Source organism: Embiotoca jacksoni, unplaced genomic scaffold (genome assembly GCF_022577435.1).
Source record: "Embiotoca jacksoni isolate LCO1_2020_lvr unplaced genomic scaffold, fEmbJac1.0.p SCAF_37, whole genome shotgun sequence".
In the NCBI taxonomy this organism is placed as follows: Eukaryota; Metazoa; Chordata; class Actinopteri; family Embiotocidae; genus Embiotoca; species Embiotoca jacksoni.
This window is the reverse complement of record NW_027185389.1, coordinates 294,646-355,793: the sequence shown is the minus strand read 5'-3', so window position 1 is coordinate 355,793 and position 61,148 is coordinate 294,646. Positions and strand designations below refer to the sequence as shown.

Below are 61,148 nucleotides of genomic sequence, written 5' to 3'. Positions count from 1 at the left end.
CTCGCCTTTTTTGCTTTTTTTATTTGACAAGCTCTTGCTGATTGTCTTCATTCTTAAGTGCTGTGAAATCCAAACCGTAATGACAAACTGTAAGTTTGCGCAGGTAAAAAAAAAACGAGTTTTACGGGAGTTTACATCATAGGGCTGTTAACCCTTCCTATTAAATGATATTGGTATACACTTTATCTGCCAAAAACATTATGGTAATCTCTCTTTCTCTCCTGTTGATGCTAATGTGTTTGTCCGACGTCACTGATTTTGGCCTGACACTCAAAATGAGAGATTGAGGCAGTCATTTTTTTTTTTTTATAAATTTGCCAATTTTTTAACAATCATTTCATCAGAATAATAAAATTACTATTACACAGACAAAAGTGTAGATTTGAATTATTCAAAATTTTATTTCAGATTTACAATGTTAAATTATTGTAAAATATATCACATTAAGGAAATGCAATTTCATATAACATAAACAACCATCCAGATTAATGTTTGGTCCTTCATGGGAAATAATGTGGGCATCTCTGGACTTCCTTCAAATTTTATTTCATGCTATTTAACCAAATAATAAATATAAATGTATATATAAATTCAAAAGTTACACATATATGTCAAAAAATTTGTTAAAATCTTATAGGAGTAACATGCTTTTGGATGTGCATTATATATAACATCTGGAGCCAATATTCAGGCATTGAGGGGTTTTTAGAATTACTAAATACATCAAAGAAAATACATCTGGTCGTTAACACTGATAACGTTGGCGCTGCAGGAGACAAATAATTACATTATTTTTAACATTCATCACGACAACCAGACAAGAAAACTAAACGCTGCTGGTTTTGTTTGAGGAAGAGGTTCCTTCCCTACAATGCATTAATACACAAATCTTCAATAAAACATATTGGTTGAACCTTTTGACACAAATCACAGCAAGTCACACAACACAAGAAAGCATAAAGAACCACAATAAATAGGAGGTAAAAGTTTTGCATCGTAAGCCACAAATACTCCGCAACATCCGTTTTGGTTCTCCTGAGTCGTCATCAGGCAATATTGACTCATTTAACCAAATAATTGATGTTTAACATTTTTTACTGACATCGTTAATACATTTACGAGTTCAACAGTAACAGCAAATTCACCGGTCACTGTGCTACAAACAGTCATTGTCCATGATAATTGAGAGAGCATGCTTTTAATTTCCAAAGCACATGAAAACAATTAATGTGCTTTTACCACAGACAACAGCGGGACTGTAATGTGCAGACGACGAGCTTATCTTCCTCACAAGAGAATTATAAATTCGTGATGGACTATAGGCATGTTCAAGGCTCTGCTAAAATACTATAACATTTCTGCACATGTTGACAAAGGCACGACCTGGGAACACACTTGGCTCACACCACACCAGTGACTGCTTAGCAATAGAGATGGCACCAAAACACAAGGATCTCAATCAGGATCATTTTCACATAAAGTATTGTGCAAAGGTTTTTAAGTGCCTTAAAACCATTAGGGAGACATTTCAAGTCTGCCAAATTCCCTCTGCGGCAAGGCAGCGAACTAAATGTAAATAAAGAACTATTATCAGGCTCAAGTGAAAACAAGGGGTCCTGCAACAGATGGCTTGGCCAGTGCCTGTACTGAAAGGCAGCTTCAAATATACCCTACATGCATTATGTTATTTTGGCCTCATAAAGCTGTACAAATCACACAAAGAAATCACACGACGGTGGTTATCAACTCAAACCAGAGTATCTCAATCCAGCTATGTGGACGGCTACATAACCAGGACAGGGTTTTGCAGCATCTGATGAATCACAAACAAGGACAAGCCTATTGACAGCAAAGCGGGATTTTTTTTTTTTCTTTTTTTTTTAAAGCGATCAACAAACTATAATGTTAGATAAATACAAAATTTAACACGTACAAGAAATTGTCAGTGAAAGACAAAGAGGTTTACTGGTCTCTGAACACCCTCCACAGAGAACCTCCACAGGATCTTCTTCAATTGTTGAGGCCGTTTTCCAGGAGAATTGATCGGTGGTGCTTTTATGTATTTTATCATAAATGTAAGTTATCTCCAAAATTGCAGCGTAAGCCGTAGTAAGAAGTAAACCTCCGTTATAACCCTAAAAACCTAAAGTTGAACCCGAAGTTTCGGCGCCGACCCCAAAATTCTGCTTCGTAGGACAGGCCTCTGATCTCCGTTACCAAGGTTTAAATGCGCAAAGAAACATGTGGCACATTATCTGAGAAGCTTACAACGAGTACTGATGCTGTTTTCAAGGAAGGTCACACGAAATATAGACTTCAGGTTCCTTCTGTTTCAGTCATATTTGTATTTCAGCAGTGGTGATATTTCCCTTGCTGTCGTGGATCACAACTCTTGAATTCACGTTTACCTCTTAACTACCTTTTTTTTCATTTAAATTAAAGTCATAAACAAACCACTGCTAATCCATAAACGCAGAGAGTAATTGGCTCTCGGAAAACAACATGTCTAAATTAAGAGATTGAGCTGTTGGCACAATAAGCAAGGAAACATGTTGTTTTAGTGTAAATTAAACTTCAAAGGTTTGTATAATGCTTATTTAAGGTGCTATCGGTAGGATATGGCTGTTTTATGTCAGCTCGTGTACGAGAGCAAACTGGTGTGTTTCGACATATTTGTTGAGCGTGAAATATGGAAAACATGTTGAGATATCATTCAAAAATGTTAAGCTTGCAATCCGTTTGCCAACTGGCACAGTACAGCAGACAAAGACCTCAGGCTGCATATCATCATCGCTAAGATTAAGGTGAGGTCCTTACATATGAATTCTTACTACAATTTAATTTTTGCAGAAATCCCAGCTGGCTGTTTAAACCACTGCTGTCACTGATTCACACTTCGTTATTGTCTCGTATTCCCACATGAAAGATAATCAGCCTTGAAAAAAAAAAGCAGCAGCTGCCGGTGGGCAAAAAAGTATTCAGACCATGTTGCATGTGAGATCAGAAACATCCCAAAGGTCTGTGAATATAGTGTTGAAAAGGGCTGCTCCGGTGATTTTATTGCACTTCTTTAAAATTGGGGTGGGGACCCCGATTCTTTGACGGCTGAGAATGCAGAAGGGGCCGTCAACAGTTAAGTCCCCAGTCCAACCATCCGAACCTTTGCTGTGAGTCATTCCCACAATTCTTGTCTATCTCTACTGTGCTGTCGGAATAAAGGCTAAATGCCTTGAAAAATAATGAAAAAAAACAAAACACCTTGAGTCTTTTTGTTAGATCTCGACATGTCAACTCCTTTCAAATCCTAAAACCACCAACTTGCAACGCAGGCTTTCTGTTAATACGATCAGAGTTTAAATTGAAATTTTCTCAAATAATGAATTTTGAGCATCATGGTGACTTTCATTTAACTGTAATCATAAGTGTATCTGCCCTGAGGCCAGCAGTAGACGGTTAACATTCGCACGTTCAAAGTCGTGTCTGTGCACTACATTCCTATATATGAACAGCTGTAACGACGAGGCACGACGAGAGTAGCGCTGCATTAGTTAAAAACCAACTGACCGCAATGCTGGTGGTTGTTTACCTGTCAAAAATAGCAAAAAATTAATCAAACCTGTGTGATTATTTATAGGTTTTGAGTCTGCCTTCACCTTTCAAATGCCGCTTCAGTTGAATTTTAGGGAAACCAAACCAAGTGCATAGTGCATTCTGGGGACTTGGGACAGTAGAGTGCTGTGCTGAGGGGCTGTATCACAAAATGAGATCGGTTTAGTAATCGGGTTGCCTGCTGACACCGCCTCACCAACTGTCTGTCGTCATCGGTCATGTTTTCTAACCATGTGTGACATTTCTTGTAGCACAATGACAGTGCAGACCTTCTGATATTTAACTGGTGCTGTGTAGATGACATTTACATTTTTAATTCTATCGATGCACTGATAGTGTCACCTCATTTAATAGCCTTGCTTTTACCTCATTCTTGTCAGATTTGTAAGTTTAGCCTGTGTAATTTTCTACTTCAAACTCCGTGAAATGTAAGCCTCGGCATCCTCAGGTTTCTCCGCTTTAATTAGACATATGGTAATCTGCCGTTAACCTGCTGTGACAATTGTGAGATTGGCTTTTAATTGTAACAATTCCCGTTTCTGTCACGTCTACATGCAGTTCAGCAGGAGCTGCAACAACATGTGTGTATTATTAAACAGCAGTTTGTGTATATTTGTGTTTATTTCAAATTTACCAGGTTCTGAAAGGCCTAGTCCAGTTCCACTCTGGTGAAGCAGAAGAGTTAACGGTAGGTTAAAAGGTTACGGGTAGGTTAGGGACTAGTTGACTGACAACCAGTCACAGCAGCCCACTGACTCGAACTGATTGGAAACAATACTATGTCCCGCCCGCTGATAGATGTAAGCTGACTGCACCACAGGCCTGTCAATCAAACAGAAACGCCCCCAAAAACACTTTTTCTAATTAATGACGTGATTCATTTCAGATGGGCCGTCAGAAAACTAATAAGAAGGAGCGACTTTAGTTAACAACACCGAGATAACGCGTGGAGAAATTTTATTGACTTAGGATTTTATGAGAGAAGTTGAATGGGAGTCTATGGAGCCGGAGCCCTTTTGGAGCCGACCTCTAGTGGCACTCGGTGGTATCGCAGGTTAAGACACTTCCGAATCTGCCTCATTTTGCAGACCCGGAAGCTACGTCCACTTTTATATACACAGTCAATGATCATATTCCAGCCTTTAGCTCATTTTGTGATACAGAACCCTGTTGGAGACCTCTGTACTCGGGTTACGGAGGAGTCACTGGCATTGTGCAGCAACCATCACCATAATAATGTTATGGGCGGGGGTTTCCCCGCCCATAACATCCTGACTGCAACATTATTTTTAAATTCTCTCCGAGGACTAGAAAGGATTTGCTGGGGACATTAGTTTGGTATTGTTAGATAACATTTGTGCTTGTTTTTATTTCTCGCATGTTGTACCACTGCATTATCTTAAAGTTGTCTTGTTGGAGATAGAAATTATTCATACAGTAATGTAAGTTGAGGTAGTTAGCTGACAGCTTTTTTTCTGTGTGTGATTTCATGATTTTTTGAGAGCTCACACTGATGTTTGAACATTTGCTAGCTTCAAGAGGTAGATTTTTAATTGTTCTTTGACGGCAGTTTTTCGGTCACTGCTGGATGTCTTGCACAACAATGATACAAAGGTTTCAACCGGTATAAACGGTTTTTGCTTTAGTGTTACAATTATACTTAATAGCGTAACTGCACAAAACTAATGTAGGGTAAACTGTTGTGTGAAATCTTTCACTATCTTGTGATGTAGTTTCTGTTTAAATGGGTCAGTGAGGTGTTGATGACTGAATATACACAAATGGACTAATAAAAGAAAGGCAGAGTACTTTTCTACAGTGGAAACCCGGGGATGACTTCTTAATTACATTGTGCTTTTACGCATACTTCTCCAGTCAAAGTCACCTTTGATGATTCACTTGTCTCCAATTTTATGGGACATATTTTAAAATGTGTGTACATATAGATCCATGATATTATTTTTTATTCACATCTTTTTTCTTTTCTTTTTTTTTTACCTCATCTAAATTCAAACAAATTCAAAAACAATTTTTTTTTTAATTCAGCAAGATTTCGATTCAACCCTGTTTGGTCCGAACCAAAATAGAAGTAGTAGTGAAAGGCACCTTGGTCAAGAATTTAGATCGAAAGGACACAAATTGAAAAAAGGATTCTTTTGAATTGGTCAGCCTTTTCTGTGGCTCCACATATTCAGCACATGTTTAGCACATTCTTTCCCTGACGGGGAGAGAAGAGCAGTAACAACAGGCACCGCTGATCTTGTTGGAGGTTTGTGGTGCGTGAAACCGATCTGCTGATTAGATCTAAGGGATAAAACATGTCTACAAATCTGATAATTGCCTGCTCCTTGGGACTGCACTACAATGTATGGCTTTGTTTGTTTCATGTGTTATTAACAATGTGAATAGTCAGTTATCCCACGCCTGATACACTGACACCACCAGAGAACTAACTTTTTCTGACCCTTCATTTTCACTGCTTTTCTTAGATATACCTGCCATCTCTAACTTACTGTCTGATTGAGTTTCCCCTGAATGGACCACCACACACCCCACCGTCGTGTTCCTATTCTCCTCCGGCGAGTCACTCAACTTGTTGTCATTATGGACTCGATTTCTCAGTCCCAAAATGTAGTGGTTGTGATTGTTGGAGGCGTTTCTGAAATCAGGAACTCCACACTGTGCTTGCGCCGACCTTGTTTTCCTCCCCCACTTGGCCACTCTGCTCCTCAACTGTTGGAGGCAACAGAAGGGCCTGGACTTCCACACCGCCTGGAAGCCCCTCTTAAAGTTCTCGTTGTAGTAGCCGTAGATGATGGGGTTGACGCTGGAGTTGGAGAAAGCCAGCCAGTGGGCAAAGGGGAAGATGTAGCTGGTTAGAAGTTCCAGCTGGTCCCTAGTCAAGCCTGCGTAGTCTGCCATCATCATGAGGGTCCAGAGGGGCAACCAGGACAGCATGAAAAGCAAAGTCACCATGATGAGCATCTTTATCACCCTGAGCTTTTTCTGTGATATCATTTGCTGACTGCGTTTTCGGCCTCCCTCCCGCACTGTGGTGTCGGCCTGTTGCGGCTCTCTGTTTGCGACCACAGTGGAGCACAGTTTGACTCCGATGCTTCCGTACATCAGTGTGATTACTGTGAGGGGCGCCATGTAGATGTGAGCAAACAGAACCGCCGTGTAGACCTTCCTCATCTGAGGGTTGGCGAAGTCTTCGTAGCAGGTGTACAAAGGGTAGGTGTGATTGAAATCATCGTTGCACACCATGTGATGGAGAGGAACCTTCTCCACGGTCAGAGCCACGGCAGCGGGACACATTATCAGCACTGCTAACACCCAGATTGACACGATGGCTGCCTTGGCAACAAGTAGAGTCAACTTGGGTCGTAGAGGGAACACGACACAGCGAAACCTGTCGCAGACAAGCAAAGAGGGAAATTTACACTAATTAGCCATTAGATATAAAAAAAACAAAAACATAAACAGAACAATAAAACTAAGGATTTAATTCAGGATGAATAATTCTAATTAACTATGACTTCTCCCTGTTAAATTATGTTTTGTAATTTTCAGTTTTGTTTGACCGGTAGTCAAAAGATCCAAAAGGTTAAAAGTAAAATAGAAAAACTCAATAAGCTGTAATTGCCAAATATCAGCAACTTTTCAAATGTATTACATGTAAGGTAATACATGTATACTGAGGATATTGAGTCCTCAGTCCAACATAAAAGGAAAAAGAAGAAGTAGTCATAGTAAAAGTGGCCGTAGCTTCTAGGTTGGAAAAATGAGGCCAATGCGAAAGTGCCTCAACTGCAATACCACCAAGGCCACTAGGGGGCTAGGGCTCTGAAATGGCTCTGGCTCCATAGACTCCCATTCAAATTCCCTCAGTAAGTACAAATTCAAGCCTGCAGCTTTTGTAAGTAAATATTCTTTCACTGATTAATTTGTTGTTAGTCAACTAATTGTTTTATGGCGTCATAGTCTATCAGGTATCAAACCGCAGCATGCACTAACCTTTCGACAGCAATGGCCACCAGGGTGAAGACTGACGCAGACACGGACACGCCCTGGACAAAACCACTCATCTTGCACACGTTGTTGGAAAAGGGCCAGCCTATTGGAAAAAAAAAAAAAACAACAGCCTAAGTATCATTCCAGTCTGGTCAGCTCACAGTTTCAGGACAATGTTTTTTTTAAACCTGGGATTCACTCTTGTTATTTCCCCCTTTAATGTTGAATTGAAGGCATTTCGTCTTGTGTGTCTTTGTTATTGTTCTGTAATGGAGACACAATAGGCGTTTGAGCTGTCCCTGCACATCATTCTTCCCTCCCCTCCACATGATGATTGTTTTATCTTCCCTGCCACAGCGGATAGAGGAGCACAAACACAGAGGGTGAGTATAGCCAGCAATTCGTTTTTTTTTTTCGTTCGACAGTCACAAATGGCTCATAAAGCAGGGATTGTTTTTTGCCTGAGGGGCAGCACAGTGAGAAGGTTTGACATCCACTGGCAATTATGTCAGGGTGGTGAAAAAATTGCAACACAATAGCAAAACATCTCTGCAGTACCGTCCTGGTTTTCACTCTAAGCTCTCATGCAGAAGAAGCCTGAGGTGCTGAATACCCTTAAAATGATTTTCTAATTGTAACAGCCATATAAAAACATATAATACTTCTACGTTCCGGTGCAGTTCTTCATCTCTGCAGGAACAGTGACAATAACGTGACACATTTCTGGGCTTCAGCAAAGGAGAAAAAAAAAAAAAAAATCCCCAAAACAAATCCATGTGTAAAAGTTTGCATTTAAACTATTGTATAAAAAAGTATGAAACTACTTTGAAACAAATATACAAAATCTGTACTGCTACAAAAATTGATTAACAAAAGATGGCTGGAGTTATTCTGGAGTTATCCTACTTTGTCGTTCTTATTTTATGGAGGGATTTTTTTTTTTTTCTGACCTTTAATTTACGTTATATCACAATCATAGTAGTGCTGGTACCAAAAGGACTGGAATCAAGTCAAGGACCTTTTCTATTGAAATGTGTTGAATTAAATAAACAAACAAGTATGAGAAAGAAAAAAAAAGCATTTTGTAAATCATGTGGCTGTTTTACATGTTACATGTGCTGTACCGTACATGTAATTTCAGACAGACATTTACTTCCATATCGTGAGAAAGTCAGATAGAAGCTTCTGGATTGTGGTGAAAACTGGACAAAAGTATGTCGACTTTGATGTCTGTCGGTCTATCTATCCATCCATCCAGTTTTCCTTCTATCTATCCATCATTCTGTCTGTCTCAGTTTGTCTATGTGTCTGTTTGTCTATCTGTCATGAATAATAATACATATATCTATTTATATCTAAAACACAGAGGACAGACTCCTTCTGTCTGTGAGTGCACTCTGTAAATCCCCACTAGTACATCCTTTATTCAAACCTTAAAAAACAAAGCAACGTGACTGATTTCCATGTAACTGAATAGAGTGAAGGAACAATGCAGTCTGTAAAATTGCACTGAATGTAAGCTCAATAAGTTCAAAGCTTTATTTATAGTGAGTCATGTGAACAAATACACCTCCAGGGTAAGTGCCTTACCTTCAATGCAAAAAAGAAATTCACAGGAGTATGTTCTTCAATTATGTTAGAGACGCCAAAATTCAATGCATCAGCAAGAAAAAAAATGAACTGAAATCTGTCCTAGTTACAAACCTGTTTCCAAAGAAGTTGGGACGCTTTGTAAAATAAAAGAACTAACGTACTGATTTGCAAATTCTGTAAACTCATATTTGATTGAAAATAGACCAAAGGCAACAAACATATCACATTTTAAAATGAAACAATTTTGTTGTTTTATGAAAAAAAAAAAAAAATGATTTGATCAGTTTTGTGTACGCTTTCATCTTTGCATGGTAGAAAGTTAAACTTCATTTGTGGATGCAGCGATGAACTGTATTCAGGGTTTGAAGTGTTTCTGAGCCCGCTACAGATTTTACTCTGCAGAGACGGTTAAATTTACATTACTTTGCATGTCGGACTAATTACTGACGACTAAATGAAATTCTGGCAGAGCTCCCCGTGACATCAGTCATCCTCTCCTCTGCTGCTCAGCCTGACATATTAACTGTGGACTGCCGGCAGGGAGCCTGAAAATCAATTTTCAGATACGGGTCAGTCGAGATCTGCACTTGAAGGAGCATTGGCCTTAGGGCATGATGGGAAACATGATGGGTCTCTCACCTGATCTTACAGCAGATTTATTAATATGATGATTGTTCGACAGAGAAGCTTATCATTTTAATGTTACAGATTGTAAACTGTGTACAATATATTACAGCAATTCTGGTCTACTGTATATTAACTTTGGACTGATTTAACTAGTGACGTATTTAGCGACACAAAAACGTCTGGTAATTGGGATATGAGGATTATTAAAATAACATCTGTACAGTGTAAATATCTGATAGCTCAATAATGTAAACTATTGTCTTGTATTTATTTCCTCTTTCATATATATATATATATATATATATATATATATATATATATATATTAAAGCACTCCTCTGTATCTTCCATTTACAACATAGATGTCAACTGTTGTCCACTGCTGAACTGTGCCTGTCGCTGACTGCCGTAATTGCTGTTACACTCCCCCGCTATCAGGAATCAATAGCTGTATATAACAACTAATAGTAAACAACGTGTGGCAGTTCTCTTTTAACATCACCAGACATTTGATGGACAGCTCTGACACTAGCACCACATGTTACCATGTCTTAAATGGCACAAGCTGCAACGTCCATGAGAAAGGCCACCATCAAGGCATGGACTATACATTGAAAAAAATTGTTGCTCGCCCTGAATCCACCATTTCAACAAAGGACACCGTTACTAAACAACTGGAACATCTGAGCAGCCAACATCAAAGCCCACTCAGGATTTCGGGGTGGATTTACACCAGTGGAGATCATAGAGGAAGGAGAGCTCATGTGGAGAAGGAGAGCAGGGGTCTGTACTTGGTTTATTAAAGAGAATTTTCTATAAATCTCAAGAGTAAATTGAGCCAAATCCAAAAGAGTGCATGAATAAAGCAGATGCGTGTGGTAGCATCATAGTTGGCTGAAGGCAGATATGAGAGGGCTTATAGTAGAGCTTGTAATAGAGTATTACCTGTGATGAGGTTGTCCACCAGCGTTGTAGGGATGCAGAAGATCCCCACCAGTAGGTCACTGATAGCCAGGTTGAGGATGAAGAGGTTGGTGACCGTCCGCATGCGACGGTTCTCCAGCACGATCAGACACACCAGGATGTTTCCCACCATACACAGCAGGAAGATGAAGGAGTAGGCCAGGATGTAGCTGGCAGCCACGTACAGAGAGTGCTGGTAGTACGGGGAAAAGAACATGTTGGTGACGTTGGTGACGTTGGTGGTGCCATCTAGGCTGGTGTTTGAAAGGGCGGCCGTGAATGCTGATTCCGCCAACTCTATTCCTTCCTCGTCCATGTTGTCCAGTATCTTCATCCTTAATGTGAACGAACACTGCAGGGGGAACACAAACGGTGACAAGAGGAGATCTTTGAGAATTCAGATTGAATATCAGATTGTCGTGTTAATCAATCCTTCCTTAATCCCCTTCGATGAACAGTGATTATCCAGTCTTAGGTGTCACAGCACTGCAGGTCTGTTGCACGTCACAGTGCGGCACACCGTTTGCGAGCAATACTCTCTGGACTTTTACGATCCGCCCTCTTTGATTTTGAAACAGTAGTCTTATGCTGTTGTTATTTAGCCTTGCTGAGGCTATTGCTGCTGCTGCTGCTGCAAAAAAAGAAGTTATTGGTTTATTCGCCAGCAGCTCCAGCAAGGCATTCATCAAACAAATCAGTTTTCTTGACAAATACAACTTTTGTAAGATTTTAACTTAAGTATATAGTTTAAGAATATGAACATTAAAGCATGAATGAAAAATACATCTTGCTTGTCCAAGTAAAGTACGTAATGTCAAGGAAACTCTATTGTTTAGGCCCGACATGCTATGAGACTCTAATTCCCTGAATGTGGGGTTAAGGTCCCATAAAGGACACACCGACCTCAGGAACTAACTGTCCATGATAAGTGTTGATTGTGGTCACACTGGACACAACACGTCTGACTCTCTGTCTGGTAGTATTCAGCCAAGGACACGTTCTTAGCCCTTGTGAGAGTACACACAAAGAGAAGTTTAGCAACCGGGCAACGCCACATGTTGTTGCCTCTCTCCTCCATCGAGCTGCTGCCGATAATCATCACTGCGTTGTCATCCAGAATGGTCTCCTCTGCCTTCTTCACCCCACCTCCATGATTTCCATCACATGTAAACTATTTTCGAATTCGTTGACGGGCAAATTCTTTCATTCCCCTGTCTTCCACATGGATAATCAACAGGTAATGATGTTGAACGTTTCCTGGATAATGCAGCTTTAGTCACTAAGTGTGAATTTAACCTCCTTCACAGACTTCAAAGTTTGTCAGCTCTTCATTATGAAAAGTTCGACCTGTGGAGCTTAATTAGTTCGCAAGCTGCCGCTGATGAAGCTTTCAATCGACCGTTTTAATTTCAGCAGACAAAACCAACAGGTGCCGTCTCGAAAAGCTTGATGGTAAAATCTGCCCCAGTTATCGCTTTGCACTGAGGAAAGAAAACTTGATAGAACTAATAACAGTAATGGCTTTCATCTGCTAATCATTACATATTTCACTCTTCACAACTGAGGTGTGATGAGCTGGGTGGGAGGTGAGAAAAGGAAGCAGCAGATATAAACAAAAAAGCAAAGTCATGCAGCTGAGTCTGAATTTAGATCTACCAGATCTTGATAGGACCGTCAAGATAAAAAGCCCCCGACCCTGTTCAGGATAAAGCAGGTATAGATAATGGATGGATGAATATTGTATTATATCCATTCTTGAAAATTAATTTGTTCACACAAGGAAATGAGATTCTGCTCCACCATTGACAGTTTGACACCGACTTTGTCTTTCCTAGTGTGTTTGTAATAATACCCCACTGTGCTGGAAATTACAATGTGTAGGTATTAACACCAATTTTCTCTCAGAAATTGGTTCACCCAATGAGTAAAAACTCAGTCCATAAAAACACGTGTTGCAGTTATAGTGCCACCCAACTTACATTGAGTAGTGACAGTTACTTCTGAGAGTGGTGCAGTGGTTCGCACGGTCGCCTCACAGCAAAAAGGTTCGGGGTTCGAATCCGGGCCTGGGCCTTTCTTTGCAGAGTTTGCATGTTCTCCCTGTGCCTTCGTGGGTTCTCTTCGGTACTCCAGCTTCCTCCCACCATCCAAAAACATGCACCTCAGGTTAATTGGTGGTTCTAGAAATTGCCCTTAGGTGTGAATGAGAGCGTGAATGGTCTTTGTTTCCGTCTGTCTCTCTGTGGCCCTGTGATAGACTGGCGACCTGTCCAGGGTGTACCCTGCCTTCCCCCTAAGTGAGCTGGGATAGGCTCCAGCCCCCCGTGACCCTGTTCAGGATAAAGCAGGTATAGATAATGGATGGTTACTTTTGAAATGTAATAGGTTGCAGATTACGAGTTACACCTTGTTAAGAATGTGATAAGACCAGAAATAACTTCAGCATGCAAACACATCACCCTCCAACATATCTGCAGCTTTAATTATTTTATCCAGAAATTAACTCTGTTTAACACACTCATTAAACACTGATTCTTCTGTCCAGCAGCAATACTGAAAAATAAACACTTTTGTGAGGTGTTCAGGAACAGCTGATGCTTCCTCAGACGCCTTACTTTAAAGAGGATATCTGTGGCCCCGCCCCCTTCCTCTATGTAGCCAAGATGACGACGTGTCCAGCGTTTCATACTTAAATAAGTATTTTTAAATGTCTTTTTTTTCTTATCCGACGACAAGGTCAAATGCCTTGGCGTACTTGTTTAAAACAATGCATATTGATTTGAGTGGCAGATGAAAGACGGCACAAATCCAAACAAGGGAACCAATCAAAAACAGCATTTTAGCCCCTAATGCTGAAAGAACTGCACCTGTCTAGATGTAGACAGAAGGCAAAGCAGGAGAATGATGACTGTATTCTACATGAGCTTTTTACCAAAAAGAACAATTACAGTGACATTTACATGTGACTGGTTACACCCAAACACAGGGATTTAATGCAGTTTAACCTGCAGCACTCACTGCCTCTCTCAGCCAGCAAGCTCACGAGCTCTGCAGTTGGAATTCATTTTGTATCCTCTGCACATCTGGCTTGCCGGGAGTTAAGGGTCAATCTTTTCAAGGAGCGATCATTGCTATTCTTAGACTTTGAAAGCTTGCCATTTTCACCGTGGGTTGCGAATAAAGTGGCAGAGCAATATTTGAACGTTCACCAGCAAAGAAACGTGCTACAATGTGCTGTTAAGGTTTCTTTAGAATTGGGGGGAAAAAGATTCAACAAACACGTAATGAGAAGTAATTGCAAATTTCAACCTCATGACATGTGCTTTCAGGTTGGCTCATGTAATTATGGTTCCATTAAACCAGGTGTTACAGAAGATATGCAGAAGAGAGCGTGGGTAGATCACATCGGGCTGGTTAAATTAATAGATACGGGCAAGAGTCCCCTTTGCACCCGAACTATATCAAGATATGAAACTACATTCAAACACACTTTGTACTCATGCAAGCTGAGATGCGCTGACCTTCTTGTGACCACAAGCTGAAAACTGTGGAAACACGGCATTTTGATCATTCATCAAAACTGCTCAACAATTAATTGCTCGTCACAAGTGGAAGTACACCGGAAATGGGGAAGAAAAGGAGGAAGACGGGGACGAAGGCAGGGGGATTCATCCTCAGCCAGAAACACAAAGGCTGTGCTGTCTTGACAAAAAACAGCATCAAATATAAGTCATATTGCTAACAATGTGCTGTGTTGTGATGGTTTACACATGCTGCTGTCCACATGGTGGTTGGTGCTATTTCTGTTGACAGAGGCATCAGTAGAATCCATTTTTGCAGGTGAAAGGGGCAAGCTGTACTACTGCATTTAACAGCCAGATTGTTAGAGCCAATTACAGGGCTGCAGCATCAAAATCATCTAAAAGACTCCTAAAAAACCTTCAATGGTGCACCAACTGTCAGCAAATGCCAAGCCATGCCAAGATGAAAAACCCGCCAGCAATACCCAGAAACATGGATAAGATTATGGAGCATCTTGGCTCCTGGCAAACTCTTCCTCACACAGTGACCCGGCTCCTGTACAAAATACACCCTCCCCCCCCTCCCCCGCCCCCTGCAGAGACTTAAAGGACCTGAGCAGTGCAAATACACAAAGCTGTTGGAGAGATCCCCTCAAGGCAGGCCAGATATTGTTGGAGCTGGTTGTTCTTTTGGGTGGATTTGTGGCCAGGTTTCTGATCCTCATGACAAAGAACTGACCTTATCTCCAATCGTATGTAAACAACTGAAGGATTTTTTTTGTTCCAACTGTCAAAGACCTTGTACCTTCAGTTTTTCTGGTGTTAAAAAAGTGTCAATTGATACATAATCTGCCCTACACAGTCATTGTAAACACAAACGTTTGTGTTTTCTATTGTAAGACTTACAACTTGGTGAGTCATTAGTTGTTCTAACTTATTATTACAGCTAATACTGTCAGAAAACCAGCATTAATAGAGTATTTCGTTTTTTGCAGATTAGCAAGCTACCCATGCCATGTGCACTAATGCATTCCTGTACTGTCATGGCTGCTGGATTTTGAGCGCTGATAACAAGCTGGATGGTCCCTCTCCACTTAAACCTAGAGGATGCAGGGTCCATTATTTCCAAAAAGAATCTAAAATTCTCAGTCAGAACTCAGGACAGTTTTCCACTTCACCTCTGTTATTGTTAAATGAACTGTGTTCACAAACAATGGTTTTTAGAAGTGTTTCAAGCAACTGTAATGAGTTTCCTCAGCAGAGTGGCTGAGCTCAGCCTTCAGAAAAGGACCTCTAGTACTGTAGATGCATAATTATTGGTCTTCATGGCCGTCGAAATCCTACAAAGTGGCCCGTGCCTGTTTTTCCATTGCCAGTACTGGGTGTAGTTAAAGCTTCGCACACCAGAATGAAGCAAAGAACAGGTCGCCTCCGAAAACTGTCAGACAAGAAATATAAAGGCGATATTTATACTTTATCAAAGGAGTTATCAAAGAGTACTTTGTAGTTTTCCAAGAAAAACAAGATTTTCGGAATAATCTGTCAAATATACTTCTGTCTATCCACCCCAACACCATTAAAAGCCAGTGCAGTGCACTGAGGATGAGGCTATAAAATGTAAAAACACCAACTAATGAGTGTAACATGATAAATATTCATTGTTACCATACAGTTACCTTTTTATAGATATGTGACATGCATTGAATTACGGGGTTGTGGTGCCATCTTTACAAAAATTAAAAAATTAAAAAAACCACTGATACAAACGATTTAACAGTTTCAGACCTCTGAGATTCAGTTGTGTATTCCGGTCATTGACATTCAAAGAGGCAGCTCACACAGGTGTCCCCCTAAAGGCATCAAGCTGAGACAGTCTAATTTCAGACTCCCCCTGGAAATTTGAAATGTCAAACTCAGTGGGAAATGGATTCTGCATTCGAGTTGGAGGGGAAGTATATATTATATATAAATATAGATGTTTTCCATGAGTCGTCATGGTGTAATTTGTTAAATTCATCCCTTCTGAACATTGTTCTGGTGGTCCCTCTAACTCAGTAATCATTTAAATATCATGCCTCAAAGAGCAGTATATTTGGGGGCGTGTCTGGTTTGATTGGCATGCCTCAGGTAGATGTGGTCGCCCAAAACAAACAAGATGGCGATGGCCAGATGTTTAGGCCTTAAAACTGCAGTTCACAGACCAATGGGTGATGTTGCGGTAAACGCTTGAGTGACAGCTAAACTTCTGCTGAACATTCCTTTCCAGTCTCTATGGCTGTGCTGTAACTGGGTTGTATATAGACTATAAATAAGACATCAAATAAAACATCAAATAAACACCAACAAATATATAATACAATCATGAAATTGGGGGAAAGACATTTTTAAATAGTTCAGCTGTTCCGCTCACTTCTCAGTGGCTGTTTTATCATAAAATAAAGTTATTATGAACTAAAAGCAGACTTTAATGAAAGTAATATTTTAAAATAAAAACTGCTGCAATTGAATAAAAACGTATCTGCATTAAAATGCCACCTGCCCACTCCATAGTTCTTCTGGGAGACTTGAACGCTCATGTGGGCAATGACGGAGAAACCTGGCGGGGGTGATTGGGAGGAACAGCCTGCCCAATCTGAGCCCGAATGGTGTTTCGTTATTGGACTTCTGTGCTAGTCACGGTTTGACCATATAGAGCACCATGTTCGAGCATAAGGTGGCTCATAAACCAAACACATTAGGCCGGAGATCACTGATCGACTACGTAGTCGTATCATCTGACCTGGTTGAAGAGAGGAGTGGGTGGTGATCAGTTGACAGCTCTGTCCAATCAGCGAGTGGATCAGAAGGCGGGGGGAGTTGGCTGGAAAGACCTGTCAAGCCCAAACGTGTAGTGAGGGTGAACTGGGAACGTCTGGCGGAGGAACCTGTCCTCCCGGTCTTCACCTCTCGCCTCCGGAAGAAATACTCACACATCCCGAGGGAGGTTGGGGACGTGGAGTCCGAGTGGACCATCTTCAAAGCCTCTATCGTGGACGTGGCCGCAAGGAGTTGCGGTCGGGAAGGTCATCGGCGCTTGTCGTGGCGACATCCCAAGAACCCGATGGTGGACCTAAACCTAACCCTGAAAATGCCTTAAATGGTGAAATAAATGTATATTTACGTATGCATTTGTTTGATCTGCAATCTTTTGCCAGCACTCCTCTCTCGCCTTGTTTGCAGCACAAGTGTTGTTTTTTGCTATAATAGTTGTCTTCATTTTTTTTTTACCAACACTAGAATGAAATGACGCTACGCACGCCAGAGCTGAATGCTGAAAGTCTGGGTTAACAAAGAAAGCTGATAACCACCGTCGTAGGACAAATGATCTCTGATTGTGAGTTTCTGCTTTGTTGAGCCAGAGTATGTTGAGCTTGTTTCGTAGTACACCCCTCAGGGCTCACTTTGGCACAGATGATCTCAACAAAAACTTTTTTTAAATCCTCATCTGGACCGAAAGAAACAGGATTTTTCTGGTGTAGTGGTTGAGCTCATGAAGAGAATTCAAGCATTCAACCCATCAGAGGATGACCTCCTATGTGAAAATCCTCTGAATCCTATTTCATTGCATTATGACTGAAGAGGAGCTAGCGGTGACAAATAAGTTCTTCACAACAAGGGAAGCTTGAATATAGCCTTTCAAGATGGCTGAAAAATACAGTTGTGAGTGGATCCTTTAGCACACCGAGTTGAGGACAAACAGAATGAAAGTGACTAAACAGTTGATGAGGAGAGAACAAAGAAGGAGGCTGGTCGAGGAATGTGCTAACATTTTAACAACAATGAAGAAGCAAAGAGGAGTGACAGTTTGAAATTTAAAATGAGAGAAGGTGAGCAGTGCACGAATCAATAGTAAAGTGGCATAATAGCCTTTAAATGAAAGTCTGCCCTGAAAATGTTTTAGAAAAGCCCCGGACAAACTGATCTTTTTTTTATAGCTAGCAATGCTCCAGGTCACATGAGGCTGTACTGATCTAGGGCCGTTAAACAGTATTTCCTAATTTGATCTGGTTTCTCCTCGAGCCAAACAGTGCACACCCACACACACACAAACACACACACATTTACCGTACTGTCATGACTTCATCTTTTACATATACATTAATCCCACGGGGTCGCTCCCTGCAGAGAAACGGTAGCCACGGAAATATTAATGGGATATGTGCACATTTTGTTCGCCTCAGAGTTATATGAAACTCATTCTGTTGTGAGTTATAATATTATTAATTAACGGCACGTTCTGATTTACAGCTGAGGCGTAAGGCCGGTTGATCCTTTCTTCTTCAAATCTTCACCACGAATGCGAATCCTATTTTATGTTGGATTTTTCCTTCGGAGCTGCATTTTGGTTTTGTTGCCCCTTTTTTCACACTCGTATTCAAGCAATGCTTCACAGGCGTTCCTGTGTGAGTTAAATCCCTTGAACTGAAACCCCAAGATCCATCAGAACTTCTCGCTAAAATCCTTGCCCTTTTCAGAGGAACCTTGTGTGTGTTTGTTGTGCCTTTGTGTGACTGAGATAATTGCAAAAAGACATTCAGTTTACCTCATTTAAACTTCCATGCAGCTGTCACAGCTAAAATCATTTTCATGGTATTAAAACTGGCCAAACTTTTACCCTGCAATGCCAAAATAGCAGCCTACAGGTGAGGTTTGTGGCGGAATATTTTGTAGAACTGGTATGAACATGGCGTAAACAATGGCTATTAGGACCTCATTTAAACTTATTTGCATGTAATCTGTATTTTCTGGATCAAAGGATTTGCATTGGGCCAATTTTCTCCAACTCTATGTCCCTTTGATCAGAGTTTTTCTTCACGACAAGCAGTAATTTTGAGTGGTTTAGTATTTAAATGCCCCTTTTTTTTCTCTCCCTGTAAACACTAAAACTATTTTTGAGGACTCATCTTGGTTCTTACATGATATAAATGCCTTCAATTAAATGTAATTTGGTGCAACAGCCCGATATGCCTGTCCTGTAAAACCGTAATCGGCCACTGGCTCGTGTTTTTGGTGACCAGCAGATATTTCATGGGTCAGGGATGAAGCAATATTACACGAGAGGGTGTGCTTTCATTACATTACATTACATTTTCATTTAGCTGACGCTTTAATCCAAAGCGACTTACAATAAGTGCATTTCAACCATGAGGGTACACAACCCAGAACAACAGGAATCAAGAAAATACAATTTCTTCAAGAAAGCCAAACTACACGCCGTGATTATTGGCACGACAGCGATACGGTCAGGACCGAAGCGCTTGCGCTGCATGCAATTACATCGAATTTATGCAATTACATAAAAAAAAAACAGAGACAGAAAGCTGTGGATGCATCAAGCCACACTTATGATTCTACCTCGTGGTCATTTGAGCCTGAAAAAAAAGTAGTGGGATGAATCCTTCATACATTCAGTATTAGTTTCTTTTGACAGGGCTCTTTTCCTCACTTCTTTTATTAGTTCACACACTTCAATACAGATTCAAAGAAAAGTTTCATAACTACAAGTATAATTCTTTAGTTGAATGATCCATTAATTGAATTACTGTAGCAGCTATCAAGCTTTTAATTATTTTTTTTTTATCATTTAAAGTAAAGATAACCCATACTGGGTTTATCTTTCACTTTAGTAAGTGATATTAGTTATTGATATTAGAGTTATTGTCTCTGTGAAGGAGAGATCTGCAATTATGAACCTCTTTCTGAAACACAACCCAGACAGATAACCACAGACGAACAATAAGACATTGATTAAACCCCCAAAGATCCAACCCAAATCCATAAAAATGACCTCTGTAGATGATTTATTTTCCAGAAAAATAAAATCCCATAATGCCTTTAAGTGACTTAACTCAAAACTTGCAAAAAAGTCCCCGACTCTTTCTTCGCCCACTCTTTCGCTGCTCGCCTGCATGGGATTGGTTCCTTTTGACATTTGAAATATAAAACCTTGACAATGCTTCAAGCACCGGAGCACAGTGTGATGCGCGGCCACAGATATGGGTTTGCAGATGGCTTGTTTCTAAGGTAACCACTGTTCCTGTGGTGCTATGGTAAACATTCATATTTCCATCACTTTGATTTGATAAAGTCAATTCGAGAATTCTGCTATTTTCAATGGTTGTTGTAGGTTACTCTTCTTAAGTGTGATTGTCCGATTGCAGTGAAAACAAAGGGGTTGAAACAAGTTTCTGCAAATGTTTCACAATACAAGCTTTTTCAGGAAGTGAGGGGTTTCTGTCTAAATGAAACACAAGAGGGCTTTTAATTTGAAATAGAGAAGGGCCTACACTTTTTTTAAATTTTATTTTTTTATCTTCAAACACTAAATTTTGTTAATGAAATTCTATGTTTTCTTAAGGTGGTAGTTTCAATGCCAAATGTTTGTTTTTCGTGGTTATAACAACAAGAAGACTCACAGGATGTGGAAAACTGTCACAACTGTCTCTTATCTTTGGAATCCAAGGTTGCTTACTTTGTTCTTTGGGTATTTGCAGCTATATCTTCTCAAATAATAGCCGAGAGATAATGGAGTTAAGAATGGCACCTTTTTCCATTGAATTCAGTCTTTACAAAGACAAACAACAAACACAATAAGGCTTCAGCAGTGACAATGGACAAACTGTCGTGTGTTTGGAAATGGGTCGTAGCTTTGATTACTTTAGAGTAGGCATTTCTCATTACATGATGATGAAGGTTATTAGTGGGGATGTTATGAAAACTTTTATTACAGAGTCAATGGGAATATTGTACATATGTGACGCCACTTGTCTTTCTGTGGCGCAGCAACACATCACAAGTTGTTGACGGCCAAACACAAGAACACAAACGGTGTCGAAGAGCATTTCAACCAAAGGATTAAACACTTCGAACATGTTTAAACTCGGCATTCAGATCCGCACACAAAACTTTATATTAACAGCAAGTTGTCAAAATGTTCATACCCTGAACTGTTAGTTATTGTTTGTGAATTATAGCAAGACTCCACATGTGTGCAGAAAATGTTATGTTAAAATATATTGATTTAAAAAAAAAAAAAAAAAACAGTTTTATATCAAATTTGATATTTGGTATTGTGAAATTTCAGCGGTACAACCAAATTTCTAGTATTATGACATCCTCAGTCTAAAACCTTATAAAGGTGGACAGCTTTGGTTTTAATTTGACATTCGCTTCATGTCCACGTAAAGGTCTGTGTAAATGTCAGGAGCGCAAAGAAATGGGCTTTTATGCACCGCAGTTACTGGCATACATGGATGAGGTGCCGCTGCCAGCAATACCTACTTAACAAACAAATATAACAAACTCTGTAGTACTGATGATATGCTTATGGTTTCAAAATGTAATCATGAAGAAGCATTGCTGCTCAGGAAGACTAAATGCACGCACAACATCCACAATCAAGGCTGCATTGTTTTGTATGGCAGGGGTCACAGTTTACTCAAATTTCAGCCTAAAGTCTCCACTTTACTTAAAGTTTTTTCAAATTCAATCTGCTGGGGAGCAAACACCAAAAACTCCAACTGACTGCACTTTAAATCTGCTAATAACAGACAGAATATTTTTCTCCTTCTTCATATGTGAAATATTACATACTTAAACATGATGTTGAATTTCATAAGAAAAATAAACATTAAATTCTATTTTCAGTGTTATTTTAAGGTCTACTATATTTTTTATACCCAGTCTAAGTCCTAAAGAAACAAATAATTAAAGGATAGATAAATATCAGTTAGTTTTGCTGCTTTTTAAAAAAAAAATTTTAAGAGCTCAGGTAAAGTTCAATCTCGTTATTTGACTTTCTTAATTTGTCGTTTAGTTTAGGAAAAAAACATTAAAAAAAAAAAAAAAAAAAAAAAAAAATGACCTACCCCTTTAGTGTCAGATGTTCTTGGCGGATGTCCAGACTCGACTGTTGAAATTGACAGAAAAATGAACAGGCTGGTTCTTCTGCGTCCCTCACGGCGTCCAAACAGGTTGACAGTTGAAAAGAGTTTTACCTCAGTAATACAGCGACAAGTCTTGATTTAGTGGTTTGAAGTTCATCAACAATAGAAGAGAAGCTGAGGGACGGTCCGCTGCCTCAGACTGACTCCTCTCCGACTGACTGTCTCCGCGCAGGAGGAGCGCGGAGCGTCTGCAGACGCGCTGGTGACAGGACACGGGAGGTCTCTATGGAAAACCGTGAAGGCGAGACATCCCATCACCTGGTCACTCATACACACATCAAATTAAGCTTCCGTAGAAGATCCTTAATTCACTTCTATTCAATAAACAAACAAACAAAAATCTAAATGTGAGCCAATTTTCACTGGTGGACTATTTAACTTTAGGAAAAGTATCGATACACCACGGACTGTACTTAGTGACGCACTTACACACACGTTCATTACATTCAAGCCTTTGTATTTTGTATTTTTAAATAAATGTTGGGATAATAATTGTCAAAAATTACGTGTAAACGCAATTTTTTGGGGGGGTCAATTAACAGCTTGTTTTCATAATCAGGGGCTCAAATGCTGCCGTTTTGTCAAAGATATCCACACAAGATAGGCTACTTACAGTGAAGGAAGGAATTATTTGATCCTTTGCCGATTTTGTAAGTTTGCCCACTGACAAAGAAATGAACGGTCTATAATTGTAATGGAGGTTTATTTTAACAGAGACAGAATATCACAAAAAAACAAAAAAAAAACAACAAAAAAAAAACAACCAGAAAATCACATCATATAAAAGTTATAAATTGATTTTCATTTGATTGTGTGAAATAAGTATTTGATCCCCTAGCAAAACATGACTCAATACTTGGTGGAGAAACCGTTGTTGGCAAGCACAGAGGTCAGATGTTTCTTGTAGTTGGTCTCCAGGTTTGAACACATCTCATGAGGGATTTTGGTCGACTCCTCTTTGCAGATCCTCTCCAAATCCTTAAGGTTTCCAGGCTGTCGCTTGGCAACTCGAAGCTTCAGCTCCCTCCACAGATTTTCTATGGGATTAAAGTCCGGAGCCTGGCTCGGCCACTCCATGACCTTAATGTGCTTCTTCCTGAGCCGCTCCTTTGTTGCCTCGGCCGTATGTTTTGGGTCATTGTCATGCTGGAAGACCCGTCCGCGACGGGAAGGAGATTGTCGCCCAAGATTTCACGGTACATGGCCCCGTCCATCCTACCCTTGATGCGGTGAAGTCGTCCTGTCCCCTTAGCAGAGAAACACCCCCAAACCATAATGTTTCCACCTCCATGCTGGACGGTGGTGACGGTGTTCTCGGGATTATAGTCAGCATTTCTCTTCCTCGAGTCGAGTTGATGCCAGAGAGCTCAATTTTGGTCTCATCTGACCACATCGCCGTCTCCCAAGCCTTCTCTGAATCATTCAGGTGCTCATTGGCAAACTTCAGATGGGCCTGTACATGTGCCTCCTTGAGCAGGGGCACTTTGCAGGCGCTGCAGGATTTTAATCCATTACAAGAAACATCTGACCTCTGTGCTTGCAAACAACGGTTTCTCCACCAAGTACTGACTCATGTTTTGCTCGGGGATGAAATACTTATTTCACACAATCAAATGCAAATCAATTTATAACTTTTATATGATGTGATTTTCTGGATTTTTTTTTTTTGTGGTATTCTGTCTCTGTTAAAATAAACCTGCATTACAATTATAGACCGTTCATTTCTTTGTCAGTGGGCAAGTTTACAAAATCGGCAAAAGATCAAATAATTATTTCCTTCGCTGTATGTGTATCGTATGGAAAGCTTTGAGTTTGTGATGAAGCAGAAGTCAGTGTGGATTTCTTTTAAATAACTTCAACCATGATGTTTTCTTAAATATGAGACACAAACTGTCTCGGTAAAATGTTAATATTTGACGCATTCAAATTAACAGTTGAGCACACACATATGAGTATCAAAAAAAATATCCATCGCACTTACAAAACACCAAGGGGAAACCTGCTAATGAACATAGTAAACATGCCAGAGTAATAGCAAAAAAAAAAAAGGGACATTTTCATCTGCAGTCGCTGGCCAGATGGCAGAAAACCATTAAAAAAAAAAGAAACAATCAGCAAACATTTTCATAAATTGAAAATGGTGCAAGCAACGACTCCTGAGAAAGCATAATCCAAATCGACATGTTAAATCAGAGAAAGATGTTATTGGTACTGCAGCTAAAATGTCAGAAAAAAACAGTGCTGGCACATAGAAGAAAATGTTTTCTTTCTCTGTGCATGCAGCACGATTACGGCAGTCGTGACGTGTTTGCTGACGTTTACAAAAATAGCAGGGGCCAAAGAAGCTCATTCTTCGTTGGATTTTAAGGAAAAACATTATCATTTTAGTCACGTAGAGCTTGTCTTCATAACTTAGATAAGGAAAATGTTGATCTTCTTATTCTCTGCACTACAACTACCCCCAGGAAAGGAGTCTCAGCAGCAGATTGACCACTGACCCTGGATCCTGCAGCGATGTCCTCGGCCACACCGGTCCACCATTGTCCTTCGTTCAGGTAAGAGAGTGTGTTCCTTGATTTAGCGTCAGTATGAATGCTGCGGGGTGGGAAACATGCAAATGCTTCCCGCTCATTTAATCAACATTTATATGAGCAAAGAACTCGTGATTTTTGAGAAATACTTAATTTCTCTCCGTGAAGAATTCGCAACACTCGTGTTGTCCTCGGATCAAAATGACCCACAGCTGTGTTCAACCAAGTTCTATTTTATTTTCATATTTTTTGGGATCATTGGTGACAAAGAGGCCCGAGGACAACACGAGGGTTAAGAGAAATAGTTAAGTTCTCTGTCGGAGAACCCTGACCTCGGCCATGAATTTCCCCACTAAGATGTTTTGATTAAGCCTCTTTAAAAGTTACAATTTGATTAATATGTCTGTAAAAGTATATTTGAGTAGGCTACCGTGTGGCTCTAAACAAGGAGAGATTGATGGCACCTGGTCAAAGTAGCATAATAGAGACCGTCCCTGATTGTTTGCTGCAGGTGGCAGAGTTCAAAAGGTTCGAGAAGACTGCAAACGGGTTGGTTGTTGTGTAATGGAGTTACAAATTTTATATTCCCCTCTGAAATGTAGTGAAGTAGAAATATGAAGTAACGTATTTTCTGTCGAAGTGCGAGATCCTCAAACTCCCTCCTCTGCTGACAGTAGCGTCTTAACCCTGCTTGCTTTTTTGGCGTTTTCCATTTTTCATGGATGGTATCTGGTACCTGGTACAATTTTTTACATCCTTATTTTTTAACCACAAATATTTCCCGTGTGATTCTGCCGTGTGAAGCTGAGCTGCAGGGAAAGCCGGAGAGATTTACCTGTAAACTCAGCTAGCAGCTGCTTTGTGATTAAAAATTCAGGCTGTACGTGACACTTGTTTGATCAAAGCCTCCCCTGGGTTGAGTTATTTTTTTTGTTTCAGTTTATCTCATCTAATTTCTGTCACACGTCGGACCCACGGCAACGGAGCCCGGTGTGCTGGAACAATGAAATAAATAATCAACCCGATCCGACAGTGTTGTGCTGTTTTAGCTTGGTCTGTGTGAAAATATGGGTCTGGCTTCGCTCCGTAGGGAATCTTTCGCAGTCGTTGCATCCTGCTGGGTGTAGTCGTCAGGTTAATTTTGAAACTATAGGAGCAGCTTTAACCAATCAGAATACACTGGAACCGGTCGACACTCTGCCACCGAAGCTGAAGCTGCCTTCACAAAAAAGCATTCTACTTCAACGCCATCGCGACCAGCGTATCGATACGATAATCATAGCCGAAGAGCACCCCCGTTGTGGGAAGACGCATTCGAAGAGGATGTGTTTGTCCCCCCTGCTATCTCGATGAACCATCGATGAAATGTACTCCAATTATCAGCATCAGTCCTTTACGTCCTGTAACTACAGAGTCTGCCAGGAAATGCACCTCCTGCTATCTTCTACAAGGAAAGAGTCACGTCCATGTAACTTGTTCCAATTATCAGCATCAGTTTCAATAACTAAAGGGGGTCACCCTCTGCTATCTCTTAAAATGAAAACCACTTCTGTTTGTGTTTGGAGAATGGTATCAGATGTCAGGATCCCTTTGTTGTTCCCTTTTCTGTGTTCACCCTCCTTTCCTTGCTCGTTGTCCTTTGTCCTCCTGTTTGTCCTTATTTGGCCGTTGTCCTGTGTGTCTGTGTCTGTGTGGGCTTGGCTAGGCTGTCTCATTTCGTTAAAAGCCTGATAATGTGCTCATTTTCTCACATTCGTGATGTCAATTTTTCACCCGATCACAAGTGTTGCATTATAATGCTGGGTTTGAACTGCTGTACTTGAGCAGAGGGGAGCTTTGAGTGGCCTAAAAAAAAAAAAACAACGTTATAAAAAAACAAATGGAAAACTCATTCGGAGTTTGATAACCATCACGCAGCAAACTCTCCGAACACATGGAGCAATGTTCTGTTCTGTTAGATGAGACTGAATTAAAATGGAGCTTTTTATCCATGACAGGTGCCAGAGCATCATTTCCACAGTGAAGCATGAGGGTGAACATTTACAAAAACATCGGGGGGGAGGAACCTTTCCACAAGGCACCGCACCATAATCAACACAGATGACTAATTGTCAAAACTACCTGCGCGCAAGTACTTTGTTCTCTCCTGTTGCTGCCACTCCTTGTATTTGCACTCTCAAAGTGTGCTTTAGTTCTGACACCAGAGGAAAACAAGTAAATGAATAGTCTTGTGTTCAAAGAAATTGCTCGGTTTATTTGGCTTTCTGTTGTTTTACGACCTTCAGAGCTTTTCTTTGTCCAGAAAACATAGGCCTAAATTTGTTTTTTTCTTTTTTTTTTTTTTTCCCTTGGTCTAAATTTATTTAAAATGGACATGTGAGTGTCATCAAAATATTGAGAGTACTTCAACATCACAGGCTTTGAAAATAATTACACAAGGGAGAAATATTGTATTTATCTTGATGTGAAGTGACAGAAATGAACTGAATCAAAATTTGCAGCCTTGATTTTCATACCGCTATATATTTAGGCATTTATAAAATTTCATAACTTTCTTCATAACCATACAAGGTGACTGCAGCACTGTATCTTTTGGTGTTCCTCTGTGTCTGTTTCTATGTGGAACACTGCATGTAATTATCTTGCACTTTGAGCTACATTTCTTGTATGAAAGGTGTTATACAAATAAAGTTTATTATTATTATTATTAGAATTATTATTATTATTATTATTATTATAAATGCTCAACCCGAAAACATAATGCCTCTGGCTTTGTCATCAAACAGCATTCTGTAGTTCGGTAGTAATATATAAAGGATTTTCTTTGAATGGACAGAGCTTCTGAAGACGCATCCGAGCGCTGTAGAACGGACGTTCTGGCCCCCGTCGATATTATTTCTGTGCGCCCTCCCTGACCTCGTTCAACATGCTGTCAACTCTTTCATCTTCCCCACAGAAATGGGTAATTTCGCTCCAGTCAAATTGCTCCACTTTTGTGTTTTGTGTTACTTTTAAGTAACTTTGATCTTCTGACCTGGTCCGGGGAAGTCCCGGTTCTTAAAACTACATCACAACCTCATGATGATGCACGTGTCACCAGTTCAACCTCAATTCTACATGTTTTTCAGACACAAGAAATCCTCTCTTATATAGCTTGTTTTGTGTTTATGGTGCACTAAATGTGATATACTGTGACATCCTGTTCGATATTTGTATGCTCTAATTTAATGGTTCTCAACCCAAATTTTTTTCGATTCCTTAAATCGTGACCAATATTTCTGAACCACTTTTTTTTCCCATTCTTTTATGCACTGTGAAAAACACGAGAAAAAAAAAATGCTCAAATATGCAACCAGAGATAAAAATCCAATTAAATTAAAAAAACAAAAACAAAACAGACTCACTGAATTACAAACATATTTCAAATAAATTAAAAAAGGTAATGTTCATCAAGTTTGTCAAGATAACACAAAAACAACACTTCCTTAAAAATGTAAATGCAGACATTTTTCGGACTTAAAAATAAGCCTGCAGAAGGGTAGATACTGAATATTGGTGACGCCCTATGTAGTCTTATACTGTGGCATTATACAGCAACATGAACCACAGACAGAGTTGGAAAAGGGAGACAGAATCTCAGGTATTTGCTCAATGAGCCAAGTCATCTTGTTAATGCTAATGTGGCCATACAGCCTGAAGTCATTAGGATGGAGAAAATTGCTCAGGGATGCTTCTAGCCAAGTAACCATTTATCACACCTTATATTTACATACAAATGGGCACACACTCTGACTTTACACTCTCCCGCTTTCACCTTTCGGCCACAGAAGCAGCTGTTTGTGTTTAGTCCTAATCTCATAATTAAAAAAAGAGTTCTGTTTCGTTGTTAGATTTGTTTTTGTTTTTTTACACTTGTTTTTCTTGTGGGTTGATCTGAGTGCCTCCCCTTCTTTTGTTACTTCGGCCGGTCTTTCAGCCTTCTGTTGTTTGTGGATTTTGGTTATGTTTTTTTTTTTTAAATTATTATTATTTTGTTTGGAAACGAATTCAATGTTGTGATTTTTGTGGTCATCTTTGATTTATTTTTGTAGTGAACTTTTTTTGGGGGGGTTGTAACAGTGTGAAAAAGAGGAATTTAAAAAAAACAACACTGTTTCATGATGATACGGTCTCGACTGGTGTCCAAACGATGAAGAAGCCTACTGCATCGTGCCACCATGAATTTGGCAATTAGTGACTTTGCATGAAATGAATCCATTAACTTTTAGTGGGTCAGAAATTCAATTTTGCTTTCATTAATGATTAAATATTTGCAATGACATGAATCCGGTTGCCCTCAACATTACACCAATAACTAACCACTGTCACATAGTCATTGTTATTGCAGCTCTGTTATTGCACAAAGCACCACTCACCTGTTGATTGTGAGAGGACAAATTGGTCTCTACGGGATTTTTATGGACAAACTTTTAGAGCATCCATCAACTTTTTGAAGTTGTAGCACCAGTTGAGCTGTTGAATGTCAGCGTTTTTCAGGAGAGTGTACATTTCTGAGATTCTCTCTAGAAGCCACTAATCGACAACATCATTCTCAGGCTCCCGAGTTTCACATTTGAGGGATAATAAAGGAGTACATCAAGAATGAGGTATTCTGTATTCATTCATAAACGGAGCGTTTCCTGTTCAGGCGGTGGCTTTGCTTTTCTCATGTGACACTATTCCCAATTTAGTGGTCTTTTTTAAAGTGCAACGATTTGCCATCTGCCTGATCTTTCAGGCCCAACACCACTCCAGCATCCGCCTGCAGGCTCTGAGGGGGTTAAGAGATTTGCTCTTCACTCCCCAATATATATCTGTAATCGTAGCCACAGAGAGACCTGACTCAAGTTCACTCAAGGCAACTTGCTTCGTTGGTTTTCTTCAGCTGTGCCATCTTCTATCTTTATTGTTTCAATTATAAACCCTTGTTCAAACTTACATTTCTTTCCTTTCATTAAAAGTCAAATGCATCACTTCCTGATCACGCCGTTCACTGTACGTCTCCATCTGCTATTATAAGATCCTGCCTGCAGAGAGATAACGACGCTAATTTCGTGTAACTTCTTGATGAGGATTAACAGCGTGGATGTTCTCTCTCAGGAATGACTTTCGACAGACTAAACTTTTGTTTTCAAAAGTTCATGCATAAAAAAAAACATACATGACCAATTACGGCTACATTTACAGTAGGTGATGAGGTGGAAAAGCTCTGCACGGGAGAAATGCCAATACATTAGTAACTCTATACACTATAATTAAATCAGTAGATGACATTGTATATAATTAGCTGATGTCTTAATCATACTGTGATTAGCTCTTTCACAGTAAATTGATACACAGTTCTGCAGATACGGCAAAGCACACACAAAAAGCATAGACGCAAGTGGCCACTTTACACACGAGGGATTCAGCCATTAAAGTACAGAAACCATCTGTAAAAGCCAACTTTGTGCCATTTATCCATCCATTTATCCATCCATCCATCCATCCATCCATTTATCCATCCATTTATTTATTTATTTATTTATTCGAAGGAACCAGTTGCCAGGTAACTCCAGTTTGCACCACCTGATGAACGTGAAAGGAGTGCAAACCCAGAGTTGCAGTGAAACTGGAGGGATTTGAAATAAATTAATAAATACCTTCAAATGTATTTCTGATGTGTAAACAAACATTTCTTGTTTTGAATATATGTAATAGAAATCAACAAGTATAGGTACTTAAATGATTAACAATTTAGACCAAAAATATATTGTTTTTTGTTGTTGTTGTATGTTGCTTATTAATATACAAACTGTTGAGTTTACAAACTGATTTTAATTCGTGAACTTCACCACTTTCATTTCCGTTTCATTCTCATCCGCTGCAGGAAAACGTGTAACTTTCACACCTAGACAGCCTAAAGCGTGGATATTTCAAGCCTATTTCACATTTTGCTGAGATACCAGGTTGGTTTGTTCCCCGTACCACTTCTTGTGTCTCTCCCTCCTCCACCCACCAGAGGTCTCTGTGTGTCTCATCCCGTCTCTGTCTCGCAGCCTGCTCTCCTGCCAGCCACTCCCGCCTCACCTGCTCCCAAAGTCAAACACTTTGTCAAGTGTACCGGTGTCTGTTTGTCCTCGTGTTTTGGACCGACTTTGTTCCCTCTGGACTCTGAATGTCCCATCGTGTTTTTCCCCGTGTCCTGGACTCTTTTTTTCCACCTCACTACCTATTGTAAGCAAAGTTCTTCAGTTTGCCTTAAATCCTCGTGTCGGAGCCGTTCGTTCGGGTCGTTCCTCCTGCCCAACTGTGACATAAGTCTCTATGCTGTTCGCTGTCATTTTGTTCCGACACTGATATTTTAATGAAGTTGTTCTATGTGTTTGTTTTAATATTTCCTTTATTTTATGTCTTTTTTTTGTTTGTTTGTAAAGTGTATCACGATCATGTTCCGTGGAGATTTTGCACTATAAATAAAACTGAATTGAATTAAGAGTAAAACAAAAAAATTGGCAATATAAAAACTGAGGTAAGCCTAAGAATTTTTTGTATTTTTTATTAAAAAAAATATCAGACCGTGCAGCTGAGTGATTTCTGGTCAGTGTTGGTCGTGCGTATTTATTCCATCTTTCACGCACATCTCCAACTGTACGGCACTGATGCTTTTAATACAGCATGTACGGTTGCACCATACATTGATGTTTGAAGAAGGATTTGGCGTCTGTTTGTCTCTCCACTGCTGCACCAAACTAACAGATGGACCATCACACGAGAGGCTGCAGAGCATTTTGGAGGGACATCCTTCAGTAAATTTAGCATGTTATGTTCCTTTTTTTGGTTAAATCATGCAGCTCGGAGAGATCGTATCTCTGAGCTGCATGATTGCAAAGCTGTAAAAGGTATGTTTTCAATCAATTCCACAATGCAATGTTTTTTTATTTACCTAAACTGGTGGCCTCATTCGCTTTACTGTCTTTAAAACAACACCATGAATTTTTTTTTTTTTTTTTTTTTTTAACTGATTGGGACGCAAATATTTGATTGAAAAAAAAAAATCATAAATGTTCTTCTGCAGAAAAAAATAACTACTGGAGCTACTTTTGCAGAAATAACTCCTCTAAGGCATTTTTCCTAATTGTCCACCAGTCTCTGACATCCACTTGCTGGCATTTCTAATTACTTTTCAAAACATTGTTCCTTCAGTTGCAAGCTTTTTGAGGGTTTTCTTATTGAACTATCTGTTTCAAATTACCTATCAAATGTCCACAATGGATTTGCTGGAGTGCTGAGGATAATTATCTTTTTGAAAGGATCTTTGTACATTTAAAAGGATTTTTCTTGGCCTGCCTCAAAATGGAGATCAAGTTTATGCACTTTCTTTTCTGATTTAAACCCATATCTGCAAGTTACCCTTTAATAACGGAGAGAATACCAGGCGCTATATGTCCGAGGTTTAGATTAAAAAAAAAATGTTGCACCTTCGACATCCTAAAGAAGTTCCAATCATTGGCACCTAAGCTGGAGCACTTGATTCCTATTTAATGGGTTTGATGGTATGATAAATGTAGTCTACTTACTCTTTCCATGTAACTGATCTGTTTTTATTTACCTTGAATCTTAAAAATGTCGACAAAACTATACATTTTTCTGTATTTATTTGAGTATATCACCTTTTTATAAATGGGGATTGATTTAACGATGATCAATGTGTCAGGAAAAAAAATCCACGACGGTCATTATTTCTATTCTGATTAAACCAGTTTCTCTTTATTTCTGCTGTATACAAAGCCACATTGCAGTTCATTTTTTTTTTTTATTGTTCAGTTCAAATGTTTTCTTTTTTGCTGAGATGGCATTTATGTTTGTCTTGTTTTTGAAATAAATATTGACCTTATCACAGTGTTTCCAAGGACTTATCATTAGAAAATGGAAGTCTAAGATGCTGCATAACATCCTGTTTTACAACACATAACGGAAAAACAAGCATTGTGAATAAATGACATGAGGCCTGTTTCTCTGTCTCTGTGTGTCAATCAATCAATCACAGATCTTCTGTGGGACGTCAGGGCTCTGTGTTCTGTGGGGCTAAATCTTGGGAATGCTCATGCAGGCAGTCATTAAGAAAACCCGAGCGGTCCGACGTGTCCAGAAACACCTTTTTTCCATCAGAAAGTCCGTACGCGTTTCATCACCGACGACGTCATCCCGAGAACGTGACCGTGAAGGGAGAAACGCTCATCTTTTAATCATTTATTGCTAATTTAAAACACCTGTGCAACTTCTGTTTTTAATCATCTCAATAAGTGTACTAAAATAGTAATCAAGCCTCAAGTGTTAATACATAAACAGTAGTCTTCTTGAAGTTTATTTTATCGCAAAACTTCCCCAAAATGCTGAATATAAGTTTTCATTGCTCTTCATAAGAACAGCATATGAATTGTGGCCCGGGGTCTTTCCACCTACTCTCAGCTGACTGAAATCTCTAATTTACCACACTAATCCAAATCAGAAATGTCGTTGGTACTTGTGTGGAGATAAAGTACAAGCGATGGGCGCATACGTCAGGAAAAAGTGACCTCACAGAACGAGCACATTGAATTGGACTGAAAAAAAGGATTTGGAGAACACTTATTCCACCTATGATTCCAGATAAGGACATCCAGAGACTTCACCCAACGACATTACAAAGAGCCGATGAACCGCCGGCACCTCGTGAGAACGATTGTCAGGATAGAGCGATTTCAACCCAAGGTTTGACCTGCACAGCTCGAACAACTGGAGCCTGCGCCACCTCATCCACACCGTTAACCTCACACAGCCCACTCACAGCCAGACACAACACAAACTACAGAATGTGAGGAAGAAAAACTCAAAACGCTGGAAGGAGATTATGTATTAAATTGAAAAAAAGAAAAAAAACAAGAAAAAAAACAACAACTTTACTTTGCAAGGCAGGAAGAAGGTTGCTGCTGTTCTTCCGGTGGAGGATGAAAACATCGTGCCGACATTCAGCAACTCGGCGTTATCTAGATGTCCTGCTGACATTATACCGGTCGCGTTGCTTATCCCGATGTAACCATGTTTATCTGTTTTCTCCCAGTTAATTCAATAAATAATGAGCACCTGTTTTCAGGTTAAAAAATTAGCTCGTAACAGCGGAAAGTGAAAGGAACAAATGTTGGTGTTGCTATTTGTTAGCTGCCGAGCTACAAGTAATCTGTCGTCAGCAGAGAGGCGGTCGGAGTTGTTAGCGAATTTTAGTACCGAATTAAAAAATTAAATAATTTCTTCAATAGGCCGGGGTATTCAACAAGGCAAAGCCAAGCGTGTTTCAAAGTGAGTCTCTGAAACACAATGACATCCGTCTGCACGCCATTTAAATAAGAGGAGAATCAGCGAGTTCACGGAAAAAAAAATACAAAAAAATACTTTGTGTGTTTGTTAGATTTGGCAAGAAATTAGTTAGTGGGGGTAGGAATGACCCTAGCTAAAGAGCTGCTCCTTATTAGTTTTCAGTAGGTCCCGCTGAAAATGATCCCATCGTTAATTAGATATTAGGTCTCAAAAAAGGGCGTTTCTTTTTGATTGACAGGCCTGTGGTGCAGTGAGGATCGGTGGGCGGGGCGTAGTGGCCTCGGATTCCCATTCGGATGGAGTCAGAGCCACCGCTCGCTCCTCCCCAGCTCGTCCAAATATGGTCACAGAATATCATTAGTATAGTATGACTATTTTATGACATTTTAGACGACATATGTCATTTGGATCCCCCAGTGTCAATACGCCCTTGCAATCCACCTTTAGATTTCAAATCAGATATGCTTTCCCTAACATTGAAGTAGCCATTTGCAGAGGAATGGTTTGTTTGACAATTTATAGGTAGGATGGAGAGTACATCATAGTGCAGCACTGGGTGAAGTCACCAATCTTCTCTAGATGCAGTGAACTCATCTCTATAGACCATTGATCACAACATTTTATGACAGAGCCAGAAACATGTCATTGGGGTTAAAGGAACCTCAGTAGGCTAGTTTAAATAGTATTTATAACATGCAGATATAATTTTTGTCATGGAGTTCCACAGGGTTTGTGCTAGGGCCAATACTTTTTATGTTATACAGTTTATGTGTTTGTTATGAAACACTGCATACATTTCCATTTATATTTGGACACATCCCATTTATCCAATCACTACACGTGTCAGACCTTCTATTACTTGTTATACCATTCAAATACGGAGCTTTTTCCTCAATGTTCCTCTTGCTTGTTTCGCAGGCAGCGATGACCACTGCAGCCCAACCTACCACCAGATGACTCTTTACTGGGTTGGGCTCAGACAGCCTCCCGCAGAGCACTCTGCAACCACGCTGTCCCTGGAGTCTGCACCAAAATCCCCGTCAAAACCTTGTTAGAAATTGTTTGGTGTTTCATGCGGTGAAGTCCCTTTTGGTTGAATCAAGAACGCAGATGAAAAAAATTAGTTGGTGAAACTTCAAGCGTGTTTGAACCTGTAATTTTCTACCAAATACTAAAATTCAGACAAAACTCAAGTTATTTTGTTTCACACTCAAACCTTCAAAAACACACTAACCATGTAGTTACTCTGCTTGGCCTCCAGTACTACCGAGAGGGACCTGTGAGTTACTTTTGACTGAGATATACCTTCATTCACACACAAAGGAAGTCTCTTGGACTGCCTGTTCTTTTTATTGTCTCAGAATAATGCTGAAACTGTAACTTCTTACCACCAGCGTGTCACAATAACTGAAAAGCCTCCAAATGATCCAAAATGCAACCGCAAGAGCGGAAGAGAGATCATTCTCCTCCCACTTCAGCCTCTGGAAAAGATTTTGAAACCCTTCTCCTTAAATAGAAATCCCTTAATAACCTAGATCCATCATACTGTGTCTTAGAGATCTTAATGGAGTGCTTCAGGCTTACCTGTGACTCGTATAGTTTAAAAAAAAAAAAAAAAAAGTACAATGGCTCTTTAGCTTTCAGGCCCCGGTCCTGTGAGATCAGCTCCCAGGTCGGAGCCGGACATCTTATCTACTTTTAAGATTAGGCTTTAAGTTTTTATTTTTGATAAAAGCTTATAATTGGGGCTGGCAGATGACCCTGAACTATCCCTTAGGTATGCTACTCAAGGCCTAAGCATCTATCCTGATGCACTGAGCATTGTTCCTCTACTCTGTCGTGAAAGTTTCTCTTCCCTGCTCTCTTCTAGTGCTTGCTCTGTTGGGGTTTTATGTAAGGTTGTAAGGTCTGGGCATCACTATGTAAAGTGTGCTGAAATGACTTAGCCTATGATTTGGAAATTCATTTAAAAAAAAAAAAAAAAAAAAAAAAGTTAATTGAACTGAAATTTTGCCAGTTGCAACAAATTGCAAACTCAGTTTCTGTGGCACTCTGTTGGCTTTCTCTAATTAATATTACACTACAGCTGAACGAGGAAATTAAACTTCACCAAACTTGTATCACTTAAATTTTTTTTTTTTTTATTTATCGCGCAACATAAAACAATATTGTGGGGTTTTTACCACATACACTATGTATTCACATAATACACCATACAGCTACAAAGAGAGAGAGACTGAACAAAAACACTATTTTTTTACATACTGCATCCTTGACATGAAAAATAAAGAACCGAGAACAATCCTAGAACTCAAAAAGGAATGTAGCTGCCAGTTGTGTGGGTTAATTTTCTTTTTTTTTTTTTTTTTTTCTTTTTTTTTGTAGGGGCCAGGGTCCAAGTCTCCATCCCGAATTTGGAAAGTGTTCATTAAATTAGGTGTTTAAAAGTGGGCCGTACACAGTGAGATGCATATGTATATCTATGTTTGTGTTTTGGAAAAAGACAAAATATACAAGGCTTAAAGAGAAAGAGAGGGGGGGGGATTAAAGGAAGTGCATGACTAAAGATAGAGGAAGAGGGAGGCAGTACACAATTCTTGTTTTGTTCAAATATCTTAGCATTCAGTTAACAGGAACATGTACAACATACTCAAAAGATGTTTTTAATAGCCTCTGGTACTTGCGCTGTACCAAATGTGAAACCCAGATAACAGTCTTCATATAATATGATTCTATATCTCATCCTAGTTTAAATGAATTCAAGTACAATATGGAATGAATATTAATAGAGAACGTAATCAACTGTTTGCCTTCAGTTGCCCTCAAAAAGAGATGTAAATTTGTAGCGTTGTAACAAAAGACTTTTCATAAAGTCAGCACCAGGGCAGCTTCCCATCTTTTGAAACTGCTTTAATCAAAAGTATAGTTTTTTTTTTGTCTTGACATTCGAAGAGCTCAGAAAAATATTCGTGGTAATCATTTATCCCCCATTTGTACACAGTGAATTTTGAGGTGTAGCATCATAGCACCGGATGACCGACCCACCACCACCACCACCACCACCGCCACCGTCTCGGGAGAGGTGGCGCCTCTCGTGAAAACCATCCACCGAAACTTGTGAGACATTTAGAAATTTGCAAAGTCAAATTACACCCTATCTTTAGCACCCTTTCTTAGGTAAGTCTGTATAATATGGACCAGGCATTATGCCCAAACAGTAAAATAGGCCCTGTTACTGTACCGGTCAAACTACTGTTAGCCATGATTTATGAAGTCACATAATTATCATTACAAACTAAACATCTGGTGTCTTGCACAGGGGCATTGTGGATTTTTCTGCAATGTGCTATTATGAAAGCTAAAGCAGATAATAATAATGATAATAATAGATACATCTAAACAAGCAGGGAAGCAGTCTCTTACCTGATAGTCTAACACAACTGACAAAGATCGCTGGGCTATAGCTCACTAAAACATCACCCACTGATTCACCTCGGACTGGCTCAATATGTTCCTAAAAAATCACCCCTCGGATGCGGTTATATGAAAAGAGATAGTTCAACGTTTGGACATTTCCTTTCTAGTTCAGATTTTGATGAGATATCGGCACCACTTTTCGTTCTGCATGTTCAATACGAAGATACAGCTAACAGATAGCTCAGCTTAGCTCACCTTAAGCATGGGAAACAAAATCTGCCAACCTTAAAAGTTGCTGACAGGCGGATTTCACTCAATTTCCCTTCTGTTGTCGGTCTTCGTGCTAAACTAGGCTAACCAGCCGCAAGCGTATTTAATGTACGGACATAAAAGCGGCAATCGACCTTCTCATCGAACGGGAAGCGACAAAACACATTTCCCAAAAGCAAAAAGTCAAACCATTTCTTTGAACAAGATACCGCACGCATCGAGTACATGGCTACTGAAAGAGATTTATTGTTGGCTTACTGACAGCAGACTTCTGATAACCACAAAATAGGAATTTTGGTATTTTGCAGGTTTAGATTTGGATTTTGATACTGCCAAAACATTTCTAAAACTAAATTTTTTTTTGTCTGGGGACCGTCGTCGGTGAATAAGTTGAGTGTGGTTTAACATAATCGGGCCCGGGAATTAAATTTCAGAGTGACAGGGCTCTGTCAGTCACATGCTGACAGGGGGGTACAGTACGTACGAAAGCAAAACAGCAGTGTTACTAAGCACACATTTACACACAACACATCGGGACCCCGTGTTGTTCACTGTTGTTAAGGGCTGTCAGAGACTTCAAAATACCCCCTTGTCATTCATGGTTTAGTTACTTTCTTCACCAGTTAAATAATCTTACCTAAATAGTTTAATATTTACATTTTTTTTATCTCTCTCTTGAGAAAATTAAAAAAAAAAAAAAAAAGGAAAAAAAGAAATTAAGCTTCAAGTTGTCAATAATCGGCTCTTTCTTTTTGTCATTAAAATCAAGATTAAAAGTGCTTTTATAAATCTTTTCTTCTCTATGTACAATTTGTATTAGCTATATAAAAAAAAAAAAAAAAAAGATGAAAAAAAAAACCCAATAACATCAAAGACAATCATTATCATCATCACCATGTAGTAATAAATAAGAGTAAAAAAAAATTAAAAAAAAAAAATAATAAAAAATAAAAATAAAAAATGCAGGTTAAAAATGAGTGTGGAGATCTCGAGCACACGAAGGGACATGCATGATTCTCTGCCCTCAGTAGCAAGTTGTGATTGCGACCAGTGTCTCTACGGCGTGAGGTAGAGAGCTGGAGACCCTCGGAGGAGGTAACAGGGTCTTTTCACAGATGACCAGGGCTTCGACCCAAACAACCGGCCAGCAGCTAGGAGTCGGCTTGTTTCGAGTTCTCTTTAGTCTCTCGTTTTCATTTTTAAATTTTTTTAAATTTTTAATTTTTTTTTTTTTAAAAACAAGCGTGTGACCGTAAAGAAAATGAAAATGGTCGATTTACAGGACTCTAAGCCGGGCTATCAAATGATCTCTCTCTTTGGTTCTTCTCTTTCACACGGTCATGCGTTTGCGCCGTTTTCGGACCAAACTCGCACGCAAAGTGAGAGATTCATTGATTCGATGCGGGGTTTTTTTTGGCGCCGACTCCCAGCAGATGCAGTTGTTTTTCAACAGTTTTCCCTTTTATCTCTCAGCACCGTTTTCTCTGTGAAAAGCACTGCTAATTGGGTTTACCAAGAAATGCGAGGAAGGACTGTGCTTTCTCTGCCCTGTACAGTGTACTTTGTTTGAGACAAAACCACCATACGCCACACTAAAGGACTAAAATCTCCTCTATGAAGGAACCAGTTATTGAGACTGATGACGGAGCATGTGACCACAGGGCGGCCACTTTGATTGGCTGGCTCTGTGGCGACAAAGGTGCCTGCGGAAAGGACACGCCTCGCTCTGCTCGAAGATGACAGCACCATGCAGAGGGAAGGAGTGGGCCCTTCACAGTAAATCAAGTGTAATAGGAGAGCACCAGTGTGTGTGTGTGTGTGTGTGTGTGTGTGTGTGTGTGTGTGTGTGTGTGTGTGTATGTACGTGTGTGTGTGTGTGGGAGCACCAAAAGCACTACTGTTTTCCTCCTGCTCGGACCCAGGATGGACTTCCCAAAGAGCATCTCGAGACTTCCTTTACATTTGTGCCACAATGGGACAAAAAGATCAAACTTCGCCTCGTGCTGCTTTGGAGAGTCCCGTCCCGTCCCATCCGTGGTCAGCAAACCGGGTGTGAGATCGCCCTCTACTGGCCGTGGCTGGTTAGAGCAGCAAGGCAACACTGGCTTCTGAATCTCAAGCGCCTGTAGGTCTGTTTGCGCACACTACCTTGAAACGGCAGTCGCTGCTGCCCTCTAGAGTTTACAGTGGGAAGTGCTCACCCTTACTTGAATGTTATAGGAAGATAAAGAGTGCCACCTGCTCCATCTCTATTTTGTAATAGCAGATTTGGGTTAAATCGCATTTGCAAATAGTATCACTTATCTTTGCCTGTTTGTGGGGTACTGGAACTGCAGTTTTTTTCCATTCTGGTACGTCACTTCGACAAAAAACAAACATATTTACTTGCAAATACCACTTGAGCCAAATTTGATTTCGAGCACCTTAATAAAGCTTCAAGTGCCATGAAGAGTAGCGGGATGGAAATCAGATCAGAGCCGGAAGCTGAGCACCAGTCGATAGCTGGGGTGGAGGGGTGGAGGGGAGGGGGAGGTGGAGTGAAGAGGAGGAGCACATCGTCTTAACGACAAGACAAGCAGCAATGTTTTGCAGTTGTTTTTAACCTGGACGTTTCTTTACTTTTTGCATCGCGATGATTAGCTTTGGTTATAAGTTCAGAGCTCAGTTTTAACCTTCCAGCTCGTCCGCGCACAGACGCACGACAGCCGAAACCAACCGCTGCTCTTCTGCCGTGCACGCGTAATATCAGATTTCCAATTGGCTGAGGTTTTGTGTGTTTGACACATCTAAAAGGTCTGAGGGATTGTATCAGTGCATTGCAACTGATAATTCGGACACAGAGTGCTTTGACTCGATTTTTTTGTTTTTTTAAGAGTAGTAAATTTGAACAATCCTCACAAGGGCCGAAATAACAAAATTCAGATGGTAATAATCAAAATTATCCTTTTATGAGGACTTAAACTGGCTGTCAATATAGAAATATATATATATCTATAACAAGCTTGATATTTTTTTTTGTACACAGCCCTGATTGTGATTGCCCTAATATTGATTTGCTGTCTTGTCAGGCAGATAACGGGCTCCTCCTCTTAAGTACAGCTTTAAGATTGACAAGAACAAAGAAAATCAAACGGGGGGAAAAAAAAAAAAAAGGGTACACATATTCCAAACATGGAAAAAGCAACTGACTGAGTCTGTTAGACTCAGGCTGATTGATTTAAAAAAATATATAAACAAAAAACAATCACCTCATTAATAATAACATTAATGAAAACAGCAATAATAAAAAAAACAAACAAACAAGTCTTCATTATAATAATACCTGTAATAACAACATTGACAGTAACAATAGCAATCATAATAATATTGATAATAATAGCAATAATTAGAATCATTAAAATTCTATAAACAAGAAAAAGCAATGGAGTTCCTCTCCAGGGAAGAGAGAGGAAGAGCACCACAGGCAGTGTGTCTGAAGCCCAAACCACTGCCTGACATGAGGTAAAAAACAATAAAAACGTCCCCTCCTCCATGTGGACTGTGGAGGGGGCAGGATGGAGAGATGCCAGACTGCGGGACGGCCGAGAGACATTCAACCTGCTCGTTGCTCTCTCCAGCCCTCCACTGCACCACTCCGTCGCTATCAGTCCGTCTGTGTCCGTCTGGCCTCAGACAAAGTGGCTGTAGGGCCCAGTGAGGCGGGTGAAGGCATAGGGAGACACAGTAACCATAGAGGTGGTGTAGAACGTGGGCGATAACCGCGTCACCGGCCCCTCCTTCTTGTCTTTAGATTGTCCAGGTCCTGGACTAGCACCTGCCGCCGCAGCGCCCCACTTGCGCTTCTTCCCGAGCGCCTTGATTTCCTCCTGGGAGAGGCCGAGGAGAGCCGCTTCCTGCTGCCTCTGCAGCGCCCGCTCAGCCAGCAGCTTCATCTTGGCCTCCCACAGAGCCAGGCCGTGCATGGGCTGGTTGAGGTTCTTGTGCTGGTAGAAGACCAGGGAGATGCGGGTGGGGTGGGAGCGATCAGGCTTTTTGAGCGGAGTGGTGGCGTGTAGCTCCCGACGGGCACATTCGATCAGGATGGAGCCGTGGGCCGGCGCTACCGCCACACCGCCGATGTGGGGATCCAGGAAGTTGTGCTCGCTGTCCGACCACACCTCGCTGTCGTAGTCTTCGCGATGCCGGGTGCTCTTAGCGTCGCTCTCAGCGTGGCTGGGGTCGCAGTAGGCCTGATCTGACTGCTGCAGGGCGTTGGGGAAGAGGCGTCCCTCGGGGGCGGGTGAAGGGGTGCTGCCTGCCACTAAACCTCCACAAGACTTCCAAACCTTCTCTTGGAGCCCCACGGGAGTGGAACACCGACTCTCCCCGGTTTTGGACCAGATTTTGTCAGGGTAGGCTCCCGCATGATTGCTGTGCTTCAAACCAGGACTATATGCCGCAGGCCCCATGGCCCAAGCGTTTGGCTGCGGGCTAGGAGCAGGGCTGACCCAGTGCCTGGGGGTTCCCGGGCCCGGGGTGCCCGGCTGTGGAGTAACTGAGCCTGAGTGAGAGGCGCCGGGCTGTGGTGTACCTAGGTGAGGGGTGGAGGGACGTGTGGAGCCTTGGTGCATGTTAGCCTGCAGCGCTGTGCCGAGGTGAGGGGACGGACATGGAGAGAGAGGTATCTGGAGGGACGGTGACGGGGCCGGGGAAACCATCAGTGCCTTCGAGCCAGGGTAAGGTGTCCACTGCTGGGGGTACGGAGAGGGCTGCCGCTGCTGGGGATGCTGGTGAAACTGCTGCAACTGCTGCTTGTCGGGGTTCAATGAAGAGGCTTCGGGACTTTGTTTATGGTGTAGATGACTCTCCCAGGTGGTGGGAATAATACTTCCATTGAGCTTGTGCCCTGGCCAGCCCACAGGCTGTGGGGTGGTTCTCGACATGTTGGCACCAGCCTGGCTTGGCAATGTGCCTTCATAGACTGGCACATCCATAGGCTCCTGTTTGATGAGTGGAGTGCCTCTGTTGGAGGAGTCGGAGGAGACAGAGGAAGGACGGGACTGGCTGTAGTCAGCCGGCTGGGTATAAGCGCTGTGATTTGGATGGCTGGTTTGCTCCAGGTGGCTCGGGCAGGACTGGGCCAGTCTGGCCTGGAGGCTGTGAATGTCAGGTTTCTGGTCCACCTGGACAGCCTTAGTGCCTGGTTTGGGCAAAGAGCCGTTTCGACCCTCATAGGTCCTCAGCTTAGGGGGGAAAAGTGCATTGGGCGGGTAGTTGTAGTAGCCGTAGGGCATTGCAGGCAGACCGGGGTGGTAACCATTAACTGCGTCCGGTGCAGAGGGCTGGCCAGTTGTGGGGAGGCCTCCCCTTGCATAGAAGGCAGGGTGTGAATAGAGGTTATTGAATGGGTCTGCTGCCTGCACAGGGTATCCATCTATTGATCCGTTGTAGGGCTCCTTCTTGATGTTGGGCTTCACCTCTTGTTTTAGAATTGCTGGTAGTTTGAAAAAAAGGAAAGTTTAGTTAAAAATTCAACTAAACAAGTCATCTTTTTCAATTATTCCAGATTTTAATTGTTCAATTTCTCTTTGGAAATGTGAGATGTTTTAAGTTTAAGTTTGTAAGTCTCTGGAAAATGATTATTAATTTTATTGAAATACACAGTATGATGACAAAATAGTGTATCTCAAAGGAGACTTCATTCAATCTGTTTGCACCAGAAATAGATTTATTATCCCAAAACTGCACTTTCAGATTACAAAATGGTAATTTTTTTTTAAATTTATGTATTTATTTTAAGGACCGTTTTTCATGTTATGTTGCTTCAGTTTGCAAAGCATTCTTCTACTACTCCGTTTGGAGGGCCAGTTGGAGGGCTAGATGACCACTTCCCCTCGATCCCTTAAAGAAATGGGACACTCTCCCCGACCCGGTGCAAAATGGAGGGAAAGGGCCAGGTAGTCGGGCCAAAACGGGGAATTGGGATTGGGCCTTACACTTCCTGTATCCATTTCAAATTAGAAGTCGTCTACCTTTCAGTAGACGGAAGCCCATCATCTCTTAACAGAGCTTTTAATGTGAAACTGACTGAAATTGGAAAATCACACATCAGATGAGTAATACATCACTAACCTTTATTGCCTTGGGGTTGAGGGGAGCTGGCGATGCAGACCTCAGTCTTGACCACTGTTTTCTCCGGCGTCTCTCCTGCCTGCTGCATGAGTTTACTTTTCTTCTTCTCCGAGGCAGCTTTCTTGGCCTCCAGTCGCCGCTGTCGGCAGGACTTGGCGGGTTCGGGCAACTTGCGAACCTCGCGACGGAAAGCCTGAAGCACCTGGATGGCTCCCGTCTTCATCTTGAGGCGCTGGGCCTCCTCGCTGCCAAACTCATCGGTCAGGGATATCGTGTAAAGAGGCAACACATGGAGCTGCTCATCCTCGGGGATTTCCCCAATCGCCCGGTTGTCCTCCTTAGTTAAAGTACAAACCTAACAGAGAGCGACGGGGAGAGACGGATGAATCAAGATATATCCTTTATTACAGCCCAATTGTCCCAAAACACAAATTTTAGAGGATGATGAGTGATCTTACCACCGTGCAACCGTTGTAGAGGTTGTGCTGGTCTTTATGAGCGTGGGCACAGAAGTCCATGCAAGCGGTGACTCCAGAGAACGGACGGCCTTCCTTCGAGCCCAGCCGGCATTCTGGAGCTAAGAGCTCTGACTGGCACTGAGGTGGAGGACAAAGGTAACTTTAAAACCAGGTACAGGCAAACTAAGATTTATATTTCCCTGTCTTCCTTAGACAGACAACACACACAGCAGTTAAGGTTCGCTGCCGTATGTCAAACTTTAAGCCAGTAGATTCTCTTGCCTGGAATTCATCATTATGTGACAGCTATGGCCTTGATGTGTGAGCAAAATGAAAAGTGTCGATGGCATCAGGTTGTTACTGTGTGAAGACTTGCAGAATAAGTGCACACTGATGGGCGTCTGTCTGTGCAACAAACCTGGTTACTGTAGGCCTGTGGCGCCAGCCGCTTGTACAAAGGAGCCACCTCAGTTGCCAGATGCTGGAAGTTATCCCTGATTTTTTCCTCCTGAAGAGCGAAAACATGGATCATAAGTGTTTATTATTAGAATTAATATATTCTGGTAAAATTCTCCAAAAGAGGTGGCTCCGATGGGATGAGTACCTCTTCAGGGCGATCTCCTTGTAGCCTGAACTTGCGCGGCAATTTGCTTCGGGCGTACTTGCAGCCGTTGAAGTACATACTCCAGGAGCAGCCGAAGGAGAAGGAAGCACCACAAGTCTCGGAGTCCTTGCCTTGACAGGCACAAGTACGACTGCAGGGGGAGACAGCGAGCACACGCTCAGCTTCAGTCATACACGATGTGTGCGGGCTTTATATGCGAGAGAAATGTCAGCGAGGACATTTGCTAAAAGTTTCATAGCGTCTTAAATGTTTCAAGAAGCTTTTATTTCTTGAAATGTTTTTATTTTATCTGAACTTTGTGTATGCACTGTGCAATGCACACCTTGTATTAATCAAGGTAAATAGAGTTGAAAGAAAACATTTATTGTAACAGCACAAAGGCTGATTCGAAGCCGTTGGAGGGTTAAGAAGGAAGTAAGACTTATTTTCTCATCCTAATAGAGTTCAGTAGTTTTCATATCTAAACCAAAGCCGGTTTATATCTAAACAAGCGTGTTAACATCTATTTATGGTTAATTATGGGAGTAGGTACAAAGTGAACACAGACATGTATGACATAAAAGGTGTACACTGATCATCTGAAACACGAATACACTATTTTGTTTTTGGGCATGCGCTATTATTTTGTCTGATAATTAAGTTTGTAAACTTTTCTATGCCTTTTTAATCCCACATGATAAGGCCACTGAGCCTCAGCTGCTTGGTTTGGTCTGTAAAACCAACCACATTTTTAGATTACTTCATTTGGTGTTATATTCTTCCTGAATATGATTCTTTGAGAGAAAACAGTTTGGCACATGGTTCAAAAATAACTCTTCCCTCTCTTTCTCTATGACCAATATACCCAACATGCATGCAGGGATGGGTCATGAAAAGTCATAAATCAAATAATTTATGTGACTCTTATGAAGTCTTATTTCCCTTGATTTAACCTGCTTCTAGTTGTAACGCATTAACACCACCAGCAGGTGGCAGTAATGTACCTAAAAGCTGTTATCTATTATCAAACATCAAAAGGAGGAGAAGAACACTTTCCCAGGCTACAGTTAAAACGTGTGTGTTGCTGTGAGATTAGATACTACAGTACAAACAGCAGAAACATGCAAAGAAGACCGCAACTGTCGAAAAAGTTCAGAGAGCAGTGCAAACTACAAAAACAGGTAAAGCTAGTGTATCATAAGTCTACCACAGCAATGCCAAATGGAAATGTGATGTTAGACATGCAGACAAACAACAGTCCTCGCCTCAAAGATGAAACTAAACACGTTTCCCATCAGCTTTGTCATAAGCGAGGGTTGATGGCATTTGTCGAGCCTCAGTTTATGGTGTGAGACTCTTTCTGTCTGTCTGCAGTGGGGAGTTTATTTTTTTTTTATTAACAGTCTGCTAGTTTCTAGCAAATATCGAATAGTACTGAAATGCCAATCCTTAATGCAGTGAAGCTGCAGCGATGTGATTAAATCCTGAAAAACACAGGCTGCCTGTTGTTGGCTCATTCACCAACTTTGTTCGAACAACAAGTGCCATAACTGGCCATCCGTGACTCACTCATCGTTGAGGCCACAGCGTCGGCTGGTGGGGTTGCCGTATTTGGTGAGGGTGTCGCTGAGCTCCCGGTACAGCTTGTCAGCTAGGCCCTTCTGGACTCCTTCCCAGGCCATGATGAGGATGATGATGACGGCGTTGGCACAGTGGTGGCCCGCGCGATGGCGCACCAGACACAGCAGCTTCTCCGTCTCGCTGCTCCGACGGAACACCTGACGAGGAACAAAGATTCTGATGATTTTCAGCTTTTAATTCCTCACAAAAGTTCTCTGATTTTAATACAGAGTTACGTATAACTAGAATAAAATGCCGCAAATCCTACAATTTTCTTATTTGTAGTTACTACATGTCTCCAGCAGATCTCCAGCACATAAATATGCTGTTTCTACACGTGTGACACAATGAGAAGCACTTTATTTTGGAAGGATGTTTAACACCTGTACTGAAATCTGACCTGCTTTGGCGACTAAATACCAATCCTAAATCTAATATTGGTCAAATCAATTTACCTGAAGAGTTATTGACACTACAGATACCGCTATAAGGTACATTTCACACATAGATCAGACCATTTTTACACTATAAAAATACACTGATGGGCAAAAAACACAAATATTCAGCATATTTTGTTTCATACCGAAAATAATAAATGTATATGTGCACGCCCGCTTTCCACACTTCAAATCTCCAACATATATATACACACACACACACAGTCACCCTCCCTCAGTCAAATAGCTGTTTTGAATCCATAAAGTCATTAGCAGGATGTGTCAAGGGTGACACTGCGAGGGGGGAGGCCGGCCAGTCGTTACTGTGAGACCTCCTGCTGGTTTTCTCACTGTGGATGACAAACTCGCCCTATGTGTCTCCCCAGGACACCTCATTACACACACACACACACACACTGCATAAATCTTTTGCTGATTGGCTGTCGTTGTTGTCATGTGGAACAAACATGCGAAAACAAACACCACCCTCTCTGTTTTTCACTTGAAAACAATCCGGCACCGACTGAACTCACGAATGTTTGAAAGTTTTAAGAAACTTTTTCAAAGACATTCTTTTAAAACATAAACTCTCTTAAAAAAAAAAAGAAGAGACCTTAACACTATCAAGTCTCTCCAAAGGCCAGTACTTATCATCCCCTTCATGCTACTTACCCATTTAGCGATAGGACATCCGTGTGAGCTCTTTCCCTCTTTGCCTGTGTACACCACCTTCTCAACCCGGATGGCATCCCCTTTCTCTCCATACCTGCACGCACACAAAAAAAACAGTTTAGTTATTTCAGTGTACGTCCAGAGTGTGCAGTCTGAATGGCTTCTAGCCCTGAAGTCTGACTTTAAGGACTCTCACACATCAACCTGACTCTCCAATGTCCTGCATTTACACACACGCTGCAGTGTTTTCTGTGTGTCAGCACCCTCAGGGCCTCCGAGCCAACCTCAAAGGTCTGTTGCAGACATAAGCTGACTTTGCATTGTTGTTTCCTGAAGCCGCACATGTTGCACTTGAGCGCACCACAAAGACTTCACCTGACTGCAAGCTGATGGCCTCACGCTCCTCATCTGCTTAAACTAACCAACACACCTGGGTGCCGTTCAAAAAGTTTGTTACTGGTACCAATACCTTGACTTCAATTCCGGTTTCTGAGCGATAAATGACTTGTTAAATCCACTTTGAGAAAAAGAAATATATGTTACACATTAGGGTCAAAATCTTAACTCTTCGTGCAGGTTGTTTTCTGGCGCTACAATTGACATATGTCGGCAGACTCTACAATTTACTGATGTTCCCTGAATGCCTCGCATCCTAATGTAGATCCGAGCCTTCACTTACTGCAGCGCACACAACTTAGACAGAATTGTTTAAAAAAATAAGGTGTCCTAATAAGATAATATTTAAGTATTTTTATCGACATGGGTGTGTTGCTCAAGTCGATGATACTAATACTACTGAGGCTGATGATGATTTAATTCTGCATAAATGGGAGCAAAACTTGTAAACTGGTACAAAATGTCAAAACATTTTTCAGTAGCATCGAAGCAATTTCAGTTGTTGCAATACGAGTATCAAACACTCAACATCGAAACGCAGGAAAAAGTTTGACGTTATTAATTTATACTGAGCCGAAGAATCTGATCAAACAAATTCACTTGGCCAAATGCTTGCTGATAAAAACAAATTGTCCACACTGTTCAAATCCTAAGACAACACATGACCACTTGATAACATCTAAACAGCAGCTCATCAGCTGATTCCGACCGTTAACAGGACACACAATGCAGTTGTTGACACGTTAATCTTTGGTTTCTTTGTCACAACTGACCTCATCATCACGACTATTGAACCGTCACCTATTTGTGTTGACTGCGCTGCTCTAAACCCGTGTTGTCGTCTCTGCGCCTACAGCAGTCTGAGGTAGCAGCAGTGTACCGTACTGTACGACGGGCCAACCTCAGCAGCTCTAGCTGGCGAGGAGTGTGTTGTTCACAAGGGTCTGGTGAGATTCACAGAAACACGGCAGAGTAAACCAGAACCCGCCGGCTTCTGCACCTCGCCGGCCACCGGGGCCTCCTCCAGCAGACATTTCTGGTGTTTGTGACATGTGACCGCATCATCTTTTGAGTCATTTATATTAGTTCAAGTCTATCAGGTTTGTGGTCCATGTCGGAAAAGGCGAAGGGGCGGGGGGTCGGAGGTTGCACCGGGTCCACGGTTAACGCAGGTCATCAGAACTTGTCAGATGTGTGCTCACAGCTCCTATCAAGTCTCCCGCCGGCTTGATACCTGCCTTTGTGCAAGCTTCAGCCTCTGAGCCGATGTGGCGTGACAGCGAGCACAAGGAGCTCCCGCTGAATGTGAATCACCCCGAGGTGGGTGAAAAAGTGGGAGGGGATTAGGTCTCTATCACCACGGGGCTGGCCGGCCGGGGTCAGGAGTAAGTCAAAGGTCGGCTAGTGACTATAGGGGCCTGAGCGTCTTATGTCATCACTCAAACAACAAAAAAGTGGACAAACATCCCCCACTCACTCAGTCCCACTGAAATCCAGCCTCTCAGTGAACAGCAGCCAGATAAATGTGCCTCACTGCAATTGTTCAGTGCCGTCACAGTTTTTTCTGAATTGCTAAAAACACTAAACTTCATTCTCTGAACCAAATAATCAGGAGCCTGAACCCATCTATTAAATCACACACTCTTCCGGCAAAACCGTGAACAATTTTCACCCAGTTAGACACAATTTGTTCATATCAACGACGGACAGAAACTAGGAGAGAGGAAGAGTGTGTGAGGTACGTGGAGGAAGAGGAAGGGGGCGAGATGAAGAATTAGCAATTTCTGAAGAAATCCCAACAGCAAAGAGGCCCTCATAGTGGACATGGTCCATTTTTTGTTGCGAACATTGTGCTTTCTTATTTTTTTTATGCTGTGTGCAATGACTGCTCAGTAGTGTTTTAATTCTGACGGGCTCGGAGCACGATCTGACAACATAGTTTGGTTTTCAGAGAAAACTGTTTTGAGGCGAATGTCTGGTTTTGCAAGAAGAGTCAGAGGTTTTGTGAATGTAGTTTTAAAAATTGGGGGTTTATGTTCACAGTTTTGAGAAAAGGATGGAAGGCTTCATATTTGCACTCTGCAGTGACAAAACTACAAAATTCATCCTTAAAAAAAACAACAGTGTATTAGTTTTATGTTTTATGTAAGATACAGCAACAATTCCATTATGGAGGCAGCAGCTGCACTTTGGTTATTAAAATTACAAGCAGGAGACCCTTCTGCTGCTCTGTCTTTTTTTTCTTACACCAAGTCTGCTGATGCACTGCAGACAAAGACAGCTTATTGGATTGGTTTAGTGATTACAGTGTATGTGACATGGATTGGATTAGAGGCCTCAAGGCTAATGTTAAATGTCATCTTTTGCCTCATTTATAAAACCATAGATTTTATCTTCAATTCGATTGTGAGATTATTTGTTTAATTTGACAGAGTGAATTTAGCTATGTGTGTGTGTGTGTGTGTGTGTGTATGTGTGTGTGTGTGTGTGTGTGTGTGTGTGTGTGTGTATGTGCAGTATTTGCAAGTAAAAAGTCATCCATCTTTGCCCCCCCCCCTCCTTTTTTTTCAATCTTCCACTCGCTTTATCTTTTCTCTGTCTTTCTGTGGCAATTTGATATCTATCCATCTTCCTTCCTCCTTCCTCCCGGTCTCAACTGTCATCTGGTGCTACTCCTGTGCTTCTTGCTTTGTCTGTGATATGCTGATGATGCTGATATTTCCTGTTTCTCCTGCTGGATTCTGGGTCACGGATTCCCTGAGGACAAAATGTGAGGAGGAGGGAAGGTAGCTAGAGAGGAGGAGGAGCAGGAAGAGGGAGGGAGGGGGAGGAGGGAGTGACAAAGAAGAGAGAAGAGAAGAGAAGAGAAGAGAAGAGAAGAGAAGAGAAGAGAAGAGAAGAGAAGAGAAGAGAAGAGAAGCACACCTTGTCTCCATCAGGTTTCGTATGGAGGCGACAGTAGGTCCAGATCCCAGGTGATTGTAGTAGGGCCCTTCATCTTTCTCCAGGATTTGTTCTTGGAAAACAGAGACAGTACACAGTGAGAAGACCATACAAACCTGGACTCGAAAAACCGCTGTGACAAATTAGACATTAAAATATAATGCTCTTATAATAATTTACTCATTCTCTTAATAACAGTGTATTCACCGTCCCTTCAAATAAATACTATAACGTAGTGTTTTTTGGTGATTACTTTTCCAAAACTCTCTTTGTAATTTGCAGAATGGCATCAGATGTGTTTCTCTATGAACTATTTTACTCTTCTACCATGACAGTAACATCAGGTTTGAGTCAGTATTATCAGTTCTTCTGTGGTGCAGAGTACTTTACGGTTTTAAAGATGTTTTTGTACATCACATCAAATGATCAAATAATACAAAAACTAAAATATCTACGCCTCAATTCTACCAGCTACGAGATAACATCCTGCTTGAAGCCAGTGAGCGTTTTCCTCTTTGAATGCGTCTCTTTCAAGTTGCAAATATTTAACAGAAAAAAAGTCCTCTTACTTCAGCGAGGAGCGAAGCTCGACTTTGCTCGTTTCACTTGTTGCAGAGTTTTTGTAAAAAAAAAAAAGAAAAAAGAAAAAAAAAAGGCTAAAGTTCCAGCGGATGTCTTCTGGTGTATTTTTGGGGTCAATGATGTTTTCTTTGTCGCTAAATCATCTGAGAAGCGTAAGAGTGTGTGACCGATTGCGACATCCAGTTCACACAAACACAGAAACATCCTCCCCGAGTGCAGACAGCGGGCTCCGGGTGACTCCAGGGTGTGGTGTGTGTTGGGAGACACTTTGGAAAGCAGAAGCTTTTTTTTTAGGTAGTGATGAATGAGTCAGTATGCAAGAGTGTTAATAGGGAGTAAGGGTGTGTCTGCGTGCATGTCGTCTACGTCTGTGTTTATGTTGTGTACGAGCGTGTGAGCGCATTTGACCATTGACCTACGCATGCCTGCGGTTGTTAACCACATGCTATGACTTCTGTGCTGATCTTTGCATGTGATCCTGCAGCTGTAAGTGTCCTACATTAAATGTCACACTCTACTGGACTATTTTAAAACAGGACTGTCAGACAACTACATAACAACACGCTCCTGCTTCTGTTTCTCACTTCTGTATCTCCTCTGGTGTAGCAAACACTCTGAATAACAACATTATCTACATGCTATTAGCTGATTATCTAAAATGTAGGCAATCACTGATGTGTGTGTGTGTGTGTGTGTTTCAGAGGCAATATGAGGTCACATTCCCTCCCGGTGCAGGGAAGCACCAGGGTGTGGCTCATGGCAGGAAGTGGAGGAGTCAGACTAAATTCCTGTGTGTATATTATGTGTGTGTGTGTGTGTGTGTGTGTGTGTAGATCATGGCTATACTCTATATCTGTGTGCTGGACACTGTCTAATTCCAATAGGGAGTTTATAGGGTGGTGTGTAAGCAAGCTTTTCTCTAAAGGCCAGTTGTCTGCTGGTCTTTACTCTCGGTAACAACACACAGCTAGGAAGTGTTTTGCTGCAGCTGCTCTCCCCCTGCTGTGCAGCTTCTTTGATGCTCAGGGACAGCGAGGGTTTGTATACCGAGCTTAATCCTTCATAGACCTACAGTTTCACACCGAGTAACTGTTGTAATTTCTTAATAGCTTTCCTGAGAACACAGTCTTTCATTATTTAGTAACTGCACCAAGTTAATGAACTATTACCCACTGCAGCTAAAGCAGCCATACTCTGCTATACCGAGTCATCAATAAATGACTTCATGGACAGGGACACTGTAATAGCACGGGTGTATCTAAGGCCAAACTCACCTAATGTGCTTGTTGAGGCTAACAAAAATGCAATCTTTCTTTATTAATTCAAAATATGTCGTATTAAATATGATCAATAAATTATACATTTCTACTGTAGGACGACCCACTCTACTGTAAATGAATAACATGAGCACGGTACTACCCAAACTACGGAACTGAACCCCTTTCTGTCTAACAAAGGCCGTGTTCTGCTTGCCTGCCAGACCCAAACCCACACAAAAGACTCCTTCTGCCACCACTGCTATTGTTCCTGCCTTCGTTGCCTCACTCTGCTGCAATCTGGATGGCTGTGGCCACACACCCTGGCAACACACACACACACTCCTAGAGACAGTCAACAAACATCCAGACAAGAGCTGCAGCAGAGGGGGATGAAAAACCTAATAGTGGCTCCACGTAGATCAATAAGTAGAGTAAAGCACGCAAAACATGCAATCTACCCTCCCTTGCAGCTATATGGCACTTAGTGAATCACTTACATTTGTTATTGACTCACAGATGAATGGGTAGAGTTTCAAGTGGTGTGATATTTGTTCAAACATTACTGAAAGGTGCTAATTCACCTTGTGGATGGACAGCAACCACACAAGCTTCGACAGGCACTGATGCATAGACTTACCCACGCAGGTACAGGTGGGGAACTCGGCCTGCAGATCCTTGGAAGGCGTATCCAGCAAGCTCTTGGTCGGGCTGTCCAGGTAGCGCAGAGGAGACTCTAGGAAGCCTCTGAGAGACGGAGAAGAGGGCAGGCTGTCCTTAGTCGGCGTGTCCTCCTCAGAATAGCACGTGGTGGACAGGACTGTTATGTCACCCGAGGCTTCGATCTTCATGCGTTTAGGCAGCGGAGAACAAGGCATGCTGAACGTGTCCTCCAACGTTCTGGGCTGCCGCTGCTGCTGCTGCTTGTCCACAGTGGCCTCCTGATGTCCAGAAACATAAGGGGCCCTGTCACACTGCTTCTCCGTGGGTCTTTCTGTGGATGCCTGGCTCAAGGGTGCTTCCCTTTGGGTCCCTGACTCATCCTTGCTGACCTCCATCTCCTGCTTGTCTGAATGAGGCGTGGAGCTGGCTTGAGTGCTCGGAACTAAGGGAACCGACTGGGAGGTGGATGTGGGACTGAGGTCCTGAGGACTGATCAGGGATTGACTCCCTGGATTAGAGGCTGTAGCCGTCTCCTCCATGGGCTGACTGGCAGATGCCTCTGGGGCCGAGTCCCCGAATTCAGCCTCAAACTGGCGGATCAGTTCTTCGTACTTCGGGTCGATATTGATGAGTAATTTTGAGGTGCTGGATGGAGACGTGGAGGTCACAGGTGTGGTGGTGCTGGTGTTACTGGAGGCCAGGCTGCCTGCTGCTTCTGACATAGCAGGGACTGCAGGGGTCGCAGGTGGGGGTAGAAGGCCCACGAGAGCTGGAGTGTTTTCCGACGAAGTAGAAGCAGTGGAAGAGGGAGTCAGTAAGGGGTTGGGAATTGATACCTGAGATTGGGCTGGGGCAGGGAGGCCTGCAGCAGCAGCAGCCTGAGTGAAGTTACTGTGGCGGGGCAGAGAGGGGAGAGAACCTGCTTGCAGGCCGCTCAGGATGGGGGCTCTGTCCATCATGAGGACCGGTGGTTTTTGTATGGAGATCTGAGATTGAGGCAAGAAGGTTGGCATGGAGGCTTTCTGCTTGGTCTTCTTGATGACTATCTGTTTGGGTTTGGGGAGCGGAGGGCCTGTGAACATCCCACTCATAGCTTTGATGACGGGAGACCCTTGGCTGCTTTTTTTCTTCTTGGGCTCCTTGGGTTCCTGTTTGATGACCATATGCAGCAAACCTTCTGGCTCCATCTGCGGCCACCATTTCTTCAAGTTTTGGCAAACCAGAGGTGCACGTGGGCCCGGTGCTCCGAAGCCAGAGGAGTGGTTTGAGAAGAGGTTCCTCTTGTAGTGAAGGTGCTGTTGCAGAGCTGCCTGAGTGGAGTGGCTGATGGCCGCCTGGCCAGGAGACAGCGGAGTGCCCGGGTAGAGCTGACCGTGCTGTAGACCGTTAGCCATGCCGTAATGTCCCATGGAGGCAGTGTGATGGTAGTGCTCCGCGGAGTCTGACTCTTGTTTTATCCTGACCAACGCTGGGCTGTCCTGGGCCTGGATACCCCCATTCTGGTTCAAGCCGAGTTGATGTGCAACTGGAAGCTTGAAAGGAGCACTGCTGAACTTGCCGCTGGTGTCACCGAGCAACTGTTTGAGCTCTGACATGGGGTCGGAGCCGCTATGAGGTGCGGTGGCGAAGTGAGACTGGGGCTCCGACTTCACGCACATCCACGGATTCTTATGCTCGGAGCCTCTGCCTGAGCCCTGCTGCAGCTGCTGGGGAACAGGGCTGAACCCTGGAGGTTTTCCCTGACCCGGGAAGGGAGAGGTAGAGGATGGGAGAGGGGCAGCATGGGGTGGATGGCCTTGGGACTGGGGCCTGTGGTGCTCGCATGACGCCGGGGCCTGCTGGCTGGTGTGTAGTCCTGGAGGGACGGACTGCGAGCGTGAGGAGGATGAATGGATGCCAGGAGAGGATGGGATCAAGCCAGTGCCATTGGGAGGCTGAGATGGGATGTTCTGGGTATGGTGGTGTTGGTGGAGGTTGTTTCTGTAGAACATTTGACCTGGAGAACCGGCAGTATGTGGACTGATGCCAGATAACTGGGTGAGGGCGTCTATAGCGATGGCTGTCTGAAGACTGACGTTCTTTTCCTTGGCGATGGATAGCACCTGCGGAGAGCAAGGGATTGGTGGTTTGGGGCAGGGCACATGGTCTGGCTGACGGCCTTGAGTTAGCTGTTGCTGCTGGGAGCATGAAATAGATAGATGGTGACCCCCATTCACCTGTTGGTAGGGCTGAGGGTGATGCTGCAAATGGAGTTGCTGTAGGTGAGGCTGTAAGTGCGGGGAGGTATCGGCCATTTTGCAGGATCCCTGCTCCTCGCTGGTCGCTAACTTAATCTTCTTCTCCAGCCATTCAAGGTAGTCTGGACAGTCTGGACCATCACAGTTGCAGTTGGGGGGCTTGTGTCCATGTTTGGCTTGGCTCAGTGCTGTCTGCAGGGTGTCCAGGTCTTCTGGAGGTTGGCAGCTTCCCTCAGGCGGCCCTGCAGAGAGTCTGGCATGGGCCCCCCCACCATCCGTCTCCTGGGTGAACTTCTCATACAGCTGGGCCGTGTTAGGCTGCACGAGCAGGCAGGAGGAGGAGGAAGAAGGAGGCAAGGAGCCAGCAATAGCAGAAAAAGCCACCAGATTGTGGGCATCCTCCACGTCAGCATGGTGGATGGGTTTCCCAGGGGTCGTACCGCTGCCGCTGCTCCAACATGGTTGCTGTTGTTGGGTGTCACTGACCTTCCCATGTCCTGGCACCCAGCATTGCCTCGGAGGCACACTTCCTGCCCTCTGCTGCTCTGTTTCCATAGATGCCTCATCATCGTTAGGGTAGCGATTCACCCCATTGGCCAGTTCCAGGCTCAGTGCGCCTTCCTGGAGGCGGTCATGTGACCCAATTTCCATCTGGCCTCCACTTCTGGGGCCATCCACTGAAGTGACTTTGTGAACAGTCTGAAAGACAAATATGGAGAAAGGTCAGTGAGGTTGCAAGAAACAAACAAACTCCGGACTTGCAAAACAACACTAGGAATGGTTTTAAACTCATGACCTGATGCCCATGTTTGCTTAGTTTTGAAATAAATTTGTAATTTGCTTTTGTATTCCAACTCGACATAGAAACGGCTTAGTAGCACAGTGTCGTCTTCACAGGTCGTATCCATAGTTACCCTCCCACCTCTCACATACATAACACACAGTGCTGCAGGGTCAAGTCAGTAGGAAAACTGAATTCAAGCTTCCATTATTCAGTGGAGTTATTTCACAACAGGCAAGCGTTTTGTCAGGCAAGTCAGAAGTCATATGACACGGCTTCATAGTCGTTTATAAATGGACGCTGTGCTCCAGATCAGTTGGGCTATGCAAAGCAGGGAGTGGGAGTTCAAACTGTGGCAGAGGTGGTGCATTACATACACTTTGATGGGAGAAGGAAATAAATTACAAATCCATTTGCATAGTTTCTTTCACAGCTTATTGAGGAAAACACATAAAACTACACAACTAGCTTTATGTAGAGAAGAAGCATGAAATAAATCAAATGTTTTAATATATAGCTTTAGAAAGACAGATATGCTGCATTTGATTATAACATGTTTATGCTAATAATATGGTGTCAACTGCTTTTTTTTTTTTTTTTTATTGCTGCAATTGCGCCTGTTTCTATTGAAATACAGCACGTGTTTCAGTTACTCATAGTACTCTGACTGACTGCATTTTGAGCCAAGACTTCCCTTCATTGCTGAAAAATGATTTTAAGAGCACACTACGGCTAAACAAACCGTCCAAATGTTTGCAGTACAAATTTACATTCACTCATTTGTAATCCTATTATCACAACCCCCCGAAAAAACTCCCCCAAAATAAGACCTTAAATGGAAAACGTTGAATATCTGAAGATCAGTATGTCACGCTAAGATAATCTGTTGTCTAACAGATAAAGAGCAGATATGAAGCCAACTGATCATACCGTACTACCCCAGATGGTAAAAGTACAGTCATAAGATTTATCTGAGATAACCAACGATGAGGGATGGAGCTAAAAATACTGGAATTCTTTGTGAAACAGTGAAGTGAGGGAAAGCCGCTGACAAACTTTTATTCACGAGGCTATAACTCTCTCACTTTGCTGAGTGAAGCAACCAGGAGATACACAACATTTGATGAACGTCACATTCAGAGAAACACTCTAAAGAAGAGGAATTTTGGAGGATAAATGAAACATTTAACCCCCCCTCCCCCCCGGATGTTCAATCGTCATGAGAAGATGATGAAGTGAGAAAAGTGACGGGAATATTCAGGTGTGACTCGACCCGCGTGGCCTCTCCTCAGCAGTGAAAAGACCTCAACCTGACTGAACTTCTTTAGAAATGTTTAGGAAGGAGAAACATCATAGAACATCACAAGTCACCCTTTAGGGACGCTCCAAGTGATTGAAGGCAATAATGTAGACTCTCAAGCTTGGCAAAGTCAAAGAGAATTGATGGCGGAAACAACAAAAAAAAGCTGCAAGTCAAGCAGTGGACAGAGATACAGCAAACTATCATAAAGCACTGACGGTGTTTTCACACCTGAAAGTCGGGACCGAGGTCCGAAACGATGGTGTCATGTTTTTTGTTACTTCGTATACATTCGATCTGGGTAGTTTTGGTTTCACACTGCAATTCAAAGACCCTTGCATGACATAACTACCTCGTGTCATCATTACCTACGTGGCTGCATCTCCCTATACTTGATACTGATTGGTTTGTAGACGGACGCGTGTCCGGCTTCATCGCGTTGTCAATTCGGGTTGGTAGCCTTCTTCGTTTGAACGGAGAAAAATGAATGAGCAGATTTGCTACGTTGTCATTATACTTTTATTATTATGGCATTACTACCAGCACATATGTTGCTCTCAGAAAATACGTTGCAAGTTCTGTATTTTTGTTAAATACTTCTTCTGTGCTACCTCAGTTGATATTTACTTTGTCTTCTGCTTCTGTCTCTTCTTCTATTGTTTAGTGGGTGACGATAGCCGGGCTCAACTTCATGTAACTGGCCTGAAAGTCCGGTACATTCAAAACCTGCAAACGCACCGAACCATGGTTCACTTCAATTGACCTCTTTTGATCGGACCAAACTGGTCCGGACTTTAGTTCAAGGCACCTTTCACACCTGCTGCTTTGGTTCAGACCAAACTGAAAAGTCCTAAAGTCCGGATTAAACAAGGTAGGAGTGAAAGCACCCAAAAACGTTCAGCTCTCACTCAGTAGTCGCTATGTGTCGTTTTCTTTGCACGGCTTTGCTGTTATAAGCACAGGACTCAATTTTTATCCTCCTTTTTATCTTAGTATACATTAGTAAAACATGTAATTTTAAGAACTACAGATTTGACAAATCATTTCTTTGTGTTCTGAGCTAAAATAACTTTTAAGGAAATATTTTTATTTCAGCATTTCAGCAGGTTTAGATGTTTTTTTTCAGAGGACACACTCATCAGGACTTGATCAGCGCAGCCACACATATCACTTTCTGTCGAAGTCAGAATTGGGACAGTCACCACATTACTGGTTACACTAAAAACAGCACCACATGACTACTTTTATCAAAGTATGCTGTTTATTCTAGTCTGCCTGAGGGTGTGTTGGACCGCAGCAGTGTGAAAATGGTCAAATAAAAAGCAATGTTGCTAAATTTGTCTCTGGCTTCAAAATCTTGAATTAACATGAATCCTTCAGATGTTAACTTGCCAAACATTTATTCAGCCCATGCAGGTTTGGCTCCTCGTAGATTATAATTAAATGAGTCTGGAGACGAACAGCAAACAAAGATAATCCAAGGGCACGCTCACAAATCATTGACAGAGTTCATGTTGTGGCTGCACAGTGTATCCCAACATGCTAAATGGCGCTTGGGAGAGGAAAACAATGGGCAGTGTCACTACATAACTACATTGGTTGTGTTAGCCCCATAGCAGGAAGCCTGCACACAATGTCTAAATGTCAAACTGCTCTGTGTATTTACTATAAACAGTCCAACAAGCAGCTACTGTATGCTTCAACATAGCACTTCTCTGTCAGAAGACACAACAAAACCTGAACTAAGATAATGTTATGTCATGACATACATATGTCCTTTTTTTTTTTTTACACTTCTTCTTTTACAAACTAACCTCAACAAAGCTGTAAGTCCTAATTTAGACACACGAGCCCCCGCAGTACTGTACCACCTCCAGACAGAGAAACAGAAAGAAGATCCGTTTGTAGATCCGTCAGTGTGCGACTGTAGAAGCGAGCCCAACGTCCAGCTTCCCCATCATTTGAATATTATTGAAATGAGCCTTTTGAAGTGGCTAATTACTGGACAGGCGGTGTGCTCGGGTCTTTTGAATCCACCTTCTGCGCTTGGGTGTCTGGTTGGGGGTCCCAGGAGGAGGTGGGGTTGTGTGTGTGTGTGTGTGTGTGTGTGTGTGTGTGTGTGTGTGTGTGTGTGTGTGTGTGTGTGTGTGGGGTGGCGGTGAACAGCCGGCATGCAATACGTGAGAGGCCCCATGTCTGTACTATCAGTGGCATCAGACGGGAAAGAGGAAGGCGGGGGGAGTGTGTGTGTGTGTGTGTGTGTGTGTGTGTGTGTGTGTGTGTGTGTGTGTGTGTGTGTGTGTGTGTGTGTGTGTGTGTGTTGGGGGGTGGCGGTGGGGGAGGAGGGGTTGTGTGCGGCAGTTATGAGAACTGCAGTGTGTTGAAACAGAGTGACTGCAACACTGCACAACTCTAACATCCCACGACCACGCACTATCAGTCACGTAACTGACGCTCTTTTCCTCTTTTTTCACACACACACACACACAGAAAGAGACATCACGTGGCTTTAAAGCATCTGAACATTTACAACAAATTGGCTTTTACTTGTCAGCGCACAAAACAAACACCACTCCTCTGAGTTGTGGTATGAACTCGACCTCGATGGGACTTCTTCTGGGGTTTTTTTTTTTTTCTGTTTTTTTTTTTTTCTCCTGGTGAAACATGCTTTGACACCTGCAGCGCTTTCCAGACCGACCGTACCCCGACCACGTGCTTCGACAAATATTTACGCCGCGGCGGAGCCGAGCGTCTTCATCTTTTTTTCGTCTCTTTAAACGTGTCGCTGCGTTGCACGCGCAAACGACAAACGCAAACAACACACGCACGTATTTGTACAGGCTCGACACACAAGACATCAACACACCTAACCGGATCGAGATCTGGCAGAACCGGGTGGACCAGACCGCTGGAGTCCGGAGAGGGTGGGGCGGGAGGAGGCCTTTACAGGTGTGTGTGAGAGAACAAACCTAAAGTGCTCTTTAACACCGACCCTGCAGAAAAAAAAAAAAAAAAAAAAAGAAGCTGGAGGGAGGAGACAAAGCGTGCGAGGAGCGTAGTGGTGGTGGTGGTGGTGGTGGTGAAGGGGTTAAGTGCAGCTTGTGAGTAGACAGCTGAACCTAAATCCCAGATACACAACACCACCCCATCCTCCCTCCTCCTCCCTCTTCTTCTTCTTCTTCCT

At 42.1% G+C, this 61,148-nt stretch overlaps 2 protein-coding genes across 3 annotated transcripts in view; both read right to left on the bottom strand.

The window, feature by feature from the left end:
- Positions 1–486: 486 nt before the first annotated feature.
- npffr1l2 (neuropeptide FF receptor 1 like 2) lies at positions 487–22,381 on the bottom strand. Its single transcript, XM_069166088.1, has 4 exons — positions 22,234–22,381; positions 10,788–11,157; positions 7,627–7,726; positions 487–7,021 (listed from the first exon to the last, which is right to left on the bottom strand). Exons 2-4 carry the CDS (start codon positions 11,137–11,139, stop codon positions 6,019–6,021), a joined length of 1,455 nt encoding a protein of 484 aa, XP_069022189.1. The 5' UTR covers positions 11,140–11,157; positions 22,234–22,381; the 3' UTR covers positions 487–6,018.
- A 13,960-nt stretch (positions 22,382–36,341) lies between these two features.
- The window catches only part of tet3 (tet methylcytosine dioxygenase 3), a 35,648-nt gene continuing 10,841 nt past the window's right edge, over positions 36,342–61,148 (bottom strand). For both annotated transcript variants that reach the window (XM_069166230.1, XM_069166229.1), the window contains 9 exons: positions 53,624–56,582; positions 51,128–51,218; positions 47,807–47,900; positions 46,647–46,855; positions 45,078–45,228; positions 44,892–44,981; positions 44,474–44,611; positions 44,016–44,370; positions 36,342–43,377 (listed from right to left, as the gene is read on the bottom strand). In XM_069166230.1, coding sequence (XP_069022331.1) covers positions 41,573–43,377; positions 44,016–44,370; positions 44,474–44,611; positions 44,892–44,981; positions 45,078–45,228; positions 46,647–46,855; positions 47,807–47,900; positions 51,128–51,218; positions 53,624–56,534 — 5,844 coding nt within the window. In that variant the 5' untranslated portion in view covers positions 56,535–56,582 and the 3' untranslated portion in view covers positions 36,342–41,572. The remainder of the gene's footprint in view (positions 43,378–44,015; positions 44,371–44,473; positions 44,612–44,891; positions 44,982–45,077; positions 45,229–46,646; positions 46,856–47,806; positions 47,901–51,127; positions 51,219–53,623; positions 56,583–61,148) is intronic.

What these genes read in the sequence shown, in the direction of transcription:
- npffr1l2 (XM_069166088.1), bottom strand. Translation starts at nt 11,139, where the DNA reads ATGAAGATACTGGACAACATGGACGAGGAAGGAATAGAGTTGGCGGAA. An exon ending in GGTGGACAACCTCATCACAG is followed by an intron (nt 7,727 to 10,787) that starts GTAATACTCTAT and finishes TTTTTCCAATAG; the next exon opens with GCTGGCCCTTTTCCAACAAC. An exon ending in GTGGCCATTGCTGTCGAAAG is followed by an intron (nt 7,022 to 7,626) that starts GTTAGTGCATGC and finishes TGTCTGCGACAG; the next exon opens with GTTTCGCTGTGTCGTGTTCC.